Source organism: Petaurus breviceps, unplaced genomic scaffold (genome assembly GCF_028583685.1).
Source record: "Petaurus breviceps papuanus isolate PSGF00001 unplaced genomic scaffold, PetGlider_PUasm1.0 90925, whole genome shotgun sequence".
In the NCBI taxonomy this organism is placed as follows: Eukaryota; Metazoa; Chordata; class Mammalia; order Diprotodontia; family Petauridae; genus Petaurus; species Petaurus breviceps.
In genome coordinates, this window is record NW_027187380.1 from 5,201,379 (window position 1) to 5,273,244 (window position 71,866).

At 42.9% G+C, this 71,866-nt stretch overlaps 2 protein-coding genes across 2 annotated transcripts in view; both read right to left on the reverse strand.

The window, feature by feature from the left end:
* SPATA32 (spermatogenesis associated 32) overlaps window positions 1-3,884 on the reverse strand; it is a 12,216-nt gene extending 8,332 nt beyond the window's left edge. The window contains exons 1-5 of the mRNA XM_069076844.1: window positions 3,830-3,884; window positions 1,759-1,813; window positions 1,010-1,447; window positions 573-630; window positions 1-128 (exon numbers count right to left, since the gene is read on the reverse strand). The exon at window positions 1-128 is cut by the window's left edge and continues 957 nt beyond it. Of these exons, the coding sequence (XP_068932945.1) occupies window positions 1-128; window positions 573-630; window positions 1,010-1,447; window positions 1,759-1,813; window positions 3,830-3,884 (734 nt within the window). The remainder of the gene's footprint in view (window positions 129-572; window positions 631-1,009; window positions 1,448-1,758; window positions 1,814-3,829) is intronic.
* A 2,923-nt stretch (window positions 3,885-6,807) lies between these two features.
* Window positions 6,808-59,278, reverse strand: MAP3K14 (mitogen-activated protein kinase kinase kinase 14). The gene is made up of 16 exons (XM_069076186.1): window positions 58,910-59,278; window positions 27,183-27,452; window positions 25,557-25,626; window positions 22,882-23,092; window positions 22,180-22,749; window positions 21,455-21,592; window positions 15,926-16,055; window positions 15,527-15,658; window positions 14,343-14,447; window positions 13,614-13,777; window positions 13,147-13,297; window positions 12,201-12,560; window positions 11,865-11,971; window positions 11,167-11,311; window positions 9,971-10,071; window positions 6,808-9,660 (listed from the first exon to the last, which is right to left on the reverse strand). The coding sequence occupies exons 2-16, from the start codon at window positions 27,430-27,432 to the stop codon at window positions 9,496-9,498; spliced, it is 2,799 nt and encodes a 932-aa protein (XP_068932287.1). The 5' UTR covers window positions 27,433-27,452; window positions 58,910-59,278; the 3' UTR covers window positions 6,808-9,495.
* Window positions 59,279-71,866: the final 12,588 nt, after the last annotated feature.

Genomic DNA, 71,866 nt, shown 5'->3' on the forward strand with positions numbered 1-71,866 from the left:
GGGACTTCATCTTCTAGCTCTGACTCTGACTCTGGGAGCAGGTGAGGGTCTGGTTCCAGTTCGGACTCCAACTCAGACTCTGACTCTAGGTCCTGTTCTGCTTCCAGGTCAAGGCTGTCATCTAACAGCTGCAGAGGGCAAGAGCCCATGGGCCACCCTCCCTTCCCCAACACAGACACACACACTGGTGCCAACAGTGTTTCCTCTTTCTCCTCCTTCCCTTCCCCTACCTCAAGGGCAGGTCTGCTCCACCACTCCTATCTGGTCTAACTCCTTGGGGCAAGTGGCCAAGGGTTAAGGGTGATGGTGATGCACATGTGGGGACACAGCAGGCAGAAAGGCCCTGGGAGCTGGGCAGCGAGATCTCAGAGTGGGCAAAGGGCAGGCACTATGGTCTAGGAAGACTGCCAACCCCTCTTCAAGGACTCCACTGGTCAGTAGGAGAGAGGAGGAACTGAGGGATGGCTTTCAAGTTGGAAAACAGACACTACCTTTGACTACCTCCCATCCCAGGAGAGATGTCCCCAGAAACGAGGGTCCCCCACCCCAACAACAATTTGACTCTCTGTTACCTCTATCTCATCTTCCACAGGCTCAGGCTGGGGATCAGGGTCGTCCTGAAAGTCAGCACTGGAAAAAATAAAAAAGGTGGTCGCTGAGCTGGGGGCAAGAAACAACAGGTTATATGTATGTGTGTGTGGGGGGGTTGGGCATCACAGCTTCCTCCTTAAGTTTCCTGGGTGCCCTTGGGCCCTCTTCCTCTGCCACTTGCCAGGAGGCTGGGGAGAGGTCTAACTTCCTAACTTCCAGGGTGGGAGGGGGAGTGATTGACTCCTAAGAGTCTCCCCTAAGTTCTGGGTCTGACTCTCAAGGAACTCTTGTAACCCACCCAGCCCCGCCCAGCCCACTTCCCACTGGGGCCCCTCGGCAGGTCTGACAGCCTAAGAGGGAGGGAGCAGGTGTGTGAAGGGTGGGTGGAAGGCAGGATGAGGAGAGGTCTTTAGCTCACCCTGCTTTTGTGCCCCAGTTTGCCACCGCCACCGCCACCACAAAAGACTTGTTTGGAGCTGTGCTGCTCTCTTCTTTGTTACCCCCCTCCAACTCCTCCTCCTCCTCCAACTCCTCCTCCTCCTCCTCCAACTCCTCCTCCAACTCCTCCTCCAATTCCTCCAACTCCTCCTCCTCCTCCTCCTCCAACTCCTCCTCCAACTCCTCCTCCTCCAACTCCTCCTCTGCGGCCCTCCTGAGATCTGACCCTTGCTGGCTAAGAGCGTCATAGCCCCCAAAGGGCTTGGCCTTGAATTCCTCCTTGTAGGAGAAGTCAGCGGGGCACTTGGGAGCAGCCCCTGAAGTGAATGCAGACGTGCACTCGGCGCGTCTGTACTCGTCATAGAAGGGGAGGCTGTGGAGTTGGTCCCCATCACTCCCTTTCCCCTTCAGGATCCTCCTATAAGAGCAAAAGGGGTTATGGGCTTTCTAGTCTTGAGTTCCTAGTCTCCTGGGAAGCTTCCGATAATCACCGAAGGGACTGAGGAGAAGGCTTGGGGAGGGGGAGCCCTTTTCTTCTTTTCTTCCCCCTCTCCCAGGTGGGCCGGGTTCAAGTTTCTGGAGTTGTGTTTGGGGTGTGGGGTGAGGATGGGATTAGGAACAGGGTGGGGAGACAGGGCAGGAGGGGGTGGGACCTTGGGATGGCAGCTGATGTTGGGGGTGGGGTGGAGCATGAGGAAAATTGAGGTTAGGGATGGGTCTGGGCCTCACTGTGTCTCCACCACCTCCACAGACTTCTTACTACAGCAAGGAAATCCATTGACACCTAGTTAAAGATGGGGAAAATGTGAAAAGTTCATCGAAGAATGCTTGTGAGAAGGCAGCCTTATCTTTTATCCTTTTCCCTAGCTTCACCTTCCATCAGGCTCAACCCTATTATTCCCAACTCTCATCTCAAACCAATTTCCCACCCTCCACCCCATTCTTGGTCTCTGTCTTATTATTTTCTGCCTTTCTGTCTCTGATCTCTACTCCATGACCCCATTTCATCCTCCTGTTCTCTTTCCCTCCATCATTTATCTCAAATCCATCTTCCATTTCCATCTCATTACTAGTCTGTCTCTCAGCTTGATATCTTTATCCCCTAAACTTGCAGAAGTCTTTGCCCACTTAGGGCCCCATATTACACTTTCAGGCTTAGAGGAGTTTTTAACCTTAAAACACTTTTTCTGAGTTTGGCAGTGTGGTAATGCCTGTGCCTCAGGATAATATTTTCAAATGCATCAAATAAAATATATAGTATTTACAAAGGAAACCAATTACATTAAAATATAGTTATCAAAATGTTTACTTAAAAATTTCAAGGTTCCTAAATTAAGAACCACTGTTGTAAGTATATCTTTTTCTCCTAAATGAATATGGACTTTTGACATTTCCATTCCTCTCTTTCTGTCTCTCTCCCCCCCATTTGCTTTCTCTAGTCTCCCCCACACTAACAACAACTGGGGAACTACTAGAAAGTTTTAATGATATCAATCTGGGCTTCTTCGATACCCATTTCTCTTCCCCAATCCCAGGGTCTTAACTCTAGTTACTTGATCTGGGAAGATGTCTAACAGTCTATACCAGATGTGCGTGTGTGCATGATAAGATAAAAATCTGACATCTTCAAAGGCAAAAGTAAAATCTTGGAGAAAGAATGACCCCTGGGCAAGGGAAGGCCCAAGTTCATTATTCTTTCCCCTAAGGTTTGTAATTTTTTTTTATATGAGAAACTGGTGGTGGTGAAATCTGCAAAACTTTTCCCTTATCCCTAATTATCAAAAGACAGTGGGACCAGCTAGGAGGCTATGGCAGACAGAGTTGGATTTTTTCCGGCAAGGCTGAAGGGCCATCCTGGGTTATGGAACCATCCTGGGTTCTCTGACTGGAGGGTCAGGTCAGTTAAGGACTATGGGGGTGGGGTGGGGGGAGGCAGGAAAGGGAACAAGCATTTATTAAGCTTCTACTATGTATGTGCCAGACACTGTGCTAAGTATTTTACAAATAATAACCTCATTTTAGATGCTACATAAGCAATGGAGCTGGTTTCTAGCTCTAATTAGCTCTAACTCTGTGGGACTGAGTCAGAGATCAGAGACCAGGGGTCAGGCATCAGGATTCTTGGTCACCAGATCTTAAAAAATGTTGTCACATGCCTTTAGTGTGTGACTGTATCCCAGTCTTTGAGTGAGGAGGGAAAAGGGACTCCTAGTCCGACGATTTCTGTGGTTTCTTCATAACTGGGCCTGATTTTTGGTGGTAGAGGCGGTTGTGAGGTGGGGTGGGGGTAGGAAGAGAAAGAAGGGGACAACCATAATCCCAGCTAGACTGGAGAGGGTAGTAGTAATACTAGTAGGGATTGTGAGGAAACATGCATACCTTCCACAAAACAACAACAATTAAAGGGTTAGGCAATGGACTGGTGATTTCATTGGCCCATTGAGGAAACTATTGAAGCAGGCTGGCACCTTCTTTACTATTAGACAGCTGCCAAGAACACAGAGAATTTAAGGGATTTACCCAAGGTCACACTGTGTGTGTGTGTGTGTCTGTGTGTGTGTGTTTGGGGGAGGGGAAGACTTGAACTCAAGCTTTCCTGGCCCCACACCTAAAGCCAGCTCTGACCTAGGCCATGCTGGCTTTCTAAATAGAGGTCACTTTTGGAATAGCTTCTCGTTGGTCAGAGTTTCCTGGAAAACCCAATCCTCCCCAGAGTTTAGGAGACAACAGCTGTAGGTGGCGGTAGATGTAGATGAAGGTGTATTTCACTGGCTCTTAGAAGGAGCTTTTGGTGACTAACGCAGACCTCCGGGAGCGGAGGGGGCCTGGGATGGGTTCACTAGTTGACCTTTCATCACGGCGGGGAGGGGCAAGGTCTGTACGGACCTCGAGTGGGGCGCAGGTGTAGCCTGAGGGCCCCAGGTGTGTGGGAAGGGCAGTGCTGGTGGCCCGGGGTAATTCTTCCTGGGCCCTCTTCTTCCTTGGCTTTGCTCTCTTCCTAAAGGAAGCATGTAGTGGATAGAGAGCTGGGCTTAAGGGTCAGGACAGACCTGAGTTCAAATGCCACCTCGGACGCTTTAATAGTAGTGTGATCATGGGTAAATCCCGTAACCTCTCTATATCACAGGAAAAAACGAAAAACGAGAGGAAAGGCTGGACTCAAAGGCTCCTGTCTATTTGTCTGCGGTTGCTTCCGGCTCTAACTCCGGGATGGTCCTTTCACTTCTAACCCTGCTCTTGGGAAGACGTCTTTGCCGTCCTGGCCCTGGAGGAACCCTCGGTACACACTCCCCTTGCCCTTGCCTCTCCGCCCCTCCTTCTCGCACCTGTCACCCCCATGCTGACTCCAGTGCCTGCCCCGAACTGGGGAGTGGGCGGGTGGCTGCTGCTGGCCCTTCCGCTTCCAGCGCGGTCTTTGAATCCCCGCTGCTCCTCCCCGTGAGGGCAGCGGCGGGGAACCTGTGGCGTCACGGCTCACTATGACGTCACACGGGTGGCTGCGGCCGGGCCGCGGAAAGAGGTAAAAGCAGGTAGGGACGTAGCGGGCCCGGCCCTCACCCTCCTACGCGCCTTCTGGATGGAGGAGGAGGAGGAAGAAAAGAAAGGGAGGAGAGGAGGAGGAGGAGCAGGGGGGCAGCTGGAGGAGAACGACGCTTGGCTGGAGGGGCGGCGGGGGTGGGAGGGAGGTGAAGTCTCCCTGAGGTTTCCCCAGACCTGTTGGGGGTGCTCCTTCCCAGCCTCAGTCTTTCGGGACCTGGGGTGGACGCACTAGCAGCCGGAGGCCGGCTCCCCGGGGTCCTTGGCTCCGCACGCTAGCCTGCTCCCAGTGTCTGTACTGTCTTCTAGGATCTCAGAGTAATTTGACGGGACCGCTACCAACTTAGGACGGCGGAAGGTGAACTTACGCACCCCCAGGGCAGCTAACTGACGTGGTGGATAGTATTGGACTTGGAGTTAGAAGGACCCAGCTCTAGTCCGGCCCGGGACACTCGCCGTCGGACCTCGGGCAATTCACATCCTCTCTATTCTGCCTATCACCCATGTGACCTCAGTTGTGTCTCGACTCTTCGTCACCCCATTTGGGATTTTCTTGGCAAAGATACTGGAGTGATTTGCTTTTTCCTTCTCCAGCTCATTTGACAGATGAGGAAACTGAGGCAAAGGATTAATGCCCAGGGTCACACAGCTAGCAAGTGTATGAGGCTGGATTTGAACACAGGAAGTTTTCCCAGGCCTGGCAGTCTGTGCACTATGGCGCCACCTAGCTGCCCCCAAGTCATTTAACCTCAGCTTGTTTGCTCATCTGTAAAATGGGGATAAAAGCACTTCTCACCCAGAGATGTGTCAAAGGAGACAGAGTAGTGCTTTGTAAACCTTTAAGAGCTATATAAATGCTATTATTTCTCCATACCCATAACACATGCACAAGCTCTTACTTTCTCTCCCTACTTTTGCACGTGGAAACGCCCTCCACTTTTTCTGTCACTCGTCTGTCTTTCCTGTTTGGCAGCGGGTGGGTGACTCTCTGGCAAGGCTACTGCACCCCATGCTAACCTTACACATAGGCAAGCCTCCTGATTCTGCCTCGGTCGTTCCCATAGTACTGTAGAGGGGTTGTTGCGATGTACCATCTCCATTCCTGCCCCCATCCCCATGACCGACACTGGTTTGTCTATGAACAGGAAACAAGGTGGTGTGTGTGTGTGTGGGAGGTTGTGGGGTATGCGTGTGTGGTGTGTGTGAAGGACTTCCCGCGTAGGGTTTAGTTATTTTGCCCAAAGAAAGGACAAAAGCTAATCTTTGTACCCAGATGCTTCATTTCCTAAGGAGCCATTTGAAGGTCAAAGAAAGGGTTAAATATCTGTTCCCCTCCCTCGATGTACCTTCCACTCCAGGGCCCCCAAATGCTTCCCTCATAGGCTCTTGTACACCCGTTGAAAGGAAGGAGTGGAGCACACACATACCCAAAGATCTTCTCAAGCTGCTCACTGTCACACAGCTCTGGTCTCAGAAAGAATTTGGACCAAGTCTTCCTGACTCCAGGTCCAGCACTCTGCTCCCCATGACAAATCCCTCCCCCAAACTGGATAAATGCTGGGAACTGGGGCAGGATCCCCACTCATCCACTTGGTGTTTTAAGGGTCTCAGACAGCTTAAGTTCATCTTCCACTGACCAAGAGAACTCAGGTCCTCTGGGAGGCCATTCTACTGGTCCACTTGTTTCAGGCACTCTACCTATTGCCTACCTGGGGGGTCCTCAGGCTAACAGGAATTGAGCCTCGAGTGGTTGACTCAAAGGACTCTGGGCTTGTGCCAGTTCTCCTCTGGTGGCTGGCTGCAGAGGTGGGACATTTGTGTTGGGAGGTGTGTTCTGTACCCCTTTCTTATCCACTCTGGAAGCTGTCTCTCACACACTTCCTTAATCCTGGAAGCTCAGGACTGGGGTCATTTGGTTAGGAGGGACAGTCATTAAGCCACTAGGTGTGCTGGTCCCATGTCGGCCCCCTCTCCTCCCAGTCTGGTTTTTGGATGGTGTCCAGGGACTTCCCTGCTGCTGGGTGGAGCACCTGGCTTGGTTTGCATGCATGGAGCACGACTCGGCTGTAGAAGTTGGGGAGGGCACAAGCTGAAGCCTCTGAAAACACCCCTAGCATGAAATCAGGGACAGTCAAGAAAGACTTCACCCAGAGGTCAAGGGAGGTTTCAGGTCAGCTGCCAAGAGGAACAAGGCCTCATATACAATCAAAGAAGAGGAGACACACTTGTTTAGGAAAATAATCACTATTCCAAACTTTATTGTTTAAAAAAGAAGGCAACATTTACAATCCAACTCTGAAAAGTCAGTCCATCTTTGTTGATCCTGATGGTGGTGCAAGGAGGGTACTAATGAGACTGAAGGACTTGCTCTCCAGTGTTTGGTGACACATCTCTCCTTGGCTGGGCCGTTATGGTTCTGCCACTAGTGTCTGTTGGCATTTGGAGTTCTCAGTGGCTGCACTCAGGTGGCACGACTGGAGAAGCCTGGGCCCTCACAACATAATCCTGCCCCTCTTTTCATGGAACAATCATGTTAAGGGACCTTAAGATATCCTTCACATGTCTGGGACATAGATTTAGAGCTGGAAGGGACCTCAGGACATCTTTTAGTCCCACTTTCTCTTTACAGAAGAGGAAACTGAAGGTCAGAGAGCCTCAGGGACTTATATAGGGTCATACAAGTAAGGAGCAGAGACAGGATTTAAAATGAAGTGGTCTGACTCCAAACTTTCCACTGGAACACACTGCTGCTCATCCACACTCATCCATCAGGCTTTGGGGCTCTCAGACCCCTAAACTTGATCTACCTCCACTCCTATGCCCATGATGGTACAGAAAGTTGTGGTGAGAACAGACAAGCCAGAGCCTTTGGAGGGGGCTCAGTATCCTCTGATAGACCCATCTGTAGAATGAAAGACCCAAGGGAGGAGGCCAGGGCGAGGAGACCCCCATCCCAGATTAGCTATGGGGTTGGTGGAATCACGACTGTCCCTCCTCTTAAACATACACAGTTCACAGTTGGCTTAATGCTACATGGCAACGGCACAGTGATCAGAATGAGAAGGGGGCAGGAGCCAGAGGGTCAATGCCCCTGATGAAAGGTTAAAGTCATTTCAGTACCTCTCTTAGGTAGGTGGGGAATGTGGGGGGTGGGGGGAGTAGGTGGGAAATCTGTGAGTTCATTCTACTTAGAGGTTTACAATCTGTTTGAGTGTAAAAATGAAAGGCAGAGGACACCAAGGTAACTGACTTGCCCTCAAAGGGGGCAGCAATGCTGCCAAAGTGCTTTGAGAAAAAAGGCTGCATGAGGACCCAAAGTGCTGCTTGTTGGTGCTTGGGAGGGATGAGACTTGGCTGGCCCAAGCTGGAAAAGGCACCTCAGTGCTCTGTCCTGCCCCACTGGCTCCCTGGTTGAGTAGCACACTCAATGAATGAAATGAAGGGGCCAAGGTTCTGGTCTGGCTGGATCTGGCAGCTAGAATTCATATGAGCTGGCATTTTGGGGGGTACTTCACTTTGCAAAGTGCTTTCATATTGATGATCTCATCACATTGTCACCTTAGAAATGAGGGATTACGAAAAATCTAAGGGAGAGTTCTGTACCTAAGGTCCCAGAAGCACTGGTTCTCTCCTGATGCCCAGTCAGTCCCAATTCAGCTGTACGTGAAAGGAACTCTGAAACTGCCTGATGCTAACTCCTCTACTTAGGACAGTAAAGGACTTCTCAAAAGTGCTGTAACCAGAAGCTCTAGTCAGCTTGGCTTCCAAGATGAAAGGTTAAGTGGGAAAGAGAAACTCATTGAACAGGCCATTTACTGACTGCTGATAGTACAGAAAATGCATTAGACATTGTGGGGTTCAGATAAGTTCAGTTCCATTGAGAATCCATGTCACACAAATACCTTCTAGAATAGATATGCCTCTCCCCTTCAAAAAAGGAGAAGAGAATTCTAGTAATGGGAGATTTATGCCTTTAGGGATTTTTTTCCTTTGCATTTGAAAGTCTCTCATTTTATTTTTTGGAGGGGGGAAGGCAGGGCAATTGGGGTTAAGTGACTTGCCCAAGGTCACAGGGCTAGTGTTAAAGTGTGTGAGTCCAGATTTGAACTCAGGTCCTCCTGACTCCAGGGCCGGTGCTCTATTCACTGCGCCACCTAGCCGCCCCAAGTCTCTCATTTTAAACACGAAGAACAGAGCCAGAGAAGACTGGGTATCACTGCAAGGTCCAAATTGCAGAATGAAGGTGAGTGGATGGAATGCAGTCTGGACATAGGGGAGCAAAAAATACAGTGCCTCAGCCTCCTCCTTAACTTAAGGAAGCGTCCCATCCTCCTCACCAGTTCCTGTAACTGGAAACAGGTGAGCACCTTCCGGAAAGTCAGCCTGTTCACACCTAACTGCTGGGAGAAAAGCAGGGCAAAGTGGCTGTCCCACATTTCCCTTCAACTCCAGGTTCAAAGCTGAGCTCTCCCTATTGCTGTAAGGTGATTCACTGCTGCAGAACATGCCACAGCATCTTTTCTCTGCCAAGAGAGGGAACTCCTTTCTATTCCTAGGAAGGAAGATTTTAAATGTCTTCCTCCTCCACACACAGCAAGGCCCATACCAGTTCATTTAGTCAGGACTCAAGTGAAGATCACACACACACACACACACACACACACAGACACACCCCCCCACCCCAACACCCCACCCACACACACACACCATTTCTCCATCACACTGGTAGATTGCCGGGTGGACCATCAGAAGTTTCCAAGTACCAGCTTTCTGGTTTCCAGCTCTCATCCCTACTATCAGATGCCAAGTCCCTTGGAGAAGGCCAAGTTCACCTGTCCTCTTTTGGTGGAATCAAAAGCTGGTACTTATTCCAAGACCTCCAAGGCTGATTTCTAGGATCCCAAGTTCTGGGGCTGGAAGGAAGGGAGGCTAGGGTCTATTTTCTAGTTGACCATGCTTGACTCTCCAGGTCCAACCAAAGCTGCAGTCCGGAGCCAGCGTGCACTGAAGGTCTATGCCCGAGTCAGGTACCTCCATGTCATAGTGTACAGGCTGCCCGTCCTTGGTCACCAGGCTGAATGCAGAGGCAGGGATCTGGGAATTGGAATGGAGGACAGAGCAAGCTCAGAAGGGGCATTCAGTAGTCAAAGCAAGCCAGGCTATATTATGCCGCCACTAAGAATCAAACACTCTTGTGAAGCAAGGCTTTTCCTTACAAGTCTGGCATTCCTCTTGCCATCATTAAACTCAGGAAGCCTTTGGTGCATCTTCTTATACCTGCCCATCTCTGGCCGGAGGCAGCCAGCAAAGGCAAACCACATCATACCTTAGTCAGTTACTTTGGGGGGCTCTCACATCTTTTGGTTTATGATCCTGCTCCCTGAGGTAGTCTCTGCCATCTTACCTGGCTGCTGATTCCCGTGGCAATGTCTCCCACCTTGGCTCGGTGGAACTCTCGTATATGCAGGTGCTCACCGTTTAGGGACTGGATTTGGATTTTCACACCTGAACGACAAGTTTGACCATGAGCAGGAGAGAAGTCCCAAGATCCTTAAAGCTGGGAAAGAGTATGTGTGTGTGGGGGGGAGGTTCAAGCTTTCTGTTAAGGTTACTTTGTAAGCACCTTTGGGCTCCCACTTCTCTCATGGAAAGAGAAAATTTATCTTTTGCCATGGAAGAAAACTGAAGAGACTATGCTTAAAGCTATGTGACCATTTTCCTCTCAGAAATTTTCTGTTGAATCGTGGCTCTCAAATGTGAAGGGTCACAACTGGTTTTCAGTATGTTACAGAGACACATTTCAATTTTGATGCAGGTTAGCATGGATGTTAAAAAAAACAACAACCCCAAAACAAAAAACAACCCAATGGCTATTACTCAGGTTGTGGGCAACTAAGAATTTAAAAATATAACTCATTGTATTGGAGGCTTATTTGACCACTGATATCCTGTATTATCCAATGCATCATCAGTATGGCACTGGTAACTGGAAAGGGCTGGGGAAATTTTTTGTGATGATGGGAGTTTCTAAGTCTATTTGCAAAGCCACAAAACCGGGCTTGTGAGCCAAGTTTCAAAATAAGGCCATTTTCTCCTGCCCTCCCTCTCTTCCCCCATGGTCTGGCATCATCACACTGAAGATTCCAGGGCCAAGGCACAACCATAGGGTGTCCTGGATTATGTGGCCACAGAGGAATTATTGAGTTCTGAGTTGACACATCCCAAGGGACCTGTTTTCTCCTTTTCTTATTCAGCTGATAAAATGAATTCATTTTCTCTTTTTGGCTGCTTTCTAGGGTGGAAGACATTCTCTGCTCATCTAAGTCAGAGAGGGTCCTTTAAACCCTAAAAAAATCCAGAATTCAGAAAATGCTGAGGACAAGATTTTTCCCACTGTCCTGCTGGAAAAAGCCATAGATGGAGAAGGGCTTTTATCCAGTACCCTATTTGCTGAATAGGTGAGTCAAGTTCCGAAAATGCCTCCTGGTATGAGCTAACAGGAGAGGAAAAATCAAACAACTCAACGTGTCGTGCCAACTGAATGCTATTCTACAGATGTGGGGCCAGGGGAGCCTGAGCTAGGTGGGCAACTGATCCTACCATTGAAATAGTTGGGCATGTCTGTATGTCGGCTCCGCCCCAGCAGGTTGTTCCAGCTGAAACTCTGCCCATCTGCCTGACTGTTCCATGAATGGATTCCAGAGCTGAAGTTCTCTCGTAAACTCTGAGAAACCTTGGACAGGTTCTGAAATCAAAGAGACAAAGTCAGCCTGCTCATTACCTGTCTTGGGATTCCAACCCAGGACTGAGGCTAATTTCCTATCTGTCACATTTTGGGGAAAAGTGCCTCCTTCCTTCTAAAATGGGCAGAGAAACAGTTAAAATTCCAGACAGGATCACTGGTCCAGGCTGACACTCTTACAACCTTCAGGGATTTGAGCAGGGGCTCATGAAGGGCCTGACATAAAGGGAAAGCAAATCATCTGAATGAGGGCCAATAAGCCAATTAATTCTGCCATGTCCTGGGGTCATTTAGACCCATTTCTATGCCAGCTGAAGCTAGACTATCTTCTCCATTATCTCCCTATGAGACACTGGCCTCTGATTACTAAAGGAAGAGATGGACAAAACTGGGGCAAGGAAATCTGCTTGCTTTTTCCTCTACTCACACACAGGCCATTCGCAAGCCCCTATAAGTATCAACCAACCTAGTTTCCCAACACGAACCCATCCTATGGAGATAGACTGTGTACATAATCAATACCCCCAGAGCTGTCCTTGGGAAATGAGTTATTTACCTTCTCACCAGCATCAGATAGGGAGAGACTGTCAATGCTGAGACATGAGAGCATTTGCTCCTGCTCCTCTAGGGAGTATGGCTGAGACAGACTGTTCAGAAACAATTCTGTAAGAAACAGCAGGACAAGATATAAAATACCAGTAGTGGACTGACTCCCCAACTCTGGAAAGGACTCAGGTCCTTGAGCAGAGGGACTCAAGGCAAAGGAGGGAGTCCCATTGGAGAGTGCTGAAAAGAGAACCCACAAAACACAAATCTACAGGAGGAAGAAAAGGACATTACAGAACCAGATCCTCTCAGGGACCGGGCCTACATTGTCTCAAGAGGTCATTACCTATCTCAAGCTGCTGAAGCTCCTCATCCGAAGAAGTTGACTTTCGCTCCCCTGAACTGTAGCTCTTGGTGGGGACGTGGCCCAGGGAAGAAAGGGGCAGAGGCTCCCAGGTCCCTGACTCCTCCTGGCTCAGCCTCAGAGGCAACAATTTATTTCGCTCTGGTGGCTCCGGTGGTAAAGGTGGCTGAAGTTTGGTGGTCAGACCTACTGCCTCAAAGGCCACCCCAGGTCCTGGAGCCTCTGGAATGGGCCTACTTGGTAAAGACAAGGATTCCAGTATTTCTAGACTATTCTCTTTGTTTGAAGGCAACTGTCTTGGTTCCTTGTACTGTCCTCTCCAAGGACTTGTCAAACCTCCCACTACAAAACACAAAGGACACATACGTTAAACATTTTAGGGAGGACAGATGCTGTTTGCACCATGTCTACTTTTCTAGGGGTCCTGAGGAAAGTGAAGTTATTGGCTGAGCTCGTGAACAGGCTGATGAAGAGACTGAGAAAGGCTCATGGGTAAGGGAATGGGGAGAGTTTCCAGAGTCTGGAGGATGCTTCCGAGACACACATCTATCTGGCAGTGATTACAATCCATTTCTTTTATTCTGCTTTTAATATTGGTAACTATAAGATTAAGAAGCTGCAAAACAGACCAGGGAAATGGTCTCAGTTGATAGCACAGAGAAGATTCTGAGACCGGGAACTAGGGAAGAAAATTTCCCTGAAATGGAAACAATCCAGAGACCCAGTTTTGGGCTACAAGAAAGAACTAGTCTTCTCTTGATCCAAAAGTTAGTGCTCTCGGGGAGGGGTGGGCCCATAGGATGCTGTATTTGTGGACTAGGTCAATAGCACAGTTTGGGAATCCTGTCTGTTTTGTTAAATGGATCTCAGAGGCCCCTAACTTGGGGAGGTAATAGCCTAGTCAAAGAAGAAGTATTAAATTCCTTACCATGCTGCAATGCCAGACAGATCTTTCTCCTTAGCTCTGTGGCAGATGCCCTCTGTATAGGCTCCTTCTCCAATCCCTCCTGTATGGCCTGAGCAGTGAGAGCAGTGCAAGAGGGGGGAATTTCTCTCACAGGTGGTGGCTCGTTGGCAATCTGTGAGATTCAGAAAGAAAAGTGGGTGGGCTTTGCCTTGAGGAATAAAGCCTCTATTTCTTTTCTCTTCCTAGTAAATACTCTGTTTTCGAGTCACAATGTCAAAAATTAGGCTCTAGCCTGTGACTCTGAAGAAGGTACAAACAATGGCTTGGCCTAGGAACTCTACCAAAAAGGAGAACAGTGCAGGGATAGCAAGGGTCAGGCAGGAGGAGGCTGGCTGCCTTTGAGACTTGAGTCCATCAGGGCACACGGATGGTGGTAGGGGGATCCCTGAGCCATCCAGGTGACTCCTGGATATGCTATCATCACTCACCTTGAGGCAGAGAGGCCGACTATAGTACTGGGTCCAAGGGTGACACCCATTGAGCATGTGCAGCATCATGCAGCAGCTGCTCCAGATGTCTACCTTTGAGTCACAGCGTTTTCCCATCACCACTTCTGGAGCCATGTGGGTCTCCGTGCCAGGGATGTAGTTCCCTACAAAGACAAGGATAAAAGCATTTCTTGGAATTCTAGCAAGCAGAGGGCTGGGGGAAAATCAGCCACTTCTCCCAAGGTTCTTTCCAAAGTCACTTTGTAAAGGAACTTTAAAGATACGAGTCTTCCAAATGAAATTCATAGCTGCTGAACCAAATTGGTGAAAACACATATGCAGTACAATCTGCTCTAATGACTGGTGAAATGGTCTATATATATATATAATCTATAATGGTCCTTGACCTCTGTACTAAGCTTCATCTTTAATGTGCCTTTTGAGAGTGTGGGGCTATGTGGGAGTCAGATAATGAAAATAAATTTATACTTAGAATCCACAACATGACTTTCTCAATAATAAAGGATCAGATATGGATAAGTTTGTTTTTTCTTCAATCAAAATCAATATAAAATCCAGGGACTGGGTGAACAGGAAGATGTCTTCAAGCACATCAGTTCAAAATGGTAGTTTTGCTGACTCTACTGGCCAGTAAATTAACTAGTGGTCACAAAAGTAGGGTTAATCTAAGAACCCTAATAGATTCTGAATCTAGGAGACAGACCTTACCTGTAAGGAAGGACTTTCCCAAGCCATCAGGTTGCAAACTGGTGGAATGGCCAAAGTCACAGAGGAGCGCCTGGCTGCCATCACCAGACAAGAGAACATTGTCAGCTGTTGGGAGCCCAGAGGAAGAAGGTGAGGATCAAGGAGGGGAATGATGCTGCTTCACACACCACCCCCAGCTTAGCCTAGTCTGGTCCTCAATGAGTCCATGTTTTGGCTAACTTAAGAACAGCTGTGGATGTTTCTAATTAATTTCATTACTCATAAAAGGGAGAGGGTTACAGCTCAGACTGGAATTGGACTCAAACTCTGTAAACTTCCCTCTCAAAGCTTGGTTAACTCTGTCATTCATTTCACTATGGGCTACTTTCAGTCTCTCCAGTGCAGGAGGTGCTGGTCAGTTTGGCACATGTGCCATTAAGGCAAGGCCGGCCTGCAGGGAAGGAAGGGGAAAAGGATGGCCAAGATGCCCTTTTGGTGGCACTGTCTCTAAAATTCCATTTGTAAAGTACATAGCATTCCAAAATCTAGCTCTGGAATTTTAGATGTTAGGATGACTACTGTCAGTTCTCCAATAATACTGATTACTCAAAATTACAATGGTCAGAAATCAAGAGCACCGAAAACATATTTTCCCTTTGACTAGAGAATAGATTATTAACCTTGTGAGAGTTAATAATTCTAGAGCCTTCCCTCTGTTATTTCCTATTCATCCTGTATGTAGCTTGCTTTGTATATATTTATCTGCATGTTGTCTATCCCATTAGATTGTAAGCTCCCTGAAGGCAGGGGCTTTTGACTCTTTTGTATCCCCAACACTTAGCTCAGTGACTGGCACATAGTAGGTGCTTAATAAAAACTGACTGACTTACTGTCATAGGTCCCTTTGACAGTTTAGTGAAACCTATGGATTTCCTCTAAGAATAACGTTTTTAAATGCCATCAAATAAAATACAAAGAATTACAAAAGAAACAAATTATACTGAAATAGTTATAAAAATATTTTAAAAATAAAACAAGTTCACAGACCCCCAGGTTAAAAACCTCTGGACTAGAGGATAATTGGTAAGGAAGAAAAGAATAGGATGACATTAATTATCCAGCAAGATGGAGTCCACGAACTTCTGATCAAAGGTTCTGTGAACACAACCAACTGTAGGTCAGGATGACAGGCCTGTGAATTTCACCTTTCACATCTCCATGTAGAATCCTTCGTGTATGGAGATATTCCAGTCCTTCCAAGGCTTGCCCCAAGTAATAAAGGGCTCGGTCTTCTGGGAGGCAGCCCTTCTGTTTTATTAGCTGACCCAGTGAGCCACCTAAAAGGAAAAAATTGTATATATTTCTAGTCTTTAGATTATGATATGCAAGAATACTGTTCTCCTGGATCCTCCCCTAATGAATTACGGTTTTAGTGGCTCATCAAGAAGAGTGCTTAAGCAGAGAAGCAACAATCAGGAGCTAATCAAAGCAATGCCCACCAGAGGTAGGGAGAGACAACGGAACAAAGAACTAAGGAAGTGGAGAGAAGTCCTCACTTTTGAGAGACAAAGAGAGGAAGAAGGGTCTCAGCCATTATTTCTTACCTTCCATCAGCTCCATGAAGATGTTGATCCAAGGACCTTCCTTCACAGCACCATACAGAGGGACAAAACTGGGTGACGTCAGTCCAGCACATGCCGTTAACTCCTCTGCACGAAAAACTCCAACATGCACCTGAAAGGAACCAGAAGGGGGAGACAAAAGTCATTTGGCAACTTCAATCTATCCAAATGGACAACAAGAGGTGGTTTATCTGGCATCCTTTCAACTAGAAATGTTTGTCCCCTTCTGGAACAATGCTAATTGTTTATGATGATAACTGAGGCACTGAAAGAAGAGCAGAGTATTTTGAAAGTTATTCATGACTCAATTACAGTCGAGGTTTTACTGTCAGGTACATTTTATTTTACTGAACTCTTCCCCAAACTGGCAATCCATATTTGCAGTACACATAGCTCATCATTATTATTATTATTATTATTTTGCTTTTTGGAGGGGGGAAGGTAGGGCAATTAGGGTTAAGGGACACATAGCTCATTATTAACCACAATATCTCAACACTATCCACCAATCACGCTGGATAATAACAATTTGTTGTATTTTTTCATTGTCCAGTCTCTCTTGGCATTTTGCTAAGCATTTAGTAGATCTAATTGAGAAAAACAGAACATAGTCCCTCTTCATCCTAGGATGGGGGAGGGGGAGGAAGAACAGCATGTGGTTCTATCTGAATTGATGGCAGCTCCTTATAAAATCAGCCTTTAGCCTGCTAGCATTTGGGTCTCTTCTTATTACAAGATCTGGATTTCCATTCAGATTACTAGTCAGATTTCCTTGGTTACCTGTGCCTCGGACTTTTATTAAAAGGAACCTACAAGGTCACCTTTTCCCCATCCAATCAGAACCCCTACTCTGTTTCTTGTTGCTCTCAGAATAAAGCACTACGGGGCCCAGTAGAGGGCGCCGGTGTAGAAGCACTCCCCTCCCCCACGGGACCCCATGGGATCTACAATGAAGCTCATATGGGTTTTCTTAGTGATTTAGTAGATCAGGGTAATGTTCCTGGAACAGCTAATCTAACATAATAGAAGCTCTGATTGCATGGGAAACTGCACGTGCTGCCTCTCCATGGAAAATGTAGCTTTTCTAGTTATAAACAGTGTAGTAGATGGCTTAGTTAAAAGGTTAAAGAATTTGCTCAAAATTTTAAAAAAAATTATCAGCCTTGCCACCTCTAATCCTTAACCAACTGGCAACAGGAGGAGAATCTCTCCATTACTATGAGAAATGCAAACTTGAAAGTGTTTTTAATATTTCAAAAGATTTGTAGGTTATAACCATGCAGTGTTTCAGACTTACTAGAGATCTGCGTGTTTAAGAATGTATGGGGCTGTACTGGGCACCAGACAAAGCAAGTTAGAGACGTTCTCTGCTCTTAAGGAGCTAACACTGAGCCTGCGGCATGATGAAGTGAGTCAGCTAAGATCTCACCGTTACAAAATTGTTGAATGTTTTTCAGTTGTGTCCAACTGTCTGTGGCCACATATGAAGTTTTCTTGGCAGAAGTACTGGAGTAGTTTGACATTTCCTTTTCCAGCTCCTTTTGACAGATGAGGAAACTGAGGCAAACAGGGTTAAGTGACTTGCTGAGGGTCACACAGCTAGTTTCTGAGGTCGCATTTGAACTCAGGTCTTCCTGCTTCCAGGCCTGGCATTCTAATCACGGTGCCACCTAATTGCCCTTTACAAGTTTGTGCTAAATCCAGAAAAGGTCCTCTGACACCCTTAAGTTGTTCTGACCACTGATGCAATGATTTTCAATAATGGTACGGACTTGCCCTATGTGGTGAATCAGTGACTCTCATGCTTTAGAAGGAGAACCAATAAGTGCTGGCATCATCATGTGGCATCCGTACTTCCCAGTTTCTCTGACAGAACTAGGAAGCATCACTTTCCTGGTTTTTCTGACAGCCTTAATGTGCTGCTTTGACCTCTGATCCTCCCAGATTCATGCTCAGTAACTTCTCGTGGCCCTCGGGGGTAAGGTAAGCATAATGTCTTGTTCCTCAATTCTGAACCCAAGTATGCTGGCCTCCTCTTCTGTCTTGCTACGAGAACAGGAGAGTTGTCTAGTGAACTACTTTGCCAGCTACTTCTGGGGATCAAAACGGAATTAATGCTGAAGAGATCTGGGTGGGGAAGCATTGAGATCAGCCAGCACAGGCTCTCTTCAGCAGGAGATCCAGTGTTGGGAAGCCTGAATGTGCCTTGGTTTGATGTATATGTATTGTCTTTGGGGGAAGTGAGAGATTCCCTATTTCTCTACTCCAATGTTATTGTTGCCGACAAGAACAGCTGAGAAGTCCAGTGGTAACATCCCTCAGTACTCAAGAGTTCATTTTCAATATACTTTACAAACTTTAAACTTCCCATTTCCTTGCTGGCTAAGTGTTTTTTATGATTGAGTGGCAAACTTAAGCAGAGAAGGTCAGGCATTTGGCCCCAGCCTCTAAGCAGAAGATGACCAATGCTGGTGAAAACTTTATGCTTTTCTCTGGGAGACAGGGTGGAGCCGCTTAGTTATTAAGTTTATGCAGTGTTTTTGGAGGTTTGGTGTGGTCAGTTTTCCATAAAAGGAGAAGGTTAAATTAAAATCCAGCCCAGGGGAGGGAGAAGCAAGGTACATAGTAGATTACTGTCACTTCTCCAACAGTATGGCTCATTCCCAACTACACTGACTGGAGATAGAAGCTGGGGGGGGGGGCAGGAGGGCAGGGTACAGAAAATACATTTCTGTTTGTTAGATGATCACCAAGATCCTTTCCAGCTCCAACAATCTATGAGTGTGAAATGACACCTCCTCCCCTTCTCACCAAACTCCATGGCTGTGCCTGGCCCAAAAGAACATACCACACCCTTACTCAAGTCTAGATTTTAGATCTATATGGCTGTTTTGGCAATCACATGTTACAAACCATATGATGCTTTCTGCTTTTCACTTGGCCCAAATACAATACTCAGAGCCAGTTATTAAATCCCTTTTATTCTGTCTGTCAGCTTATGTCTTTGAATGTATTCATTTAAGTTTGTTCTACCCTGCATCAAAGACATCAGTCTGTTCTAACTTTTGCCTCCAAATCCCTCAGCTGCTGACACCAAGAAGAGAGGTCAAGAGGAAGAGCCAGGTAGCACCTAACTCATATGAGCTGTGCACTAGAAGGCAGAAGAGGGCAGCTGAATCAGGAAGGGTGGGACAAAGACAAGGCTGGGCATAAGGCAAAGCAGAGGTCAAGAAGGAGCAGGGCTAATATGCTTAGGCTCCTGCCATTGACTCTGCTCTTGTATCTTTTCCTGCCTAGCCTCATAATAACTGTCAGAGATGCCCTGGATAGGCAGTCAGGAAATCTGGGTGCTGGTTAACTACAGGGAGGCTAGGACAAAACACACTTATTCTCTACCATAACTGCTATTCACTTGGGTGGCTAGCACTCTGGGATGTCAGTGTAGGGAAATGTATTTGGCCACTGTGGTCAGAGACCAGCCCTGGAGTGAGAAAGACCTAAGTGAAAGTCCTGCCTTAGGATTATACTGGCAAATGTGCCCCAGGCAACCTGATAAGCCTATAAGCTGAAGAACAGTCACCTATCTGCACTGATATCAATTAATTAAGTATTGATTAAATAACTATCATGTGCCAGATATGTTAAGTTCTGGGGATACAAGTATTCTGTATTAGAACTTACATTCTAATGGGGGAGACAGCATTACTGTAATGAGAATGGGAATTTGAAGATCTTCCCTGCCCCTTAATAGAACCTAGGAGGGAGTTTGAAGACTTCCCCTGCTTTGAAAGTAAACTCTGTCCCCAATAGGCTGAACGTAATTATATGGAGCCTGTGATGGAGGGAATTTGCTGATGGGTGCAGCAGAGCCCACAGGAAGCTTCCCCACTGTTCACAAAGTAAACTCTATCCCTTAATAGGCTAAATATAGTCAGATGGAGCCTGTGGTTGGAGGAGTTTGCTGAAGAAAAGCAGAGCCCACAGGAAGCTGGTAGGCAGAGCTAGCCAGACAGTGGGGGAGAGAGGAGGACCCCAGGCAAGGAGTCAGATAGGTTCATGAGTAGATATTGATCTTGTATTGGTTTGTGGGAAGGCTGAAGGATGCTGTGGCTCTCAGCGTTATTATAACTTCTGAATATCTTTGGTACTATGATGGAACAGGCTTACTTGGGATTCGGTTTTCTGGTGTCTGAATAAATGCTTCAGTTCTATCCTCTATCTGGAGAGTTTGGTATATTTTGCGATCGAATGTCATGTGATACTTATAGTCACAGTCTTTATTGTGATCGTGGGCAACATAAATATTGCATTGGTGCTACAATACATAAGAATGCAGTGTAAATATAGTTAATAAATATACAAAGTACACACACAAAGTAGTTAAATACAGGCCTGTTTGGGAGGGAGGGCACCAACATTTGGGGGATCACGGAAGGCTTCATGCAGAAAATGGTGCCTAAGTGGGCATGTTAAAGAGACAGAGACTCTTGTGAGATGATGGTTAAGGAGAGAGTGAATTCCAGATCTGGGGGATGGCCAGGGCAGAGGCATGGAGGCAAGAAATGGAGAGTCATGAGTGTGGCACAATTTCCCTGGATCAGAGTGTGGGAGGAGGGTTAGTAATGCCTCAAAGGAGGCGAGAAAGGCTTGAGCTCACCAAGAGTTCCCTACACGGATGAAATCATAAGTCTGTGCTCCTACTCCTCCCCTCTGCCACCCCCACTCCCCAATCTGGAAAAAATCCTGAATAGGGTAGAAATAACTAAGAAGCTTAAGTGTTTCAGGACTGGCTTTGACACTGTCTGTTCACCTAAGAAAAGGTTCTTTACTCTTCTGGTCTTCAATTCCAAATGACCATTGCTCTAGGGCCATAAAGGACCTCAGAGCCCATCTCGTCCAACCCCCTCATTTGGCAGTTGAGGCACCAAAGCCTAAGGAGGTTAGTTATATAGGTTACAGGCAGAATTTGAACATGGGTCTTCAGACTCCAGAGTAGTGATCTTTCCACTCAGCCACAATGCTCCACTCATCTTTAAAATGCGATGGCTGGACTAGATATTTTGCTAAAGTTCTTTTCAGCTGAAAAATTCTGGAATTCTTTCTTCTCCTTAAAGTTTATCTCATTTTGACATTACCCCTTTCTTCTGTTGGAGGGATTCTCTTTAGATGTGCATTCTGTCCCATTCCACACTCATGTATGACTGACTACAGCCTTTGTAGTGGCCTAATACCCTAATAGCCCCAAACATGAACATAATCATCACTGCATTTTTAGCATACACATGTACACATACTAACAAAAATATAGTTCCTACTCTGGGTCATGGGAGAATGGGTGCTTCCCTCTCAGTCTGACCAAAGCAGACAGCACCAGTAACAGGGTTACATGCCAGACACAAAATTGCTCAGCGATTGTCCTTGAAAGAAAGCGAGGAAGGAACACAGCTGGACGTACGCCCAGCTTCCCACATGACTGGCTACCCTGTTTATCCTCAAGAGCCCCCTGCATACCTTTTTGACAGCACACTGAAACCCTGTCTGCTTGTCTTCCATTCTGTACACCTCCCCAAAGGAACCTCTGCCCAGGCAGTTTTGGCTCTTGGTCCAGTGAACTTCTTCTTGGTACTCGTAATCCACTGGTTTGAGTTTCTAAGGAGAGACACACTAGAATCAAAGGCCAGGACTCCAAGCCCTGAATAGAGTGCAGACAAAAGACTGAAGCAGGAAAGAGTTTCTAAGCTATCATTTTTGGTGGTACTCCCTCAACCCTGACGTTTCTGACCCAGACTCAGCAAATTAAGTGCCAAGCTGCTTCCATCCCAAGGTGACTACCCTTTTTGGAGCCCTAGAGTTCAAAGCTCAAAGGAGCTTTGCAAGTAAGGTTATTGTGAAGAAAAAGTAAGGTGGTGAAAGAGGCCTCCAAATTAATACCAGAGTGTCTACTGCTCAAACCACTTAAGGTTGGTCACCAGAGTGGTGGTCATGGACACAGGGTCAGAAGCACATTCTAACAAGTTCTAACAACAACTAATTCTAAATGAAGTGCCAGCTTATCATTTTGACAGCCTAGTTGTGGCAATTCAGTTTCATTTAGGAAAAACATTTTTTTTTCAACAAAAGGAAACTAGAAAATAATCTTTCAGATTTTCTAAGGCTCCTCCTATCCATTCCAGCCCCAGCCCCATACTGCCTGGAGGGGATTCTTGTTGCCCTGAGGAGTGATCTTGGTGGGTTACCTCAGTCAACAGGACACCTTCATTCTCTTCTGTTTCAGGTACCGGGCCCCGGTGACCTGTCCCTCCTCCCTGCCAGGTCTTGGCAAGGCTGGTTAGGTTCCTGGGCTCACCCACACTCACACTCCCTTTCAGGGCATGCACGAGATATTCCTCCACGGAAAGCTTCTCAGAGGTGCCATGGTTTGGGCAGGGAGTTTCCAGGCCTAAGCCAGACAGGTGGCGCTGGCTATCTACATGGGCCAAGTTGCCCAGCAAGAAGGTCCCCAAGGGTCTGCGTTTTTGACCAAGAAGTGGGGAGAAGGGGAAAGGATGGGGCAGTCTCTTGTAGGCAGAAGAGCGCAGTAGGTCTGGTTGGGGGATGAAGTCCTTGGGGTGATGAAGTTTCCACACATGGTTCAGGCATTGCACTGGACTGATCAGTTTATGGAGTTCAGCTCGAGGGTGGGTTTTCAGTGCTGAATGCAGGCCTGCTCCAACTTTCTCAAAAACCAATGGGCTGTGGAGCATCTCCTTCTGAGGGTTGGTGAACTGAGGGACATTGCTAAAATATAGGCCTGAGGACTCATCCTCCTAGTGGGAAAACATGAGCATTAGGATAGAGCCACAAGTGAGCATTATCACTCAACACCCTCACCCTCCCCCCACCCCCATAATTGGCAGAGGCCACACACTAGGAGATAGAGCAGAGCACAGTTTGCTCACCTGTACTGGGATCATGCAGCTTTCTTGCTCAGGGGTCTTGGGGAGAGGTTTGGCCAAGGGTCCACCCCTCTGGCCTGGCACCTTGGAGCTTTTCTTCTTTCGTTTCTTTCCAGCCTTGTTTCGACGCTTTGCCTTCCAACAAGCAGGGGTCATTTTCCCCTCCGTTGCGTGGGCTACATTGTTGGGGATTTGGTCTAGACTGTCAGATCGGCTGCCAAAGGGAGAGATGCTCTGCTTCAGCAGGCCTGTGCAAGTGCCTCCTGGGAACCCCTTCTCTGCCCTCCATCCCCTGTACCCCACTCATCCAAAGGGATCATTGCAGTGATGGTTAAGAACAAGCAGGTGAGAAACATAGAGGGGTCAAGCACCAGGGAGGGAGGGCTCCAGACACAACAAAGGTTTGTTTTGGTCACTTCCCAAAAGAGGATTTTTAGAGGAACATTTTGCAGCTGCTGAAGATTTCCCCTCCCCATCCCCAATTCATTCTCAGAGGAATGTGAGATTTGACAAGATTTAGGCAATTCCACATCGTTACCAACCAGAGTGTCTACTGCTCAAACCTCTTGAGGTTGGTGCCTAACTGGCCTGGCTGGCAGTGACCTCTTCTTCCTTGGAACTCTGGGAGCATATATTTTCTATACCACTGACCTGACTCTTACCAATACCTTGCATTGTTGGTCATCTTTCCATGTGTATGTTTTATCTCCCAAACTGCATTTGTGTTTGTAAGCTCTTTTAGGGCAGGGGTCATATCTTATACTTCCTTGTATGCCCCTTAAGACCCAGCACAACATGTCCTTCAGGTCCTAGCTAAAGTGCTACCTTCTACAAAAAGCCCTTCCCAATCTTCTTTAATGCTAGTGCCTTGCCTCAGTTGATTATCAGATCAGTACAGCTGATTTGTACACAGCTGTTTGCATACTGTCTCTACTGGGAGTAATTTGAAAGCAGGAATTGTCTTTTTGTCTCTCTTTGTACCCTTAGTACTTAGTACAATGCTTGGCACACAGTAGGTACTTAATAATAAATGGATGTTGATGTGAATATGCAAATCAAAAATATTTGCTGATTTGATTTAGTGAATTAGGTAGTTCTTAGGGCAAAGAGTAGTGCTGGCTTTCCCCTTCCACTGTCCTTATCTTCCCTGGCCTGAAGAGGATGCCACTGGCAGTTCATTCTGTAGTTAGCTGTATACAACTGTATGAACAGGCCAAAGACCTAACAGCTTATTTCAGGTTCTTCAAACAGCTGAGAAATAGACAGCATGTCAACTCTTTGTGGCCTCAGGCAGGTTTGCCATTTGGATTCATTCAATCATAACAGAGCATCAATTATAATGGATCCGTCTACAACCTCACCCCCAGCCCTAAATTTGCTACTGACTACTCTGTAACAAAAGTCAAACAAGTTTCACTTTTAAGTTATGGGATGGTTCTGAACAGCTCTCAAAAACTAACACAGACAGTTCTCCCTTCTGGCCTGGCAGTGGCACCTGTGCAGCCTGGAGGTAGGGGGCCTTTGCTCTGGGCACTGAAGCTGCTCTAGCTGTGGGGGATGGGGGGCTGGTCCCCAGTCACTGAAGGGCTTTCTGGCTTCAGGGATCACAAGTTCAGAAACTGCTGGGGTTGTGGCAGAGGGGGCAGGGCCACCACAGAGCTCCCTGAGGGAAGGGAGGGGTCTGAGGAATAGTCAGTTTAAGACTTATCGTGAACAAGAATTGTCAGTAATAGTGTAAAGAATGCTGTACTTATAGTCAAGATGATAATAATAATAACTTATGGGATTGTTGTAAGGCTTTAAAGGAACTTTGCAAAACTTGAAGTGTTATGTAAATGCCAACTAATACTATCATTAAGACATTTGACAAGTCTTAGAGGGATGGAGACTTATCCAGCTCTCCAGAACAATTTCCCAATTCTCAAAATTAACGACTCACAATTTCCTGAATAACACAGTAACACAGTTTTGACCAGAAAAGAGGTGGGGGAAGGGCATTCTTTTTTTAGTCAATTTAGCTGGGGTTTTTCATGTGGTCCCTACTGGGAGTGAGTTCAGGGAGGAAGAGCATGCCCTTAGCATATTGTGAGTATACATAAAGAGTATAAGACTGGGAGTCAGGGGGCTTGTGTTTAAATTCCAGACATTCACTAGCTTGGTGAACTTGGACAAGTTACTCTGTCAAATGAGGGTAACTTCTGAGGCCCTTTTTAGTTCTAAATCCATGAATCTATAAACTCTGACCTCAGTAGACACTTATGTTTAAACCCTACCCCAACATTTCCCAGAGGAGACAGGCGAGCAGTTTGGACACTGCACAAACAAGTGTCTCCTAAGCAGGGCTGCCAGGTTTCACAGCACTTCTCTGGGGCCACATGTCAGATGCCGCAGAGATGTTTCCCAGCACCCTCCCTGATAACAAAGACATCAAAGGTGGAGGAAAACAAAGTGAACTAATGCCGAAGTAGTTTGCAAGATACAGAAGCATCCATCCATCAGCTGTGGGAAGCATCTGAAAAACTTATTTTGTGAAGAGAAAAGCTGGGCCAGCAAACTTTGCCTGATTCCAGAAGTCATCCCCCAGGAAATGGAGAGGGGAGCTGCTTAGGTTCTGTCAGATGGGCAAAGGAGACATCAGTTAAATCTCCCTGCCTTCCCTCTTGAAGTTGCCTCCTTACCTGTACTGTTTTGAGCCAGCAATAAAAATTCTCTCTGAAAAGGTGGGACTGAACTCTTGGCTGTTCTCACCTGTTTGAAGGGGGTGGGAGAAGGGGAAGAGAAAGAATAAGGTGTTCAACACTTAGGTGAGTTAATGTTAACAGAAAATAAGCATCTAGATCAAGGCATGAAAAGTTTTACAGGAAATAAGCTGCAGTGAAATAAGCAGCTGTACTCTAGTCCCTATAACAATCTTCTGGGGCGGCTAGGTGGCGCAGTGAATACAGCACCAGCCCTGGAGTCAGGAGGACTTGAGTTCAAATCCAATCTCAGACACTTAACACTTACTAGCCATGTGACCTTGGGCAAGTCACTTAACCCCAATTGCCCTCCCTTCCCCCCTGCAAAAAACAAAAAACAAAACCCAAACCAATCTTCTCTTTCCCTTGGCCACCTGACCTCTTCCACTGCCTGCTTCTTTAAGCCTCTTCTGCCACCACTTGTGACTCCCATATCACCCCTCCTCTTGGGTTTTCATTCTCTATACTCAATATTACTGACTCTTTTCACATTGAGGCATTAGTTGAAAAAAAATTTAAGAGATCATCTTCTAGTCCAATTTCTTCCTTATTACAGATGAGGAAAATAAAGCATAAGGAGGGGGGAGAAACTTGCCCCAGCAGTAGAAATGGGATTTTATGCCAGGTCTTATCCCTCATCTCTTTAGATGTGACTCTTTGGCTCCCCCCACATTCTCTGACATCTCTAGAGACCAATCAGAGGTGTCTAAAAACATTCTGTAAACCTTAAGGTGCTATCTAAATTACTACAAACTGGAGGTGGAGTGGGCAGAAGGGTCATTTTACCTTCAAAGACACTCTGCCCTGGCCAAAGACCCCACCCAAATACTTCCTTGGTAGCAGCAATGTCAGCTGAGGCCTCAAGCGGGAACTTGTGTCTAGCTCTGCTCCCCTCAGGAGCATCTCTGTCCCCTCAGGAAGCCACCACTATTGTTGGCCCCTGTGAACTTACTTCTTACCCAGGTAGGAAGATGATGATAATAGTAAAAGGAGAAGAGGACAAGCCTTGCAATACTCTTCTGTTTTATATCAGTCTAGCAGGGCCTGAGAGCTGGGCTATGGATTCATGGGAGATGTATAGATGGACCTACCAAGTAGTTGAAAGGTCAAAGGATACAGTCAAAAAGGGGGTCTTCAAGGAAATCTGCCCTCTTCCACATCATAAATCATAGATGTTGATATGACACAGGCACGAATTCTCATTACTGCTTTTTGAGTCATCTGTGTTTCTTGTCATATATAAAGCTTCCTCCCTTTGCCGAGTGGGAAAATTACTATGTTTTTCTCTATCCTAACTACAACATTCAGATAGTGTATATATGTGACAGCTATTTGCAAGAAGTTAGGTAGCCCAGAAAATCTTGTAAACCTCCCACCAGAAGTGGGGCTTTTTGGAGAGGTCATGAAACTACACAAACCACTGACAGAATAAGGGAGAATGAGGCAGAAATTCACTGTCTCTTGAAAGTTAAAGCAAGATCCAGACTCAGATCTGCAGAGATGATAAAAAGGTATTGCTCCCTCTCCCTCCCTAGACCGAGAGCACTGGGCTGGATTACCACTTACATTCTGCCTGGGCAATGATGGAGATGGAGGCCGATCCTCCTTCCATTCCTTCCTTGGCTGTCCCTTTGGTGATTACATCATTCAGGATTTCCCACTGCCCACAGAAAACCCGGTTCTTCTCAACAGTTTCAAGCTTGCAGACAGAACTGGACTTCTTGGCTGGAATCTGGCTCTTTCCCTTGGCAAGTTCCTTCTGGTGCCCAATATCTGAGTCTGGTGCACTTTGGCACATAATCTCCATCACTGCCATCTCACAGGTTCACTAAGACCCTGAGGGAAACCAAATCACATGTTGAAAATTCTCTAATTCATTTATAATGTAATATTTTGAATTACTGTTACCTGTATTTTGGTCTTAGGCTATAATTTCCACAAGGGTAGAGACAATATTTTAGTTCAGCTTTTTTACTGTCCTCCGCACTCCTGAAAAGTATTTTATACACAAGGGCAGTTAAATGTGTGATGAATAAATTTGATCAATACCAAGGAGGAAAAGGGAGTGGCAGGGCACAATCAGAAAAGGAAAATATCAGGAAAAGGAAAAGTGAGGTTTTTTTTCTCTTTCCATGCTATATTCCATACATGTAGGCCCAGACTAAATACCATTTCTTCCATGAATGCACTCTTGTCCTAACCTCCTGCCAGTCATGAATTAACACTACAGTGCTTTGTACCCTTTGTAGGACACCGTCACACTATTCCTTGTTTTACTATTATCATTATCCCTCTAATAGCACCTTCATGCTATTCTGCGTAGTGCAGATATCAACGTATTTGTCATATCCTTCAGAAGCTGAGTTCCTTGGGGGCTGGGACTATGTCTTATTCACCTTTGCATACTCTATGGTGCCTTGAACGTAAAAGGTACTCAGAAGTACTGTTTGAATATACACATGTATACATACATATACATATATATTAAGATATAAAAATATTATATATCATATATAAAATGAAAAGAGGAAAAATATCTCTCAACTGACCTTTTGTTTAGTTTCATGGTAATATCCTCCATACATACAATGTATCAGCAAGTTTTTTGCATCAAATGCACAACAAACACATGACAATTTAAAAATCCATCCACAACTCTCCCAAATAAAAAAGAATTCAATTTTGTTCCTCTCATAATGGAAATACAAAGATCCTAACTGAAATAGTCCCTGTCCTCAAGGAGGACATACTATCAGGAGAGTCAATGTGTATACACATAAGATTAAATAAAACAAATTTGAGGCATTTTTGTAGGGAGAGATACTAGTAGTTGGGTGGGTGGGGAAATAATAAAAGTTCTCTTATAAGAGGTGGGTCTGAGCTGAACTTTGAAAGAAACTTGGGGATTCTAATGGGTAAAGGTCAGGAAGAAGACTGAGAGGGACTGCATGTGGAAAGATGTGGGATAGAATGTTGTTTAGAACACAAAGAAGACCATTTCAGCTAGACCAGGGGTGGGGAACCTTCAGTTCTTGGGTGCAGCCTTTTGACCAAGTCCAAGTTTTACAGAACAAATCCTTTTATTAAGGCCACAGGTTCCCCACCCCTGAGCTAGACCATAGTTTTTGAAGGGGACTAATGTATAATGAGGTTGGAAGGGTAGACTGGAGTCTGGTTGTAAAGGGCTTGAAATGCCAAACAGAAGCATTTTATTTCATTCTAGAGGCAACAGGGAACCACTGGCTCATTAGGAAGGAAAGTGACAGTCAGACCCTGTGCTTTAGGAATATCAATTTGGCAACTGGGCTGAGAATGAATAGGAGGGGGTGGAAACTTAAGGTAGAGAAAACAATTGAGGCTATTGTCCCAGCCTCCACCAAAATAAGGATAGGCTGTTGTAATAATCCAGGTGAGAGGTGATGAGGACCTGAACTCCAGTGCTATCTGAAGAGAGAGAAGGGAATGGATGTGAGAGATGTTACCTACATGGGGTAAGGGAGGGTAAGGAGTTAAGGCTGAAAGCCTAGACAACTTGGACAGAACCAGGAAAATTTGGAAGAGGGATGGGTTTTGGTGACAAGATGAGTTGCTTTAGCCATAGAAACTAGGGATGGATAGATGGATCTGAGTATTATCTGCAAAAAGCTGATAATGAGCCCCCATGGGATTGATGGGGTCATCAAGAGAGAGTATAGAGAAGAGAAAAGAGCCCAGGGCAGATCTTTGGGAAGGGGTGAGCTACACTCACATTTAGGAGGCAGGATACAAAACTGAACCAGCAACGGTGACTGAGGAGTGGTCAGGCAGATAGGAGAACGGAGAGGGAGCACTGTCATGAATACCCAGGGAAAAGAGTTTCCAGAAAGAGAAGGTGGTCAACAGTATCAGATGCTATATGTGTTGCAGTCAAAAAGAGTAAGGATGGAGAAAGACTATAGACCATCTGATTTAGCCATTAAGAGATCACTGGTAACTTTGGAGAGAGCAATTTTAGCTGGGTGATAAGGTCAGAAATAAGATTACAAGGGACTGAGGAATGAAGCAGAGGAGAAAAAGTAGAGGAAACCTGTGTAGACTGCTAGGTTGGATCTTTCTCTGTTAATACGGTTGGGGTTCTTGGTTTCAAACATTTTTGTCTAACAAAAAGGTTTTTGGTCATAAGTCAGACACACACACACATATATATAAAATCAGCAGTGATCTTCATATTACATCTGTCACCTGTTTGACACATGGAGAGCCTTACCTAAATTCTTAGTTAGTTCACAGTGGATTATTACCCTTTTAAAAATATGAGAAATAATTAGATTTTTTTTTTAGTTTTCTGTCACTGACCCAAAAAATGTATTACATTCTGGATATAAATTGCTATATGCCAAGCTAGGGTCTTAGATCTTAGTTTCCCAGGATGCATCATGGCTCTGTGGCTCTCCAGATGCAACTGGCATGCTTCCTACAGAATTGCTTTTTAAAAATTTAAGTACACTTCTAAACATTCAAATTCAGAAAACAGCAGTGGCTAAAGTTGTTTCATTGTCTGTCCACTCCCACCCCAATCCTTTCCAAACAGGAGCTATTATTAATGATTAAAATATAAAAGGAAGAAACAAAACTTCATCTTTTTCCTGGCCACCTTCTCTCCTGTAAACCAAAGGAACCCATCCACAAGGGCCTGATCCTGCTATGATTTTGTGCAAACAACAATCACAAAATCTTGGTCCATATTACTTTTAAAGTTCATAAAAAGGCAAGTGTACCCCTGACTATACCAGAATTTTTTTTTATTCAATGCATAATAACAAGGTATCAAATGCAGACAATTATTCACTGAAAGCAATTTTTTTTAACGTGGTTTAAGGTAAGAGTTAATAGGAACAAAGAAAATGACAGTCTTAACTTCACTCAGTTTACTTTACTCCATGGGCTCTCAGCACTTAAGGATTCAGTTTGTACTCTGTCCTTTTTCTGGTGAGTATGCTTTGTCTTCCTAGACTAGAATTATGTTCATCCTTTGTTCTTGAAGAGGACCAATGACAACATTAGAATGTTATCTTGACTTGCTTGTGAAGTGGATTTAAGTGAGGCAGAGGTGTGGAAAGTCCTAAGGCCTTTTTCAGACCCACCCTCCCTGCTGCTATTGGTACAATATAGGTTCCCTCCTTGACTAAAACAGTTGACTAACTGCTAATATAAACATGTCTACATCTACCTCTATATAATGACATACACACATATACATCAGTCAGTAATCATATATTACGCCCTTACTGTATGCCAAGCACTGTGGATTCAAGAAAAGCAAAAACATGGTCCTTGTCCTCAATGAGCTCACATTGTAATTGGGGAACATGCAAACAACTATGTACATCTAAGATAGACACTGTAAATCAGAGATAATCTCAGAGGTAAGGTAGTAGTGGGTGAGGGGGAGAATGAGAGCTGAGTCTTGGAAGAAGCCAGGAGGCACAGCATTCCAGGCAAGGTAAAAAGGCCAATGAAAAGGGAGAATTGGGCGATGGAGTGTCACATGTCAGGCAAGATGGTCAGTTTAATTGGATAACAGAGTACATGAAGTAAAGTAGAAGAAAACTTTAAAAGTTGGAAGGGGCCAGTCTGTAAAGGACTTTAAAAGGGAAACAGGATTTTCTATTTGATCCTGGAGGTAACAGGGAACCATTGAAGTTTACTGAGCAGGGACAGAGGAGGTCACTTGGTCAGATGTGAGCTTTAGGAAGATGACTTTGGCTGCTAGGTGGAGGATGCAATGGACTGGGGAAACACTGGACAAGGGACCAGAAGGTGATTGCAATGTTCCTGCTGTGAGGTGATGAGGCCTGAACGGGGATGGCTGATGACCTTTAGTGATCATCTCATTCAAATCCCTGTTTTTTCAGATGATTAAAAAGAGGCCCAAGGAACTAAAGTGTCTTTTATCTTTTACCCCAGTGCTATTTACCCACTGCTACTTCCTTCTTTGGGTTTTTTATTTTGCAAAGATGGAAGGAATGATTATTTTTCACATGGGACTTTTTTATTTTTTATTACAAACTTGACAAACACTAACAAACACAAACATTTCCTTTTCAAATGATAGTAAAAGGATATTAATCATGCCACTGTGAACCTCTATTAGAAACAGCTTTAAAAAAAACTTACTGAACACCCAACACTGATCTGCTTGTCTGTGCCCATGGTGTTTTTCAGTGTTTTAGAAGGATGACCTTCAACACCAAAGTATGCAAAAGACACCTGACTTACTAAACTGATTTGCTCCAGAAAATCCAGCAAACCAGTTGCAAAGCTGGGACCAAAATCTAGGTGTCTTGACAACTTATCACAAATTTATTGAATATCTTGGAAATGCCCAATACCAAACCTGATGTAATTTTTAAAAATTATTTTTTAGTTTACATCATTCATTTCCACAAGATTTTGAGTTACAAGGTTTCTTCCCATTTTCCCCTACCCACCACCCCAAAACAGCAATCTCACTGAATATCCTGTCCCCCAGTCTGCTCTCTCCCATATATTCTCCCATCCCCCCTCCGACTTTCTAGTAGGGCACAGTGGATCTCTATGCCCCACTGCCTGTATATATTATTTCCCAGTTACATATAAAATAATAATAATATACATATATTTTAAATATTTGGTTTTAAAACTTCGAATTCCAGATTCTTTCCCTACCTCCCTCGTTACCCACCCTTACTGGGAAGATAAGCAAATCAATATAGGTTGTACATGTGCAGCTATGCAAAACATTTCCTTAGTGTATATATTGTGAAAGACTGACTACATTTCCCTCCATCCTATCCCACCCCTCACTAGCTCTATTCTCTATTTTGATCCTGTCCTTTTTCAAAAGTGGGTGCTTCCAACTTCCCTCCCTCCCAGCCTGCCCTCCCTTCCATAATCCCCCCTCTCGTCCCCTTCCCCCTACCCTCCTGGAGGATGAGATACCCTATTTAATGTGTATGTCATTCCCTCCCTAAGACAAATTCAACAAGAATAAGGTTGACTTATTCCTTTTTGCCTTCCTGTTCTTCCCCTCCATTGTAAGTTTTCCCTTGCCTCTTCTAAATGAGATAATCTACCCCATTCTATCTCTCCCCATCTCTTCTCATTACATTGCTCTCTCATCTCTTAATTTCACCTTTTAAGTATCATCCCTTCCTATTCAATTGGTCCTGTGCCCTCTGTCTATGTATACCTGTACACATATATACACACACTCACACATGTATTCATACACTCATATACCCTCCTATATAGACATATATATGTATGTTATGCACACACACATTTATATTTGTTTCATAAGTTACAATTATCGTTTTCCCATGTAGGAATGTAAGTAGTTCAACTTTGATAAGGTCCTTATGATTTCTTTTCCCTGTTTACCTTCTCATGCTTCTCTTGCTTCTTGTATCTGAATGTCAAATTTTCTATTCAGCTCTTGTTTTCTCATCATGAATGCTTGAAAGTCCTCTATTCCACTGAACAACTATATTTTCCCCTGAAACGTGATACTCAGTTTTGCTGGGTAGGTGATTCTTGGTTTTAATCCCAGCTCCGTTGACCTCCAGAATATCATATTCTAAGCTCTTCGATCCCTCAGTGTAGAAGCTGCCAGATCCTGGGTTATCCTGATTGTGTTTCCACAGTATTCAAATTGTTTCTTCCTGGCTGCTTGTAATATTCTCTCTTTGATCTGGGAACTCCGGAACCTGGCTATAATATTCCTAGGAGTTTTCTTTTTGGAATCTTTTTCAGGAGGTGATCAGTGGATTCTTCCAACCTCTATTTTGCCTTCTGGTTCTAAAACATCAGGGCAATTTTCCTTGAGAATTTCTTGAAGGATGATTTCTAGGTTCTTTTCTTTGATCGTGGCTTTCCAGTAGTCCAATAATTTTAAAATTATCTCTCCTGGATCTATTTTCCAGGTCAGTGGTTTTTCCAATGAGATAGTTCACACTGACATTTATTTCTTCATTTGTTTCGATCTGTTTAATAGTATCTCGATTTCTCATAAAGTCACTAGCTTCCATTTGCTCCAACCTAATTCTGAAGGAATGATTCTCTTCAGTGAGCTTTTGAGATTCTTTTTTCCATCTAGCAAATTCGGCTTTTTAGGGCATTCTTCTCCTCTTTGCCTTTTTGAGCCTCTTTTGCCATTTGAGTTAGTCTATTTTTAAGGTGTCAGGTTGTTGACTCTCATTTCATAATTTTCTTGCATCATTCTCATTTCTCTTCCCAATTTTTCCTCCACTACTCTTGTTTGGTTTTCAGAATCCTTCTTAAGTTCCTCTATAGCCTATAAACAGCTTATTCTTTTGTTGGAAGCTTTTGGTGCAGAAGTTCTGACTTTGTTGTCTTCCTCCTGTTCCATGCCCTGATCCTTTTTGTCCCCAAAAATAGAATCCAAAATCAGACCACTGTGCTTGCCTTGCTTCCCTTGCTTGCTCATGTTGCCACTCAATTACTTGACTTTTGAGCTTTTTGCCACAATAGAACTCTGCTACCAGGGTGGGAGCTTTGTCCTAATCGCTGAGGTTTTCTTAGATGCTGGAGCTATTAGTTGGCTGCCCTCTCTGAAGCCTCCACACGCTCTGGCACACTGGTCACGCACCCCAGGACCTTCACCCCAGACAGTGATCCAGATCCAAGCAGGTTAAAGCAAAAGTGATTACCTCTCAGACTGGTTGCTTGGTCCCCCTACAATCTGCAGGCCTGGAGCTCTGAAGCAGCCACAAGGCAGTGGCTGGATGACCACCACACCTCAGCCGCTTCTTTCTCCAGGGGGCAAAGGTCAGACCGAATTCCCAAACTCCCAGGTCCCAAAGTCCACACTGCACTGACCTCTCACTTTATCCTTAGCATCTATGGGTTGACAATTCTGGAAACTGCCACAGCTGCTGGTGATCTAAAGTCCCTCCAGCCGGCACTAGTTGTGGCCACCCTGAGGCTAAAACCTCAGGCTTACTTGGGGCTGGGCTTGGTTCCCAGAGTGCTTTGCTGGTCCCTTCCTGCCTGCTGTCTTCAGTGGGAGGTTAGCTTCTCTGTGCCATTTTGTGGGTTCTGTAGCTCTAAAGTTTGTTTAGAGTCATTTTTTATATGAATTGGAGGAGGTGGAACTGGGAGCCCAGCAGAAGTTCTGTTTCTACTCTGCCATCTTGACTCCGCCCCAAACCTGATGTAATTTAACCCCACTCAAAATACAACCAAGTACCTCTCTGTGAGATGACAGAGGCCTAGCTCAAAAAGCCTTTGCTTCATCATGGTGTTAAATGGAGGCTGCCATCTTATTTCTGATGGGTAGCCAGTAAGTGGCACCTTGTCCTTCTGTTACTAGGGTTTAGAAGAACCTGCCTTTGCTAAGGAGAAGTGGATGCTTTGGTTTAGGCAGCCAAGTCCATACATCCCTGACGGTTTTGCTTATGACTCAACCAACCTGGCAAGCTTACAAGCCAAGATAACAAGGAGCACATTCAGGGGCTAACTTAACAGACAGCAGCTGCAACTCTAGAGCACAACTGGTGAAGGACACCAGGCTAGTGATATTAAGGTATCAACCCTCCCGCCCCCCCCCACCCCTACCCCAGGGAAACATAACGAGTGCCAGAAAGATGTAAAGCAATCCCCTGTGGCTGGCTTCAGAGTCTTCCATCAGCCACATGACAGTGACTCAGGCACTCAGTGAACTATCCTCCAAGTTCACTAGGCTATTCTCGTGTATAATTTTGCCCAACAGCTGTGAACACCCACTCCCCTCTCCTAGTTCTCCAAATTTCTGCATTGAGAGTTAGGATGAAAAAAAAAAACTACAACCCAGATCAATTGCAGAAGAGACTACTGGGGAAAATGCAGAACCAAGTGCTTTGTTCCTAAGATTACCTGGATATCTAGGAGACACCACTATGTTGAAATGGCAAAAAGCAAGAACAGTGATCTCTTGTCTGATATTCCTAGCCACGTGGCAAGGCAAAAGCCCAGAAGTTTGGAGCTAGGGAGTTAGTGGCCCTAGAATGACCCTACTCCTGCCTTGAAGTAGACAAAGAAAATCTACAGCCTAAAAACTCTCATCTTTCAGGAAAATTTTCCTCAGCCCTGTCTATGTTTCCTAAACACTCCCTTATCAGTGCATGGCCATGCCTATGCTCTCCTATTAACCCTATATGACAAAGCTGAGACCACAGGAAGCTGCTTACACTCAAACCTACTCTGTGTTCCCCATGTTCCCAAGAAAACCAAGGAGCTGGTGTGGCTAGGTGGCACAGTGAATAGAGCACTCGCCCTGGAGTCAGGAGGACCTGAGTTCAAATCCAGCCTCAGACAATTGACACAATAACTAGCTGTGTGACTTTGGGCAAGTCACTTAACCCCAATTGCCCTCTAAAAAAAAAAGAAAACCAAGGAGTAATGGAAAGGAGAATTAGATTATTCAGTATCCCAGCATGTATTTAAGGGCACATTATATTATATTATATATAATAACTATAGTTATTAAGGAACCCCAAGGTTTCTAATAATTCTGGTTTTGCTTTCTCCAAGCAGATCAATAGGAGGTTTGTTTGGGGACTTTTTTTGGGGGGGGTGTAACTGGGGCAGCCCTACAATGAATAATTTAATAAATGTTCATCAAATACCTACTACATATGCAGAGAGGATCTGGGTCTGACTGTTGGTTTGGCTACTCACTACTGTGTGGCCTTGGGTAAGCCTCTTCCCTACTCCTTGGCTTTTATTTCCTTATGGAAAAACTAAAGGAGTCATCTGAAATGAACAGTAAGGGGGCCTTCCAGCTCGATGTTTCAGATTCTTCTGATCCTATAAGCCAAGATCTTTTAGTGCTACTCTGCAGGCAGTCGGCCTTGCAGGGAATTCAGGCTTCCTGAATGAATCTGGCCCCATCAATGCCATGAGCTGAAAGAGACCTCTGAGGCCACGTAGCCCAACTCATACCTGACTCAGAACCCCCATTTCCAGCATCGCCAACAAGTGCTTGATCTAACCCTGTTTGAGGCCTCCTTTGAGGGGATGGTAATAACAATAGCTAGTGTTTATTTAGCACTTTTGAGCTTTGCAAAGTGCCTTAGATATGTTATTTTATCTTCACAACACTCCTGTAAGGTTGATGCTATTATCATCCTTATTTTACAGATGAGGAAACTGATAGAGATTAAGTGACTTGCTCAGTCACACAGCTAATAAATGTCTGAGATTAGATTTGAACTCACTTCCTAAGTCCAAGTCCAGGATTCTAGTCACTTTACTTTTCTAGATCTCAGTTCTCTCATATGTAAAACAAGATGGTCTCCAAGGTCCCTTTTAGGTTTGGATTATATCTGAAATTCTGAAAGTTCTTTGGGTTGATGACCGATGATCTCATAGTACTGCTGAGTGAGATGTAGGAGACTGGGCTAAATACATATTAAGTTGAAGAAAAACATAGGAAACCAGCTGTTTAAAACATCAACAACCACCACCAAAAAACCTCCTAAACCCTCAATCCCTGATATAGCATGTTAGGAGGATCATTTATTATTTTGCCTAAAAGTGGACTACTGGGAAAGAAAACCCAAACATAAACAGTGGTTAACTAAGGGGCCTGCTGAATCAAGGATCACCCAACATTTTCATCATCATGTTCCCATTAAGTCAACCATTTTAACAGGCTGAGACACTGGATGCCAAGTTCAATGCCAAAGGCCTGAAAGGTACTGCTCCATTCACTTCTCTCCCAGAATATTCACAAAAGTTAACTTCTCCTGAAGTTTAACTAACTAGGCCAGCCTATACACAGCAAGGCATGCATGCCATACAGGCCATGAGCTCTTTTCACTGAATACACTCAGTCCAAAGCACTGCCCACCACAACCCTGTCTTGTCCTAATAACATGTATTTCATGTCCACTTCAAGCTAAGCACCACTGGTGTTCTGCAAGGGATACAAAACAAATATGGCCCTTGCCTTCCTTGCCCCACCAAACAAATCAGCAACTCCCAGCCTAAACCCGCTGCTGCCTAATGTTGAAGCTTTGTCCTCTACCTCATTTCTCAGTCCCCAAGTGGCTTAGAGTTTCCTCATTTTCTTTCTTTCTTTTTTTTTTAAAAGCAATTGGGGTTAAGTAACTTGCTCAAGGTTACACGGCCAGTTATTTCTGGGTGTGGTGCTAAGTATCAGAGTCCAAATTCAATCCCAGGTCATCCTGACTCTGGGGCCGGTGCTCTTACTCACTGCACCACCTGGCCGCCCCTAAGCAACTGAGGTTAAGTAACTTGCTCAAGGTTACACGGCCAGGTGTTTCTGGGTGGGTGCTAAGTGTCTGAGCCAGGATTCAATCCCAGGCCATCCCAACTCTGGGGCCGATGCTCTTACTCGCTGTGCTACCTGGCCGTCCCGAGTTTCCTCATTTTCAAAACTGGCTCCCATTCAACTACACGTGCAATTTATATCAAATTGCTTATCTTCTCAATGAGGAGGGAAAGAGAGGTAGAGAGAATTTGGAACTCAAATTTTATTTAAAGAAAGAATGTTAAAATTATTTTTAAATGTGATTGGGAAAAATAAAATATAAATCATTAAAAAATTGGTTCCCACTTGTACCCAGCCTTTTTAAGGGATGTACTGTGACCAACTAAGATGGAGATATACAGTAGTAATGTCCAATGTTAAGACATTATGATTTTTGGATTTTGGCACTATTTGGTCTTGGTAACATCTTAGCAAGTTACTTCAGAACACCATATGCCTCAGTGTCCCCATAAGTAAAATGGAGATTTTTAAAGACGTGTAATCCTTTTTTTTCCTTCTAGAATTTTATTTATTTTTAGTTTTCAACATTCATTTCCACAAGATTTTGAATTCCAAATTTTCTCCCCATCTCTCTCCTACCCCCTACCCCAAGACAGCAAGCATACTGATTACCCCCTTTCCCCAGTCTGCCCCCTCTTCTATCCCTCCTATCCCCCTCTTTACCCCCTTCCCCCTTACTTTCTTATAGGGTAAGATAGATTTCTATACCCCACTGCCTGTATGTCTTATTTTCCAGTTGCATGTAAAAACAAATTTTAACGTTAAAAAAAAACCTTTGGGTTGTAGATTCTCTCCCTTCTTCCCTCCTCACCCCCCCCCCCCAACTGAGAAGATAAGCAATTCAATATAAATTATACATGTGTATAAACATTTCCATAGTAATCATATTGTGAAAGGCTAACTATATTTCCCTCCATCCAATCCTGCCACCCAATCTATTTTCTCCTTCGACCTTGTCCCTTTTCAAAAGGGCTTGCTTCTGACTATCCCCACCCACAGTCTGCCCTTCCTTCTATCATTTTATCATTCCCTTCCTCTTATCCCCTTCCCCCTATTTTCCTGTAGGGTAAGAGACCCAATTGAGTGTATGTTATTCCCTCCTTAAGCCAAATCCATTGAGAATAAGGTTGACTCATTCACTTTCACCTCCCTCTTTTCCCCCTCCATTATAATAGCTTTCTCTTGCCTCTTTTATGTGAGATAGTTTACCCTATTCTATCTTCACCTTTCTTCTCCCAATATATTCCTCTCTCACCCCTTAATTTTATTTTTGATATCATCCCTTCATATTCAACTCACCCTGTGCCCTCTGACCATATATACATATACACACATATTTGTGCATATATATACATATACACAAACATACACACACACACACATATATATACATATATACACACACATACATATACTTTTATTTGAAAGTCAAATTTCTGTTCAGCTCTGGTCTTTTCATCAAGAATGCTTGAGAGTCCTCTATTTCATTGAATATCCTTATTTTCCCCTGAAGTATTATACTCAGTTTTGCTGGGCAGGTGATTCTTGGTTTTAATCCTAGCTTCTTTGACCTCTGGAATATCATATTCCAAGCCCTCCAATCCCTTAACATAGAAGTTGATCGCAATATTTTCTCCTTCACCTGGGAACTCTAGAATTTGGCTATAATACTCCTAGGCATTTTCTTTTGGGAATCTTTTTCAAGAGGTGATCAATGGATTCCTTCAATTTCTATTTTACCCTCTGGTTCTAGAATATCAAGGCAGTTTTTTCTTGATAAATTTCTTGAAAGATGATGTCTAGGCTTCTTTTTTTGATCATGGTTTTCAGGTAATACAATAATTTTAAAATTATCTCTCCTGGATCTATTTTCCAGGTCATTTGTTTTTCCGATGAGGTATTTCACATTGTCTTCCATCCTTTTGATCTGTTTTATAATATCTTGATTTCTCATAAGGTCATTAGCTTCCATTTGCTCCATTCTAATTTTGAAGGACTTATTTTCTTCAGTGAGCTTTTGGACCTCCTTTTTCATTTGGTCAATTCTGCTTTTTAAGGCATTCTTCTCCTCATTGGCTTTTTGGACCTCTTTTGCCATTTGAGTTAAGTCTATTTTTTAAGGAATTTCTTCTGTATTTTGGGGGGTCTCCTTTAGCAAGCTGTTGACTTGTTTTTCATGATTTTCTGGCATCACTTTCATTTCTCTTCCCAATTTTCCCTCTACTTCTCTTATTTGATTCTCAAAATCCTTTTTGAGCTTCTCCGTAGCCTGCAATCAATTCATATTTTTCTTGGAGGCTTTTGACGCAGGAGTTTTTGACTTTGTTGTCTTCTCCTGGTTTTATGATTTGTTCTTCTTTGTCACCATAGAAAGATTCTATAGTCTGATTTTTTTCCCTCTGTTTGCTCATTTTCCCAGCCAATTAATTGACTTTTGAACTCTTTGCCAAAGTAGGACTCTACTTCCTGAGTGTAGAGTGCTCTATCCTGAATTTCTGGGGTTTTGCGTAGCTATTGTCAAAGCTACTTCTAGGCACCTGTTAATTTTTAGTTCTTCTAAGGTGATATGATCAAAGGAGAAGCGTTCACTCCTCTCACTGTCTGTTCTCTGGTCTGTGAGTGACCACAGGCACTCTTTTCTGACTCATTACTGTAAGGAGGGTTCCCTCTCCACAGCTACCACAAGCTCTGCCATGCCAGTGCTCCTCCTCATTCAGGACCACCACCCAAGACTGCAACCCAGATCTAAGCAGGGCAAAGCTAAAGCAACTGCCCTCTGATTAGCTGCTTGATTAGCTGCCCACCATCTGTGGGTCTGGAGCTTTGGAAGCAGCTGTGATGCTGCCACTACCCCAGGGCTGGGGTCAGACTGAGCTCTTCTCTCACCCAGGTCCACCAGAGTTTCCCCACTGACCTTTTACTCTGTCTTTGGCATTTGTGGGTTGAGAAGTCTGGAAACCACCACACCTGCCAATGAGTGATTCAATCCCGAGACCTGTTCTGACCTGGTCTGTGCCGGCGGCATTGCCTGCATGGGACTGTGCTCCACTCCCAACTGGGTGGGATAGACCCTTCCTGTCATCCTGCTAGGCTGTCTTCAGCTAGAGATGTGTTTCACTCTGTCATTTTGTGGGTTTTATAACTCAAAAATTTGTTTAGAGTAATTTTTTTAAATAGGTATTTGTAGTTGATTGGGGAATGAGCTCAAGCAAGTTCCTACTTTTACTTCACCATCTTGGCTCTGCCCCCAAAGCCCTGTAATCTTATAGGACCACTATGAAAACTTCTTAATGCTGAGAGTGATACTGAATGATGAGGATAGATCAATGTAAATCCCTCTAGTAATTATTTCAATTAGAAATGGGAAAATGTACTTTGAATTCATAGTGGGAAAAATAGCAGAAGTGGGATAACTCAACTTCCTTAATAATTAATTAGCTTCAAACCAAATTCACTTCAGTATTGTTTCTTGTGACCTTCCACCCTTCCTAGACACTAGGCTTCCTTGGGACAAGTCAGGTTGTGGTTGCCAAGAATGAAAAACTGAGGCTACAAAGGCTTGTGCAAGGCAAGTAAGGGGGAGAGATGGCAATGAGTGGCACAGAGAAGACCTGGATGAAAAGATAACTCCAAGAGATTCCAATCTACTTTTTCCAACTCTATCTCTCACTACCACACACTCCTCCCTACCCCCCAACCCTTTGCTCCACTCAGACTGGTTTCTTCTGTTTCAAGCAGGAATTCCTACCTCCATGTTTTACTGCCCCTCTGTCCCTTCCCACTTTGACTGTTTGCTCTCCCCACTCATTTCTGCTTTTACAAATCTCATCAATCATTCAAGAAACCTCCTTCAAGAAACTTTCCCTAACTATTCTGGACCAAGGTGATCTTTTTCTCCTCTGAATGTCTAAAGCAGGGCTTCTTAAACTTTTCCCAATGACCCATTCTGTGCTTGTTGGTATTGCATGACCTGAGGGCTTATGCGGTGCAAAGTGCCCGTACTTTGTGTTCAGAACCAAGGCTGTAGTGAAGCTGTGCAAGCACTGTCAGAAACACCCCCTCCCCCCCAGTTTGATTTTGAATTGATTTTTGGTTGTTGCATATTCAGAAACCTTTTACTATGGCCAAATTTTTTCAACCCCATATGGGGTTTTGACCACAGTTTAAGAAGCACAAGTAGAGCAATGGTGTTAAACTCAAATAGAAACAGAGGCCATTAAACTACACATAAGGATCCATGCAGGTCAAATTTTGACTTAGAAAAACTACATATTAATATTATCTAAGTGTTACGTATTTTTATTTGTTTTTTTTCAATATTTCCCAAAATGCATTTTAATTTCAGTCAAAGCCCTGGTAGTGCTATGCAGCCCATGAGATGTTTGACAAGGTTTCTGAATGTCCAATATAGAGGACTTACTTGCTATAATGATCATTTGGCACCCAGTGTATACAATCCAGTATTGCTATTTTCTATGTCTATGCCTTCACTTTCCAAATAGGTTGTAAGTTGCTTGAGGGCAGGGCCCACATCATATCTAGACAGAGTCTCTGCCTAAAGTACCTGGTAAACACTCAATTAAATATTTGTCAATCCTCAACAAATGTAACAATTACAGGCAGGATCAAGGCAAAGGTGATAAAACAGACTTTTCATGTTTACATGGGTAGAGGGAACAAAGTTGTGACACCCTACTTCCCCAGCCCTAGGTGAGAGGATCCATAGTTCCACTACTGTGTAGAAGTGTGATTAGCAAAGGCACTCAATGCTGGCAGGTGAACAGTTCAGCACCTAGCTATTACTATTGCTACCAAATCCTTTTAGAATTCACTCATCAATGTAGGAAGTTAAGAAAGGGATTCTCAAGAATAAGATAAGAAAAGGTAAAATGATTTTTGGGAAAGTGATAGCAAGCAACCTACTTCTGGGGTTTTTAAATTTAAATTTAGTGTTATATCTATTTTTCCTCCTCTTCAAAAACATAAAAACTCCAGGGTTGAGTGAGACTCTGTGAAGATAAAGGGGTCTCAGGCTGTACGTACATTTGCCAGAGTACAGGGTCTTGATGCCTGCTTGGGCTTAAACTGTTTGTTGTATGTATGTTGGCCATGGTCATAAGGAACACAGAGGCACTTAAGAGACTTGAGGCAATACTTGTCCAGCCCTTCATTTTACAGATCAGGAAACAGAGGTGAGGAGACAACAACACATACAAATGGTTAATGACAGAGTCAGAACTAGAAGTCGGGGCTCAGGCCAGAGTGGCTGGCCTAGAGGCAGTTTGATGCTACTATATAAGAGCTCTAGATTTGGAATCAAAAGACCTATGCTGGAGTCTATGACCTTGAAATGGAGTGAACCCAGATGGTGTAATCTGGTAGGCAGCCACAGAAGAGAGATGGTGCATACACCATACATGCATACAACCTCAGAGTCACCAGGTGGGCCCTAGGACAAGCTGTAGGGCCAAATAATAAAATCCTCCCCTTTGACTCTGCTGCAGAGGAGAAATAAAAGAATTTGAATTAATTTTTGGTTGTTGCATGTTCATAAACCTTTTACTACTGCCAAATTTTTTTCAACCCCATATGGAGTTTCGACCCACAGTTTAAGAAGCACTAGTAGAGTAATGGTGTTAAACTCAAACAGAAACAGAGGCCATTAAATTGCACATAAGGATCCATGTAGGCCAAATTTTGACTTAGAAAAACTACAAATTTAATATTATCTAAGTTTTATGTATGTGGGGGAAAAACTAGGAGTTTTGGTGGAGGCTTACACATTGGCACTGAGGGGAAACTTACCTAGCAAGGATAAACAGGATTGGATAGGATTTTTAAAAACCAGTCTCAAGTATAGGCCACTATTACTTATAAGATTAAATATAAACTTTACTTTTTGGCATTTAAAGTTCTTTATAACCTGGTCCTTTCTAGTCTTACACTTTACTCCTTCCATTGCTCAGTGATCCAGCTACACTGGTCTAACTGACACGCATCACACACAATGCTCCACCTCCCAATACACCACGCTTATTCTGGATCCTTCCTTAGTCCAAACACCTTTGCTTATTCTATGCCCTTCCCACCTGTCCTCTCTTCTATCTACAATCCTATTCATTTCTTCAAGGGAGAGCACAAGAGTCAGAGGCACAGTAAAATATGGAGCTGGTGGACTGAGTGGACAGTGTTCCCTCTCCCACCAGGCTTTTTCCAAGTGCTCTAGTTAATTCAAGAACTTCTAGAGTACCTAGTGTGTGCATCACTGGGTACTTAACCACATAAAGCCATGCTTTCATCCAAGGAGATGGCAGATGTAAAAGCAGGTGAAAACTATATTCAATCAAACAACAAGCATTTATTGAGTGCCTACTGTATGTCAGGCATTGTGCTAAAACACTGGAGATATAAAGAAAAGCAGGCAGACAAAAACAGTCCCTGCCTGCAAGAAGCATCCACTAATAGAGGAGACGCCATGCAGATATCCACCATGGGTGTCGGGTGTGTTCAGGGAAGACTAGCACCCCTGGTGTGAGGCCCACCAGCTCCACCTAACTCTCACCTGTGGCTCCAAAAAGCTGTAGCATGCACAGTGACCACACCATGGTAGCTGTTTTGGCAGACAGGCTGGACCAGACTGAGGGGAACTGAGGGGTCTCAAACCCATCAATGAGTTAGGGGGGTGTCTATCCCAAGCATGGGAAGACTTCTGTAGAATGGGCGCACGAGAACCATTTGTTCCAAGAGTCATGAGGGTGGCTGAAGCAGGTGCTGTGGAGTGCTTAGTGCCTACTTAGACATCAAAGACACCAAGGTCATTCACTGCATCCCTAGCCATCACCAGTCATCTTGACTCCGTCCTGCCACTGGACTGTGATGACTGGAATAGAGAGTGAGACTGAGGACTTCGAGCAACTCTCCCTCACTTAAATCCAATTTACACACAAATCAAAAGATATCACTCATACTATTTTACCATTATACGTATCTCAAAGCCCTGGAGGTAGGGTGGTAGAGTGGAAACTGGGCAACATCCCAAGAATGCTACTTGCTGCTTGAGTGACAGTGAGGGGAAGCTGCTTTCCCCCTTAAGGCCTCAGCTGAGCTAGATGACATCCAAGGACTCTTCCAGCTTCAAATCTTTAAGTGTTTTCTGTCTGAAGGGGGCACATACTATAAATTTAATCAGTTGTGACTCAGGAAGGGGGAAGGTAATTTAAATCAGTTTCATCAGCCAGTCTTTCAACTTCTGTAGCCAAGGCTTCCTACTTCTATTTATAGGCAACAAGCACTAACTTCTGGTTAACAGTCCTGTTTGAGAGCCTCTTGTGAAAAATGTTTGGAGGCACTGAGTAACCCTGTGACCAGAGAGAAACTTGGCAGCCATGGAGCTGGTGGGGGGTGGAGAGAAGAAGACAGGGAAAGGCTGTGTATACAGAAGGCCAGGCCTACTCCAGGAAATTCTAGGCAGGCAACTTTTTTCCTGGCTGGCCTTTCCCTACTTCTTTATAAAATCTACAGCTGTTTGAGACACGCTTCCTTCCCTTTACATTCTCTCCTCCCTTTTCTGGGGCCTGAGGTAGCAGCCATTAACCATCAATCCACATGTAGTCCTTCAACACCTGACTCTCTATTTGAGTTACAGTGCTAACTGCTACAGAAAACATAACAACATATAAAACACAGTCCTTTCCCTTGGGGAATTTATAGTTTCTTTGGAAAGACGTGGTATAGGCTGTATGAGATCACAGAGTGGAAAGAGATTAGCAATTGTCTAGTTCAATCTCGCTTTTTTATAGGAGAGGAAACCCAAACTGTTTGAATGAATTGCCCAATTTGATCTCAGATCTTCTACTATTACAATCGCTACTTTTTACTCAACAAACCTTTCTATAATATCTCTGATACATGATTATCCAGATACTAGGGAGGAAAAGGTCACCGGCCTCTGGAAGCCATGAGAGACTTGGACAGCCAATGTACCATCAACACTTCGGAGCTTCCTGATCACTGGCAAGTGACTTGCCCACTCTCAGTCTGTTTCTTTATCTATAAAACAGGGACAATATCAATAAAAACTACCTCACAAAGAGTTGTTTTGAGAATCAAAGCATTCAGCAAAGTTGAAAGCATTATCAGTTGTTATGATCATGGCATTGTTGGGCTGGTTTAATAGTTTAAAGGGCTCCTCCTCGTTCTGAGCCAAAATTTGCCTTCTGGGAACTTCCACTTACTGGTTGTAGGCGTCACATATGCTACATACTAATTAGTTATTTATAAATAATAAATGCCAATACAGGAGTTCAGAGTAGGGAGAGAACACTGTGGGTTGGATTTTTTAGAACCTTTTGAAGACATGAGGCAGGAAAGTTTAATAATAAGGGATTTCACAACCACTCTACTGTCTTTGTCAGTGTAGGCTTCAGAAGCAGTACATGAACTTGAAACATAGTAGGTGCTTAATAAATGCTTGCCAATGGACTAAAGAACAGGTCTGGGGCTGGAACCTTGGCTGCCTCATGGTGAAGAATGGAAAGAGTGCAGTGAAGAGCTTAGGATCCTGTGAATACTCTGGTGCCTTGTGTAGGTGCATGAGTAGCATGTTCACAAGTGAACAGAAGTAAACCTTGGAAGCCAGAATGCAGAAGTTGGTTTAAGCCCCAAAGCCTATTAGTGAGAAGTGTGGGGAATGGCCCAAGGGGAAGCAACATAGTTAAGAGTTGGTGCCTAAAGAACACACTCATCTGGTTTATGATCAGAAAGACCAATCCTGAATTTATTTTAAGAAACTTCAAAAAGGCAGCATAGCACAAGGATGCTTGTCAGGATTGTGCTAGGTTACTCTTAAAGGTTCTGATGGCCTACATTTCTAACCCCTAGGGTTCTTAAGCAGGGTCTAAGGACAGGGGGAACAATGACATCTTTATTTTTACTAACAACCCTATGTATTTTAATTTTATAAAAATATTTGTCTGAGAAGGGATCCACAGCCTTCACCAGATCTCCAAACAGGACCATTATACAAAAAAGGTTAAAACCTTCTGGTTTAGTCTGCTCCTGTTAACAGCTGCCACTTAGGTCAGTAACCTGAGGCAGAGGTTAAATGTCTTGTCCAGAGTCACACAACTAGCAAGTGTCTGAAATCATATTCCAACTCAGGTCTTTCTAAGTTCAGGCCCAATTCTCAGTCATTATTACTAGGTGATAACGGATATCACTCCTCTTCTGTGCCTCAATAATGTCTTTACAAATGAGGCCAATACTCTCTGGGATTTGATTGAAGGGTATTAGAGAATGATGATGATATTTTCATAACTCTAGTCCTCAATTTCTTTCATTTACTATTGCATTAGGAATCAAAAGGTAACTCTACAATTCCTTAGGAATCATGGAAAACAGAGAATACAATGTAGATCACTAAAGAAAACCGTAGCCTCAAGGGGAAAAAAATGACTACAGATGTACCTCACTTAATATAACAGATATGTTCCTTAAAAGTTACATATAAGTCAAATCAATATTTAAAAAATTTGACGATATTTCAATGTATTAGGGGACATGCTTTCTAAAGAATATAGAAGACTGCCTTTAATACACATGGGCTGGGGAATGGGGGTGTTCTGGTTATTAAACTATATATTCTACTTTAAGGTAACTGGATGACCAATTTCTAAAGAATTGGCTATAAAACTACAATGAACATAAGCTTTCTTATTGTGCATATTCTTATTTGAGTTTTCTGATTAGAGTCTAGAAATATAAGAGTATACTAAACTATAGCAAATATGTTTATAAGACATATCATCATACATACACACACATACACCCCACTTTATTCATTTTGTAAATTTGGATTCCCCAGCATATATCAGGATTTTCCTAAAGCAGCGTTCAACTGTTACGAGAATAGGTTAAAGATGGGGCAGCTAAGTGGTGCAGTGAGTGCAGCGCCAGCCCTGGAGTCAGAAAGACCTGAGTTCAAATCAGACTTCAGACACTTAACTCTTGCTGGCTGTGTGACCTTAGGCAAGTCACTTAACGCCAATTGTCCTGCCTTCCCCCCTCCAAAAAAAAAAAAGAATGGGTTAAAGATGATGGGCTCATTGTCACTGTGAGGAAAGATGCTTCTAAGGAATTGTATACACTGGTGACTAGGTTCTGAGAGTAAGGAACTCATTTGAGGAACTTTCAAATAAATACTGAAAGCAAACAACTCTTCCACAGATTTCCAAGACATGGCAGAAATGGAAGAAATAGCGGAGCCTAGGCTCTGATCCTTAAAGTGCAGCTTAACTTTCGCTGTGGTCTGCTTTCAGAAACTGCCTTATCTTGACCTTCAGATAACTGGTCCCAAATATAAATATCATAATGATCAAGACTCTAGCTTGGGAAGAAGCAAGTGAGTATCTGACAAACCACTTTACATGAAAGAACAAAATTCTCCATAGACATCTATCTAACACCTTTCCACGTATCCCCTTGTATCACATTGGAGAAGAGGAAAAATGGGAAGTCAAATGCCAGTCTTGGAGTCTGGCAATAACTATTCTCAGAAGATACTGGCAACCAACTATTCTTTGGCAAAGGGTGGATAAATCACAAATCATCCTAATACCCCATCCTCTCTCATGTTATTTGGGAAGGAAAAAAGAAACCTCAGATGTACATCTTGAACTGAGTACTTCTGTGATACTTGTTACCTGTTCACATGGAATATCTGAAATACCATTTAAGGTCATTTGTGAGTCTCTCTGATCCCCTCCCCCCATACCACTCCTGTCCTTAAAACTTACTTTTCATCTAAATAACTTAGTGGGGGTCACCTAGTCCTGTCCCTCCTCTCCCCATTCTTCAGCTTCAATCCCAATAGCCTCTTATTGATACTTGTCATTTCCCTAAAGTGCTGACCAATGGATGACCCAAATGAAAGACAAGGTTAAGATTTTAGTATTCAGACATCTTCATGAAGCAAGTTTCTCTCACAAAGATTTCATTTCTAATATGTTCAGGGAACTGAGTTAAATTTATAAGAATAAGAACCATTCTTCAGTTGATAAATAGCCAAAGGATATGAAGTCAGTTTTTTTGAAAAACCCAAGATATCATTAGCCATATGAAAAAATGCTAGAAATCAGTGATATCAAACTGCAATAGAAATGTAGAAAACCACAAACTAACATTATCTATGTGGTGCTATATTTTTGTTCATTTTGTTAAACATTTCCCAATTACATTTTAAACTTGTTCCCACAGGACTTGGAAGTTTGCAAGCAGGTAAGTTTGATACCTCTGCTATAAATCATTAAAAATTACAGAAATTCAAATTAAAACAGCTATGAGGTACCACCTCATACCCATCAAACTGGGTAATGTGGTAAAAAAAAAAAAAAGAAAAATGACAGATGCTGGAGGGGCTGTGGGAAAATAGGTACATTATTATACTGTTGGTTGGAGCTGTGGGCCTGGGGGACAGCTAGTGGCACAAGGACAGGAAGTGGAGCTTTGTATGTTCAGAACAGTGTATGCCAGAGGGCCTGGAACATAAGTTTGAGGAGGATAGTAAAGTATAGGATGACTGGAAAGACAGAAGAGGGCCAAATTGTAAAGAGTTCCAAACATTAAACGGAAGGGTTTTAATTTGATCCTTGGACCAAAAGGGAGCCCCTGGAGTTTGTTGAGTGTGTGTGAAAGGGTGGGGAGTGTGACATGATCAGACCTGTATGTCAGGAAAATCCCTTTGCCATGAGTGAAGGATTGGTCAGAGTGGGGAAGCACTTGAAGCAGGGAGGCCAAATAGAAAGCTATTGTATGAGCCTAGGTGAGAGGTGATGAGGACTTGAACAAGGGTGTTGGTTGTATGAGTGGAGAGAAGACCTATGAGAAAGATGTTGTAGAGAAAGAAAGGCCACAATGGAAACTGACTGGATATGTGGGGTGAGTGAGAGGGAGAAATCAAAGATGTCATATGGGCTATGAGCATGCATGACTTGAAAGATGATGGTACCCAGGAAAGAAGAGAGGTGAATCTGGGGAGGGATAATGAGTTCTATCTTAACATGTCTTTGAGATGCTTCTGGACAATCTGGTTTGTCTAATAGCCAGTTGGTGATATGGACCTAGAGCTCAGGGTAGGGCTGGATATATAGTTATGGGAATCATCTGCACAGAGGTGATAATTGAATCCACAGAACTTTATGGTGCCACCAAAAAGAGAACAGAGAAAACAGAAGAATGTTCAAGACAGAGCTTTGGGGTCACCCACAGTTAGTGGGTACAAAATGGAAGATAAATCAGCAAAGGAGCTGGAAAAGAAGCAGACATGTAGCAGAAGAATCAAGAAGAAGCAGTGTCCTGAAATCTGAGAGGTGAGAGTATCCAAGAGGTCAAAGTGGCCAACAATGTGAAATGTGCAGAAAGGTCAAGAAGGATGAGGTTTGAGATGAGAGCATCGGATTTGGTGGTTAGGAGATCATTAGTAACTTTGGGGAGGACAATTTCACTAAAGTGATGAAGTCAAAAGCAAGACTGCTGGGGTTAAGAAGAGAACTGAGAGGAAGCTGAGGCACTGACTTGTGTTTTTTTTTTTAAAGAAGTTTGACTAAAAAAGAAAGGAGATATAGAACAATAGCATGAATGGTAAGATCCAGTAAAGGCTTTTTGAAGATGGGAGAGCACTAGATATATCTGTAGACCTGTAGCAGGGAAGGGACCAGGAGAAAAGATTGAATATTAGAGAAGGGAATAATAGTTGGGTCAACCTGTTGGAGAGATAATAGTAAAGGATGAAGTCAAAGGTGCATGTGGAGGGTTTGGCCTTGGTGAGGAGCAGGGCTACCTCCCCATCAGAAACTGCAAAAGAGATGTGGGATCAGAACTGTGTACATTTCTTGACATGCACTTAACTCAATGACTTTAATTCTTTCTCTCAGAGAATGACTAGCCAAATTCCATCAGCCTAGACTGTTTTATAGTGGCTTCAGATGGCCCAATTCACCAAAATAACATCCTACCCCAAAAGTATTCCCATTTCCTCATCCCAAGAATCACCATCATTCAGTCCTCTTTTCCTCATAAACATTTTAGCAATTCCTGATTACAACACATTAGACAAAGACTTGGCCTAGAAAAAAGGAAACTTTAGCAGGAAAGTGGGTGGCTGGTCATAGATATAATAGCGTTCTGCACTTAAAAGAGGCCTATATCCAAAGATGATATTATTTTGCAAACAAGTAAGATTCTTCTTTACAAAAAGGGAGACTTTAATGTGTCACCCAGTTGACCAGTTTCTGGCTGGGGAAGGAAACAGACTCCTGATTCCTCTCACTGAGGGCTAAGCATCAGGTAACAATCACCACACCCCTCCCTTCCCAGCTCTCCCCCAATTTATGGGGTAGGGAGCTCAGGAATTTTGTCTCTCAATGGTTGGTGGATTTGTAATGTAGGGGAGAGGAATCAATTAACAAATGTTTACATAATGCCTATCTACTATGTGGAAGGAATCAATTAACAAATGTTTACATAATGCCTACCTTCTATGTGGAAGGCACAGCACTGGGTACTTTAAGAGAGAGTTAAAAAGATCACAGAGCTATAGCTTTAGAGCTGGAAGAGACCTTAGAGGTCATGGAGTCCAATCTCCTCATTTTACAAACACCAAAACTACAACTAAGAGATATCAGCTGACTTGTCTAGGGTCATCTTGCTTGGAATTGTTTGAGACAGTAATGGAACCCTCTTTCTGACTGCAAATTTCTATCCCCTAAAGTGCTTCTCTAAAAAGTCAGTAACCTTTGAGACTTCTGTGTAATACCATCCAGGTTTATATTTTCTTGTCAAGCTTGTCTTTCTTGTAGTTACAAGGACCCGATGGTACAAACATCGGTCAAATAAAGAGTCTTCAGTTTGCTTTCAGTGCCTAGAACAGCTGCTGCACAGACTCCGCCCTATATTAACAGAGCTTGGGAAAAGGCTATCAGAGATTTAGTTGAGGATGAGTGAAGTGATATGGCGGGAGCAGCCATCTAAAAATAAACAAGAGACTAACTCTATAAGACAGTGGCTTCTAATCATCTTGGGCCGTGGTTTCCATCTTTAAAATTAGGAGGCCACGATAGATGACAATGTATCTGGATAAAAAAATTTAGGATCAGAGGCCTTGGGTTCAAATCCAAAGTAAGTCATTTAGTACCCATGTGATCCTGGGCAAATTACTTAAACCTTCCCATATGGGCCTTCTTGACCTTATCTGTAAACTGTGGTTTTACTAGATGACTTCTAACATCTCTTCCAATTCTAATTCTATGGTCCTATGAATAAAATATACTTTTAATAACAGCGACAAGATCTGATATAGATAAAAAGTTTTGGAAAAGGATATAAAATCTCAGAAATTACCATTGTTTTGTCTCTTCTGTTAGCCAATTGTAAATTGCCATTTATGGTTTTGTGGATGATTTTATTTCTTATTTAATTTGTTTGGTTATAGTCACATTTATAATGAAAAAAATTTTTTTTGTCTTTTTTGGGGGGAGAAGGCAGGGCAATTGGGGTTAAGTGACTTGCCCAAGGTCACATGGCTAGTAAGTGTTAAGTGTCTGAGGCCGCATTTGAACTCAGGTCCTCCTGACTCCAGGGTTGGTGCTCTATTCACTGTGCCACTTAGCCGTCCCATATAATGAAATATTTAAAAAAATTTAATATGGTATTTTTCAGTGGTATGGGATCTATGTTTGACTACACTGAGAACTGTATTAAAGAAATAAGGCTAGCCCTAATCCAAACTTGCAAATTATTAACAATAATTTGTGTTGTAGTGGATAAAGAGGTGTTTAGCAAGAAGACCTAGGTTCAAGTCCTGCCCCTTTCACATACTTCCTGGGTAATCCTGAACCAGTTACTTAACCCCAGTGCTCCAGGCACTGAGATCTCTACTTTTCTAAGATCTGTACCATAGAGGGAGTTTCCTCACCACTGTTCTTGAACCAGGTAAAGTCACTATCCTTTCCCACAGTACCAAATAAGTTTTAGTGACGGTATTTGGCTACAGCTCATAAAAACTAAAGAACAATTCGATTTGAAAGTATTCACAGAAACAGGTGTGATTTATGAGGCAGAAAGTCTGTCAATAGCCTGAGAACTACATTATTGCTCTAGATACCAAAGATCTGAACACCCCAGGGAAGACTATATCTAACGACACAACCACCATTTGTATAGGGTTTACAGTTTAAAGATCACTTTTATTTTTATCCTTAAAAACAGCTCTATTAGCTAGGTAGTACAAACGACTAGGCAGTACCAACTGACAGATGAGGAAATAGGTTAAGAGAGGTATAGAGAGATTAGGCGAATTCCTTAAATTCTTAACATGGCTAGTTAAGAGCTGAGACTAGAAAACTGTTCTAATCCCTCCTATAGTAGAAAAACACCACACCACAACTACCTCTCAACAAATAACTTCACTAACAATCTGGGATGAGTAAACTAGGATAAAAGTCTAGCTCAGGAGTTCCCCCTGCTGCTTCTTTTTCCACAAAATGACAGTTAAAGAAGCCAGTCTGGCAATTGGGGCAATAAATTTGATATCCAGAGCCTTCTAGAATCAAGAGTCTAAATTCAGCCCTTTCCTTCACTGACACTGTACACCCCCAGTCTCCTGCTCAAAGGGAGAAAGAGTAAAGAGGCAGAAAACAGATTTCCAAGATCTGTCAAAGGCTCTGTTTGCTCCAGGGTGTTTTCCCAGCTCCCTTGGGCCAAAGCTCTCCTCTTAGCCTCACAACGATATCACCTGCAATCTGGTCATTTCCCACCTTCAAGGTGGCCCTGTTTAGGAGAGGAAATGATTCTAGTTGATAAGGATCTTCAATATACTGTGCTTAAAAAACAGCTCCCTTAGAGGCAAATATACCTAAGTGCTAACATTTGTTTCCCTACTCCCTGCTCCCAAAGCAGGAATGTCTGGTCCCAGGCATGATGCCTCACTCAGTAACAAATAAGGGCTGCTCAGCCTTCCTCCACAACTGGGCTGGGGGAGCAGCCTGTCACCTACACCCCTGCAGAGATGACTCACCTTCCAGAGAAAGTAATATGCTCACCTAAGCAAAGATGCCTGGAATATGACTAAGGCTTCTATCAAGTTTAGTCTGTGAAATAAATCAGATATTTGGCTGGGTGCAAGTTCACTCTATTACTTAAAACTCAGTTAAGTCTGGGAGCCCTGGCTCCGGAGGTAAAGGTTTCATTTTCATCTGAACTGAGTACAACACAGAACTTGACATCCGGTGATCTATTTTTTCTAAAAACTAAGTTCACTTTAGAAATGACTGTCAGTCATCAATAAAGCTTCCCCAACAGAAAACAAAATGTTATTTAATGGGAACATTGGTTGGGTTAAAGCCCAGTATTTTCATTTCGTGTTTTTTAAAAGAGAATTTAAAACTAATTCAAAACTGAGATAATTTTTCTTCAAAGGGAACCATGGATTGTATCCATCCATCACTATCTGCAGAGATTCAAAGATTTTGAGCTGGAAGAGACCTACTACCTATGGTCCTTAGGATATTTCCCTCCCATCCTTAGCTGCCTTCAAGATAAGATCTAATACTGGTCATTTACACCTGTGTAGCCTTCAAACTCAAAAACCAGAAATAAATTCGCTTTCTTTATCTAAAGAAAAAAAAGTATTAATAAGCTGGGGGAAAAAACAAACTTTTTTTCCCCTGATTTACAAAACAAAGGGAGGCCAAATCCTGTTTTTCTGGCAACATATACATTATTTTTCCTTTAATTCAAGCATCTGTAAAACGAGGGGGTTGGACTTGTTGCTCTTTCAGGTCCCTTCTTACTCTAAATCCTATGATCTTATCTCTCAACACTTATGAGAAGCAAATAAAACAGTTCATGTGAAAGCTTTTTGTGACTATTCAAATATAAAGTGGTAGACATTATTAACCTTATATCCTGATGTGCCAGATACTTAAATAAAAGTAAATATTCTGCTTTAGTAAATATCAAAGTTGACAGGTTGGAAGAAATGTGTCCAATACTATGCATAGATTAGTAGAAAAAACACTGAATTGGGAATCCGGAAATGTGGGTTTTAATTCTGGCCATGCTACTAACTTCCCATGTGACTTTGTCTAAATTACTTAGATCTTCTGTTCCTCATTTTTTTCCTATCTGCAATCCTTGTCCTCTTCTTATTTCAAAAGGCTACCTTAGAAACGAAGGGGCTGTCCTCATATTGGGAATGGCTAAAGTAATCATGGTATATGAATGTAATGGAATATTATCGTGTCATAAGAAATTGGGAAGATATTTACAAAGTGATGAGGAGTGAAATGAGCAGAATGAGAACAAATTATACAATGATAGCAAGATAGAGGGAAAAAAACCTTTGAAAGACTTTGGAACTCTTATCAATGCAATAATAAACTAAGAATCCAAAAGAATGAAAATGAAACACACATCTTATCTCCTGACAGAGAGGTGATGAACTTAAAAATGAAGACAAAGACATACATTTTTGGACACGATTAATAAGGGATTTTTTTTTTTTTGCCAGACTATGTAGATATGTATTGAGGGATTTTTTTTTAATTGCTCAATGGGGGAGGGGAATTGTAGGAAAGACATTAATTTAAAAAATACTCATTTCTTGAAAAATAAAAATAATTAAAAAGTTACCATCAAGATTCATGATATGAATGCAAATTGTTTTAACTCTTTGGTGCTGTTTAATTTTAAAATGTTATTTTTATTAAGAGGCTAAGGATGTCAAAAGAAGAAAAATAAAAGGAAAAAGGTGTTGGCAGCACTGGAAGGGACACGTTTAAAACCTTCTAGTTCAACTCCCTTACACTACAAATGAGGAAAAACCCTCTGAACTAGATAGAATATAATGAAGGAAAATATAGGGCATTAAAAATATTTTTCTTGGCATTAACAAGAGAAATATAAAATACAAAATGAAAAACACACAATGGAAGCTCAGTTCAACTGAAATTTTCTTTCCACAACTTGCTGATTACCTGGCCTATCATTTTCTAATCTACTAGTTTCTACTTTTTGATCAGTGCTTTTATGTAAATTTAAGTCTTTAACAAGAGTATTATTTTAGGTGATCATCCTAATACACAGGGATACCTCCATCCCTCCTTATCTGCATGGACACAAAGGCTTAAGTAACTTTTCTTAAGAGTTCCCAGGGCCAGTGTCATGGGCTTTTTTTTTTTTTTTGCTAATATAACCTATCAATTTCACACTGCTACCATCGAAAGTGCCCATAATGCTCAGATGTTTTCAGTTTAACTGAAATATTAAAATGAAGCAAACAGGAAGCATCAGAAACAACTGCGGTAGTGACTTATTAATCACGAAAGCTGAATTTTAGTTGCATTTTAACCTTCTGCCAGGAAAAATAGATCAGCTTTTAAATGATAGAGCAACTGCTGCCTATATGCCATCTAGATGATTAAATTACTTTTTTACTTTCTTTAGGTATGAATTTGGATTAAAAAAAGATTTTTTCCTCAAAAAAATATGTCAACTTCATCAAAGCAAGTAGGCCTGGATGCTAAAAGTGACTGTGCCACTATGAAACAGGAAAAAATAAACTGAAAGTAACTTAAATCAAAGTGATGGACCCACCACACCTATGTCAAGATCAAGCAAAAACACCCCTGGATGAAGTCTCATGACTCCTTTAGTTCTACCAAAGAATAAAGGAAGGAAAGTATAGTTCTGTCCAGTGTGGCACTTTCATCTTTCATCTAAAACTAGAGTCAGTGGGAATGAGGCAAATAACTAATAAGGACAGCTTCTCTTCTCAACAACCAATGACACACACCACTCCAGGCAGATCACAAAACATTGTCTCAAATAAGACTCAAAATGAGGAACCAAACCTCCATCTGGTGAACGGAACAGCTCAACCAAACATTTTTATTAACAGGAAGACTAATGTGGCAGGTTTTGGGGGCTGTGACGACACTGAACACTTTTACCTTCCTTATGAAGGCTTAAAAAAATCCTTCAGAATTGCTCCTTACAAACTAAAAACTTATTTAGCTGTGTGACCAAGAGCAGAGATCCCCAACCTTTTTGACAAAAGCAACACTTTCTTCCTTAAAGTGCAACCTAATGCACTTATTTTTAAAATTTAAAGTACACTTACTTTAAAAAGTAAATTACAATTCATTATGTGTTGAGAACTTTTCAAGAACTTTTATCCCTTTGAGATAAAAAGAATGTGGGTTGACCCAAACATTAGCAGAAGGGGTCTGGTGAACTTCTTTAAAAATATTCTAAGCTGTATTTTAGTATAACTGGTTTTCTCTCTTATCTTATATATTTTATTTTATGCATTTATAAACATTATTCTGAGAGGTGGGTCCATAGGTTTCACCAAGGTTGCCCAAAGGGGTCCATGACACACAAAAAAAAACCCTGAATTGGGGTTTATTGAACTAAAGTCAACTAAAAAACAAATGAGAAAGTAAGATTTCTGGGAAACAAAACAAAACAACCCACCAACAATAAATCCATTTCAATTAAGGCAAGCATTTCTCTTTAGGTGTGCACATAGTAGGCGCTTAATGACTAAGTTGACTGACAGTATACTATATGTTGGGTTTAATGTTAAGATCTCTTATTTCCAAATCAAATATTTCTTCGACTACTCCAAGATTTTAAATCTACAAGCTGTGTGCAGTTGATGGATCCTGGAACTAGGAGTCAAGAGACCTGTACTCTGGAATTTTATCTCTGCCACTAATGAGCTGTGTCACCTTAGGCAAGTTCAGTTTTCTTTCTGTCTTACCTACCTTACAGAGAAATTATAAAAAAGATAAGATCGATATGAAAACTCTTAGAAAAGCTCGATTCAACATAGACATTTAATTAAGGGCTTACTGGATACAATGTAAGCTCTTTGAGGGAACAGGCCATCTATCTTTGTTTTTGGATCCCCAGTCTAGCACAGTTCCTTGTGTGATAACAAGTGATTAATAAATGCTACAAAACTACAAAGCACTCTGCAGGCTTATGTCACCTTCAAAATAAAATATAATAAAAACCATTAAGATAATGCCCCTGCCTGTAAGAAGTTTATGATGGAGTAGAAGAAATACAGCAAGATTCAATTGTAAAGTATTACCCTCTTTAAGTTTTTCTGAAAGACCCAGTTCTAGACAAGAGGTTGTGAATCTCTACTGAAATAATCATTAAAGTGACATTCTAGATGGCTCTATGGGCCCTCTACTCGCTACCACATTAAATTTCATTTGCATTTACACGAGCTGTTAAATCATCCGAATGTTTTACAAGCTATCTTCCTTGTAACCCCAGGGCCTAGTACAGGGTCTGACCTATAGTAGGCACTTGATGAACGCTTGTTTAATAGAACTTAATTCTTTGTTTACATTTAACAAGACATATATGACCATTTTGAGAGTTCTCACTTCTTTTCCTTTCCCTCCATTTGTCCCCTCCCTCTTCTTATTCCTTTGCCTACTTAGGGGCTGAGAGTATTCTTTTAACCACCCTTAAGGGAAGCACTTTTCTGAAGTTTTTGAGCATTAGGGATGCCTAGCAGACAAAGAATCTCTCTCTACCCTGGGACAAGAAAGTCTCTAACTTGGTATTAACACTGTAGCCATGCCACTCGACTTAAGAACTGGGAGAGGGATACAACCCTCCTAGTGCCAAGACGGGAAGGGAAAAACTCCATCCCGCCCGAGGATACCGTAAAGAGATCCTCGGCTGGCTAGGATGAAGAATCCGCAAAGCTTTCCTAAGTGGGCTTTCGAAGCTTCAGTACCAGGATCCCTGGACGGATGGAGCTTCTGGAGGAAGGATGCTAGGGGAGTGACACGCGTGGGATTTTAGATAGGAATGTTTCTTCCGAGGGCCAAAGAATGTCAGGTGGGCTCTTAGCCAGGAACTCACCCGCTTCGGTTTACGAAGGAAGGTGACCCACCTTGGTTTACGGAGGAGGATACCTGGCGGGCTCTGAGCGGCTAAGGGGGCTGGTCCACGTTCCCCAGACAAGTCGCCGGGCGGTAGCTAAAGCACGTCTGCAGACACTCCGCTTAGGGGAGCCGAGTCGCGATCCGATGAGGCCCAGGAGGCGGTGGGGGGGGGGGGGGTGGCCCCGGGAGGAGAAAGGCAGGTCCCCCCGCCAGATGTAGACCCTGAGGCTGAGGGACGGGCCGGGACGCGGGCGCCCGGGCGTGGGGCAGGCAGCCAGGAGGGCCTCGCTGCCCACGATCCCCGAGGACGGCCCGGGGCTCCGGTGGAGATACGCGCCCCGACGCCGAGGGGCCCGACTTTCACTGCCCCGGCGTCCGCACGCCAGCCTGCCCGCCTACCTACCGGCCCCGAGCGCCGCTCTCCCTCGTCTTCTTCCGCAGCCGCCGTCGCCCGCTGGTGTTCGCTCCGATCCCTTCACTGGACGGCTCCCAGCACCCGCCCGGCCCCGCCCCCAGGCTCCAACCTCGGCCTCGGGCCCCGCCTCTCCACCTACACGCCGCGCGCCGCTCCTTCCACGCGTTCCACTCGACTTTTGACTTACGGGGCGGGGCCCTAAGCAAACCACGACTTGCGAGGAGAGTCCAATCGTCCGCCCCCTCCAAGTCGCTCCACCTCCTGGGAGCGGTGATTGGTGAGAACGTGTCCTATCAGAAATGGGCGTTATTTCCGGACAATACTTGCCGAGGTCGAGAGATACTGAGGCCGACTGGAGGTGGTGCCGGTGCCGGCGGCTTGAAGCTCGGACGAGACTGGCAGCTGCAATGGGTAGTAACTGCACATGCGTCAATCTTTACCGGATGCTTTCCGAGGGTTACGGGAAGGAAGAGTGACCTTGCGCATGCGTGGGCTTTGGTTGCCTTGGAGACGACTTGGTTCCCGAGGAGGAGGAGCCTCCTCTCTTTCCCTTCCTTCCAAACCCACAGAAGTCAATAGTATTTAGTAGAAAATGTTCTAGATTTACCATTAGAGAAACAAAGTTCGAATCCCAGTCATTCTACTTACTAGCCATGTGAGCCTGCACAAATCACTTTAACCACTCAGTGCCTCCGTTTCCTCATATGAAAAGTTCGTTTAAATCCTAAAATACTAGCGGCTATTATTAACAGTGCCAGACACCGAAAGAGACCGACTAGTTCAAAGGCCTCCTTTTAAAATATGAGAATCCGGGGTCAAGAGAGATTAAGTGACTTGTTAAAAGTCACAGAGCTGACACGTGTCAGAGACAGAATTCGAACCTAGCTCCTCCTGACCCCCAGTCCAGCATTCTACCCCCTATCAAGGCGCTTCTCAGGCAAGCAGTACTAGGCACTTAATGAATGCTTGTTGAAGAGGCTGCTGCCTAACAGTGGTTGGAGGTCTACCAGATCTCGAGTCAGAAAGACAGGTTCAAATCTAGCCTCAACACACTTCCTGACTTACAGCCTGCCTCAGTTTCCTCATCTGTACATACATAATGGCACCTGCCTCTAAGGTTGTTGTGAGGCTCAAATGAGATAGTATTTGAAAAACCCTTACAGCTGGTACTTGTAAAGTGCTAGCTATTATTATTTAGTTTTATACCATCTTAAACCATTGAATTGTGGCCCAAGAAAAACTGACCTAACAGCACCCGGAAGTTTATTCCACTACATGGTCTTGGTTACAAGCAAGATCTGATGATACTGTGAATGTCTCAGTGCAACCCATTTTAACAACTGGTGACTAATAATGATAGCTCACATTTGGACACAGAGTGGTGTTGGTGGACAGCAGGGCTTTGGAGTCAGGAAGACTTGGGGTCAGATCTTACTTCTGACATGTAGGCTATATGGCCTTGAACAAGTCATTTAACCTATTAGTTCCCCAAACAACTCTCTAAGACAATAATTGCACATCAGTGGGCAATCTGCATTGGTAAGAGGGAATTTCCTCACATGAATGAGATCATAAATCTAGACCAAAAAAAAACCCCTCATATTTATATAGCACTTTAGACTTTACTGTGTAATACAGTGAAAAGAGTGCTGTTCTCTGGATCCAAGTCTGTAAAATGAGATTAGACTAGATTATCTCTAAAGCTCCTTCATGCCCAAAATGTATGATCCTATGGCAGAATCTCTTTAACATCTTCCAATCAGGCTCTCCATCTCCACTGATACCATCCTATTTCAGATTCTTATTAACCACATTTGAACTATTATATTTATTCCTACTGGATATTCCTGCTTCCACCTTTTTCCCATTTTACCATCTAATCTATCCTTCACATACCAGAATACTCTTCTTTATGTATAGAGATCTGGTCATGTCATTCTTTTGCTCAAAAATCTCCACTGGGTCCTTAGGAAAGTTCAAAATTCTTTACCTGGAAGTCAAGGGCCACCCCCTCTCCCCCAATCTTATATTACACTATACTTCCCTCCTTACCTCTTACCACTCTGCTGTAAGTACTCTACAATACAATTACTCTGACATTACTTAGACTTTTTCCTGTGTTCAAAATGTCTCCCTCTCTTCACCTCCTGAATTTCTATCTATCCATCTTGTAAAATCTGACAAGTAACACTTCCTCACAGAATCACAGGTCTAGTTGGAAAAGACTTCAGCGGTCATTTTGATGACATCAGTCAGGCTCTGCTTGAAGGCTTTGATTCATCACTCATGAAACCCATCTCAGTTTTAGAAAAATATAATTGGGGGGGGGGAAGGGGAGGCAATTGGGATTAAGTGGCTTAACCAGGATCACAAAGCTAGTGTCTGCAGTCAAATTTGAACTCAGGTCCTTCTGAAGGCAGATCTAATTTTGAAAAAAAAAATTCCTTTGTGGAGTTCAAATTTTCTTCTCAACAACTTCCTCTGATTACTCCTAGTTCTGTCCTCTGGGGCCAAACAGAACAAGTCTAATCCCTCTTCTACAAGACAGCCTTACAAATACTTGAAAACAGCTATTGTTTCTTTTTAGTCTTCTTTTCTCCAAGCTAACCATTTCCAGTTCCTTCAACTGTTCATAATATAACATGATCTCTAGACTCCTTTCAACAGTCAAATTGTCCTTCACTTTACACAGTCTTCCTAAAATATATTGCCCAGAAATGAACATATTACTCCAGCTATAGTCTGATTAGTAATGTCATCTTCTTTGTTTTTAATACTGAATTTGGTGTAAGGTCTTGTGAGTCTTCTTGGCTAGCATATTATGTTGTTGACTACTTGCAGTCCTCTAAAGTCACCCATATAGTTTTCCTTTTTAAAAATATATTAAGCTTTATTCGCAGAGTTTCATTCTTTCTCTTCTACCTCCCCACTGATTGAGAAGGCAAGAAAAACCAGATCTCCATTACAAACATGTATAGTGGGAAAAATCCCCCAAATTCCTGAATTGGCCATATCTGAAAAAAATCACTCTATTCTCTTGAGTCTATTGCCTCTCTATATGGATGTAGATAATATGATTCATCATGAATCCTCCAGAATTGTGGTAGGTCATTGAGGTCAGAGGTTTTAAACTTTTCAGAGTTGTTTGTCCTTATAAAATATTGCTGTTATCATATAAATTGTCCTCTTGGTCCTGTTTTCCTCATTCTGTATCAGTTCATACAAGTTTTCCCAAGTTTCTCTGAAACCATTCTCTTTATCATTTCTTAGCCGCGTAATCCATATATTTTTTCATGGGAATTGTTGTCCAGACATACTTTCCCATCCTGTAGCTGTAGAGATGAATTTTTAAACCCAAATACAGAATTTTGTTGCTACAAAATTCATCTTATTTGGTCCTAGCTTGATGATATCTTTTGAATCCTGACTTTGTCATTCAATGTGTTAGCTACATGAAGACTTCTTACAATAGGATGCAGCATGATGTTAGGAGTCTAGATTCTAGAGAGAAAGATATTTTAGACAGACATGCTCTCAGAGACCCTTCAAATACAACCATGTAGATGGCTGACCTAGGTTCTATGGGTTTTTGTCTATCTCTTTGCCACTTCTGATAACTGGGTCCCAATTGAAAAATAGTACAGCAAGAGTGGAAAGAGTATTGGATTTGAGGTTAGAAAACTTGAATTTAGATGCAGGTACTTCTCTTTCCTACTTGAGTGACAGGGGGCCATCTCCAATTGTCCTTATTTAAATCCTACCACTGGACCCAGATGGCTCTGGAGGAGACAGTGAGACTGGTGACTTTGCACAGCCTTCCCTCACTTAAATCCAATTCACTTGCATGTCATGGCATCACCTCCTTGATGTCATGGTCCTCTTTGAGAACTAAGGACAAACAACAATATCTGTGAGTAGTAGTAAGAGCTGCTCCACTGGGGACCCAACTAGAACTAGCCAGTTGGGCAACACAGCCCCTTTTCTTCCTTCCTTCCTTCCTTCCTTCCTTCCTTCCTTCCTTCCTTCCTTCCTTCCTTCCTTCCTTCCTTCCTTCCTTCCTTCCTTCTTTCCTTCCTTCCTTCCTTCTCCCTTCATTTCCTTCTTTCTTCTTTCCCTTCCCTTCCCTCTGTCCACATAGGTTATTATATCCTTACTTGCAGGTGCTATGCCTAAAGGAATGTAAATTTTGCTTTTTTTTGGAGGGGGGAAGGCTGGGCAGTTGGGGTTGTGACTTGCCCAAGGTTACATGGCTAGTAAATGTTAAGTGTCTGAGGTCAATTTTGAACTCAGGCCCTCCTGACTCCAGGGCCAGTGCTCCATTCACTGTGCCAAGGAATGTAAATTTTGATCCCTGAAACTTCCCAAGATATCTTGGGGTTTATGGACTTGATTTCTTTCTTAAGGACCATGCCTTAAGGCTAAATTACTCTGGCTTTCATTGATTAGCCAACTGTAGGTTCTAGGCCAAGCCTACTTGGTCATTGTTTGGGCTCTGATTGGCTCTGAGAAATGTAAATAGCAATTGTTTCTGTTTTGGGGGTATATATGAGAAAGGTTGTGGAGGCAGAAACAAGACTTGGCACAACATTGGGTATGTAGAATGAGAGAGATGAGTATGAGGGAGAGGTCAGTGATGACTAGTTTGACGCTGCCCTTGTCAGTAATAGGGAACTCCAGAAGAAGGGAAGGAGTGTGGAGTGGGAGATCATTTCTATTTTAAACATGTTGAACTTCAGATGGCTATGGGACAGGATTTCCAAAAGATAGTTGGTGATACAAGATCTTAACTCAGGAGAGAAGTTAGGGCTGGGTGTAAAGACCTGGGAACCATTTGCATAGAAATGATCATTGAACTCTTGGGAGGTGATGAGATAGTAGGGAAAAGAGAGGAAAGCCCAGGACACAGCCTTAGAGGATACTCACAGTGGGTGTGACATGGATGAAAAACCAGCAAAAGAGACTGAGAAAAAATGGTCAGTTATGTATAGGAGAATCAGGAGAGGGCAGTTGGCATGAAAATCCAAAGAGAAGAAAGTGTCCTGGAGGAGAAGGTAGTCACCATTGTCAGTGGCTGTTCAGAAAGGATGTTCAGAGTTCAGAAAGGATGAGGAATGAGAAAAGGCCATTAGGTTTGGCAATAAAGAGATCACTGGTAACTTCGGAGAGAATTAGGCAGACTGCAAAGGGTTTAGAATGGCGCATGAAGAGAGGAAGTGGAGGCGCTGATTTTAGATGGCTTTCTCAAGAAGGGGAGGAGAGATGTCAGATGATAGTGAGTAGGAATGGTCAGATCAAGCAGGAATTTTTTTTTTTGAGATGAGACATAGGAATGTCTGTAAGCATCAGTGAAGGAATCAATAAATAGAGATACTGATAAAAAAGAATAGTGAAGATATTGGAGGCAATCTGTTGGAGAAGATCAGAGGGGATGGATTTGGCAGGAACCACCATTCCTCTTAAAAATAAAAAAAAATATTCTAAGTCATTTAACCTCCCCCTCCAAAAAAATTATTCTGAGCTAAAACACCAAATAAAGTGAACATTTACACACACACACATGTATCATAGAAGGTTGTACATGTAACTACAAATCTGTTTTATGTGGAGATTGCTTTAAAAAATCTTTTTTAGTATGACATCAATAAATATGAGCATTTTGTTATATGAAGAACATCCAGATAATTACCCATGAAACTGTAAACTCCTATTATGGACAAATTATTTCCTTTTCCCCCCCAAGTTGTTCACACACACACACAATTTAATACAATAGTAATAAAACCATCCTGCTTGTCAATGTCCTCATTCTGCTAGGGAAAAAAAAATCAGGCAGCTAGGTGGTACAATAGATGGAGTCCAGAGCTTGGAGTTTTGATGACCTTGAGTTCAGATCTGACTTCAGACACTGAATAGCTGTGTGATCCTGGGCAAGTCACTTAACATCTGTCTGCCTCAATTTCCTCATCAGTAAAATAGGAGTAATAATAACACTTAGCCCGAAGAGTTGTTGTGAGGATCAAATGAGATTTATGCTTAGCACAATGCCTGGCACATAGTAAACACCATATATATGTTAACTATCATCATTATTAGCTATTGTTAATGCCCTTTTGTTCCCCTCTGTATGTTTTAAAAATATTTCCTTGACACTTTTTTTTTCTTTTTTGTGTATCTTTATCACTACCCACCAACTCTTGCACTTCTCCAGAAACCCTCCCTTGGAACAAATAGACAAGCAAAAGAGACTGTCCCTAAAAAGGTATGTCTCATTCTGTACCTCTTTATTTTGATTTTTTTTACAAGTATTTATTATCTTTTCCACTTCTCCAACTTTGATTTTTAAGTATCTAATAAATTCAACAGGTAGCTCTCATAGGTGTTCTGCTTCTATGTAAGTCTTTCTATTCTCTTCTGTGCCTTTAAAAAATGCTTCATTGACTCTTTCTTATTTTTGATAACTTTATACCTGCCTCCTCCTTCTCTCATAGTTACTGTCTCTGTCTCTCTCTCTGTCTCTCTCTGTCCGTCCGTCTGTCTGTCTGTCTGTCTGTCTGTCTCTCTCTCTCTCTCCCTTCTTCCCCCTGCCACCACTCACTATTGAAAAAAGAACAACCTTGTAACAAATATGTTTAGTCAAAAAGAATTTCTACATGTCAGATGACAAAAGCATGCTTTGTCGTTGGTATTCTGGAACTGTAGTTGGTTGATGCATTGATCAGAATTCTTGAGTCTTTCAAAATAGTTTTTATTTAGACTGTTGTTATTGTTTAAATTGTTCTGATTCTGTTCCCTTCCTTCTGCATCAGTTCATACACGTTTTCCCATGTTTCTCCAAAACTGTCCCTTTCATCGTTTCTTACGGCGCAATAATATTCTATTGTGTTCATATAATCTGTTTAGCCATTCCTCAGTTGATGGGAACCCCCTTAGTTTCCAATTCTTTACCACCACAAAAAAGAGCTGCTATTAATATTTTTATACATATGAGTTCTTTTCCTCTTTCTTTGATCTCTTTGAGTATAGGCCTAGCAGTGGTATTGCGGTATTGAAGGTAATCACACTTCAGTGACTTTGGTCACAATTCCATATTGCTTTCCAGAATGGTTAGACTAATTTAGAGCTCTAGTAACAATGAATTAAAATGCCTATGTCACATAACTCTTCCAATTATCTTTTTGTTAAGGTTATCTTTTTATCTTTGCCAATCTGGTGATTGACAAACCTCTGAGTTGCCACCAAACTGGTGATAAAAGAAACTCTGAGTTGCTTTAATTTGCATTTTCATAATTATTAGTAATTTGAAGAATTTTTTTATATCATTATGGGTAGCTTGAATTTCTTCCTCTGAAAATTCCCCATTCAGATCCTTTGGCCATTTATCTATCGGGGAATGGATTTTGTTCTTATACATTTGAATCACTTCCTTACATGTATTGGATATCTTTTAATCAGAGGAACTTATTATTACAAAGATTTCCCCCCCTAGTTAACTGCTCCTATTCTAATTTTGACTGTGTTGTTTCTGTTTGTACAAAGCCTTTTTAAATTTCAGGTCTTCAAAACTGTCCATTTTTATCTTCTGTAATGCTCTCTATTCCTCCCTTGGTTATGAACTCTGTTCTTATCCATAGTTGTGAAAGGTTATTTTTTCTTGCTTTTCTAATTTGCTTATGATGTGACCTTTTATATGTAAATCATATATCCATTTGAAACTTAGCTTGGTATATGGTACAAGATGATGTTTAATCAGCAAACATTTACTAAGTGCCTACTATGGAGCAGTCACTGAGTAGAGAACTGGAGATACACAAGGAGGCAAAAGACAATCTCTATCCTTAAGGACCTCACAGTCTAATGGGGGAGATAATAAACAAACAAATATATACAAACAGCTATATAGAGGATAAATAGGAAATAATTAACAGAGGGAAGACACTAGGATTAAGAGGAGTTGGGAAAGGTTTCCTCTAGAAGATGAGATTTTAGTTGGAACTTAATGGAAGCCAGAGAAGCCAGGAGGCAGATATGAGGGGGGAGGAACATGGGGGCAGCCAGAGAAAATTCCTGGAGCCCAAAGATGGAGTATGTTGTTTAGGGAACACAAGGGATCTAGTCACTGTGATGAGGGATGACAATAGGTTCAGCAGGAACTCTGATCTTTATCTAAGACCAGAAAGCCTGCTATTCAGTCTGGAAAGAATTCAGCCCAAGCCAACTTAGAGTCAGAGTTGTAAAAGTTTATTGTATGCTTTACCAGGGGCAAGGGTCCTTAGGGGACCTGCAAGCTTAAAGAAGACACAGGCATAGCTTTTAAGGAGTTAAGGCTATTCATTGGATGTCAAATATACTGACCAGGTGAGAAGAGGGTGTTACACATATAGATCCCAAGCACCCCATCAACTGGATTGAGTAGTACTTGTTGAAATGTAAAGCATAAGACTGAAAAGGTAGGTGGTGTTGTGGAGGGCTTTGAATACCAAACATAGGATTTTATATTGAATCCTGAAAAGCCACTGGAGTTTTTTGAATGGGGATCAGGGGTTGGGGTGACATGGTTGGATGTATGCTTTAGAAAAATCACTTTAGTGGATGAATAAAGGATGGATTAGAGTAATGAGAGACCTGGGGCAGGCAGACCCACCAGCAAGCTGTTATAATAGTCTAGGTGTGAGACAATGAGGCCTTGCTGTGTCAGAGGAGAGAAGGGAGCAAATTCAAGAGGTGTTGCAAAGGTAAAATTGACAGGCCTTGGCAACAGATTGGATATGGGGGTGAGAGAGTTAGGAGCCCAGGGTTGTGAGCCTGAGGGAGTGAGAGAATGGTATTGCATTTAACAGTAATGGGGAAGAAAGGAGGGGGGAGAGAAAAGATAATGAATCCTATTTTGGACATGTTGAGTTTAAGATATCTACTGTAATCTGGTTTAAGATGTTTCAATGGCAATTGGAGATGAGACATTGGAAGTCAGCAGAAAAGATAGGGCAGGATAGGTAGATTTGAGAATTGTCAGCATAGAGATGGTAATTAAATCCATCGGGAGTTGATGAGATCATCATGTGAAGTCATATAAAGGGAGAAGAAAAGAGGGCCCAGGAGAAAACTCGATGGGACACCTAATGATTTGAATGAGGGTTAGGTAAGAGGAGAGCCAAGAGAGAACTATATCCCCCAAACCAAGAGAGAACAGAGTATCAAAGAGGAGTGGGTGATCAATAGTATCAAAGGCTATAGAAAGGTCAAGGAGAATGATGGTTGAGAAAAGTCATTGGATTTGACAACTTAGGGATCATTGCTAACTTTGAAGAGAGCATTTTGGATAGAATGATGAGGTCAGAAGCTAGGCTTTAAGGGTTTAAGAAGAAATAAAGTGGAGGCAACTATTATAGATGATTTTTTCAAGGAATTTTGCCTCAAAGAGCAGTAGAGATACAGGACCATAATTATGTGGGATGGAACGATCAAGTGAGAAGTTTTTGAGGCTGAGGAAGACAACATGGTCATGTTAGTAGGCAGTAGGAAAGGATCCGGTAGACAGGGAGAAATTGAAAATAAGTAATAGAAGGGGCAGTCTGTTGGAGGAGACAAGATGGAATGGGATCAATTGATAATTGAGAGGGGTTAACCTTGGTAAAGAGAAAGGCTACCTCATCATGCAAGACAGATGTGAAGTAGGAGATAGTGGTAGAAGGTATAGGAGGGATATGAGATGAGGAATAGGGGAGAAGAGGCCTTTTCCTTAAAATATGTGACAAGGTTCTCAACTGAGGGGTAGGCGTAAGGGAAACAGGGAGAGGTTTAAGGAGGGATGAAAAGGTTTAGAAGACCCACTATATAGAGATATTAGTCTATACCTAATTTCTGCTAGATTACTGTTCAATTTTCCCAGTAGTATTTGTCAGATAGTGAGTCTTTACCCACATAGCTTGTATCTTTGAGTTAATCAAACATTATGCTGCTGTATTTGTGTACTTCTATATGTTATGTGCCTAATTTGTTCCACTAATACACTTCTCTATTTTTTAAGTCAGTCACCTCCTCATGTACAGTGCCCATATTATGTTCTGTGAGGGACAGTTGTAATAAGAATGGTTGAGACTTTCCCCTTTTGGCCTTGAACTTCTTGAAAGTGTGGTCTTATCCTTTTTTCTCATATCCAAACTTTTGGAAAGGAATATGAAAAAACTTTTAGCACAGAGCAACCCAACTCACCTCCTACAGAAGACAATGGGCCACATTTTACATTTATTTTAATTTACATATTTTAATGTTAATTTTAATATATTTCATTTAAATGATGGAAAAGACCTGCAAATCTACAAGTGAGACTCTGCACTAATGCACTTCCTCCTAAGAGGCTAATTTGAGCTAGAATAGTTTAGTTGTATATCTCACTTACTTTGTCTATTTAGAATGGAAGAAATAATCATATCTTAGAAAGAACTCCCATTCCAAGAGATGGGAAAGAGAAAGAGTTTCAGGCTTCAGGGCCTAAAAGAATCAGTGTGGAGGGTTTTGACTCAGTTCAATTCAACAAATATTTACTTAACTTTAAAAAAACACCTATTTTCTGCAAAGCTCTGGGCTTAGACTTTGGCATGGAAAGATAACAGAAATCATTTCCTATATATGGCAAGTTTCTTAGGCAGCTCCTTCTCTGGGATAATTGCCCAACTTTTACTTGCATTGTTGGGCCAAGTCCCCAAGGGACAGTTGACTCCTATTACTCAGGGCTCTAGAAATAATCCTGAGGGGCAGGGTTTTTCTAGTACAGTCACTCATGAGCCCCCACTGGTGTGCTTCCCCAAAAATTATCAGTCAGAACTTATTAGCTTTCAGAAAGGGTGTTTACTAAGAAGGTATAAGAAGGATAGTTGTTACACAAACATACCCCAAAACTAGGAGCACATTCTTCCCCTTGTACATACAAGGTCTCTGGAGAGAGTGAACTCAAATTCAGAGAGCATATGTGGCCAAAGAGTAAAGTCAAAACTCCTAGTTACCCTAGTTACTGGAAGTATCTTTATACCTTGGTGGAAGCCTCATGAAGAAACCCTAGCAGAGTTCTGAAGCTACCTTTCCTTAGTGAGTCTAGTTCATGCTCAGTATGTCTCTTAGCTCTCAGTGTCTACTTTAAAAGTGTTCCTTCTTCTCCCTTCTTCATCTCATATCATCTAGATATCTTCCCCCATTATTTCTTCCTACACTCTGGTTTCAAATGAAGAAATAGCACTTGAAGGAACAAAATTGTCATAAACCACTGCTACTTCAAAAAGCCTGCTACCAGTTCTAGCAGAGACTCCAGTCAAGGAGGTTCCCCGAAGGTTCCCCATCCTTGCTAGATCTTTGGAATTTCACAAGGTTTTCACTGGGTCATTGGGAAGTGGGGAAAGAAACTCAATTTTCTAGCCCTTTCCCCCAAAGCGTCCTGAACCACTGGAATGACCACCATTTAACTGACCAGCTGTTGGAATTAATGAAATAGGTCCAAAGTTATGTCTGATTTCTTCAGTCAGTTACAAGATATTTTCTGTATCCTATCATCAGCTTTCATCCAATGACCCGAAGCCCCTATGATTCTTTCAAACTTATTAAGGACTTATTCACATATAGTTTATTTTTGATTTACTGATTCAACAGAAATGTCCAGACCTTCTGTGACTTAATTGGGGTGGAGAGGGACCTCACCTAAGAGATACATGTTGTTGCTATTGTTCCAACTCTTTGTGACCTTGTATACTATAGCATGCCAATGCTGTCCATGGGGTTTTCTTGACAAAGATACTGGAGTGGTTTGCCATTTCCCTCTCCAGGAGATTAAGACAGAGGTTAAGTGACTTGCCCAGGGTCACACAACTAGTAAGTGTTTGAGATCAAATTTGAAGAGATTCATATACTCAACTCTGTTGAACCCCTACTCTCCCTTGCCCCTTGTCCTTTTTTCAATTATGTTATTCCATATCCTAACCCTGAATTACTCCTACCAGTTAACCTTCTTCACTCCTATTCACATGCTGTTGACTAAATGAAAAACCATGCTGACTAAGTCCACTATAAAAATGTATTACCTAATCTCAACTGGACCCTCATTTCAGCAAGGCAATCATTCTACTATTTCTTAATTGATTCACTACCTCACTCTCCTCAGTGGCTGCTCTAAACCTTCTCATCTTCCTTTGAACCTCCCCAGGGCACCTTCACTCCACCCTCACAGCAGAAGACCTCATCTCATGCATACTTCACTGAAAAAAATGGGGTCATTTGCCCAAAGTTCCCTTTTCTCTCCTCATCTTACATTATTCAGATATCTTCCCCCATTATCTCCTCTTTCACTCTGGTCTCAAGTGAAGAAGTGGCCTTAGAGGAACAAAAGGCTAAGAATTTCAAGGGAAATAATGAAAAAAGTAGAAAGTAGTGTCAGATCTCAAATTTTACTACAAAGCAGGAGTCATTGAAACCATTAGGTAATACTTAAAAAATAGAGAAGTGGATTAGTGGAACAAATTAGGCACACAACATACAGAAACACAAATACAGCAGCATAACGTTTGAT

Excerpts from the sequence above, each read along its gene's own strand:
- MAP3K14 (XM_069076186.1), bottom strand. The coding sequence starts at position 27,432 with ATGGCAGTGATGGAGATTATGTGCCAAAGTGCACCAGACTCAGATATT. Across the intron at positions 14,448-15,526 it reads TCTACATGGAGATGTGAAAG|CTGACAATGTTCTCTTGTCT; the intron begins GTGAAATTCACA and ends GGCTCCCAACAG. Across the intron at positions 13,298-13,613 it reads GTCGGCCTCTCTGCCTCAAG|ATTGCCAACGAGCCACCACC; the intron begins GTGAGTGATGAT and ends TGAATCTCACAG.